Raw genomic sequence first — 72,089 nt, 5'->3', positions numbered from 1 at the left:
TGTATGAGGGAGATTTTAACATCCAATAAATTTTTACAAACTCGACCCATGGTTCATAATATTTATCTTTCATGAAAATGTAATTAAAGAGAAAGGACTTAAGCAATTATGAGAGAACAAAACCAAATATAGGAATTACCTGACCGGGCAGTAGTGAGGAAGTTTATCCAATATCTCCAGTTCTTCAAGGGTGATCTGATCAATCTTGTTCACAGCATAGATGCAAGGCATATATATCCTACTGCCCTCAATGACATCAATGAGGTCATCAGCAGTCGCATCATACCTCAGAGTAATATCAGCATTGTGAATTCTGTACTCACTGCAAATTGCCTTCACAGTGTCTAAGTCTAGATGTGTGTTGGTAACTGTTGAGGTAAAATTAATACCTCCCTTATCCTTCTTCCTGAACGTCAGATTGGGTGGTTCCTTGTTTAACCTGTTATCAGCATAGATACACACTTAAATCAATATGAAGAATATGCAGTTTATTAAGATGGGAGACTGCAAACAATTTGCTCAAATTTCAAATAGTAGCATGCATAAAAATTCTTAAGTTTAAATTACATGATTAGCATCAAACTGAGTAGCAAATATGCCTTCATGAATGCATAATATCACAGGAAAGAGGAGGGCTCTTTAAGAAAAAAGATACTATTCATTTTTCCCTGGAGCAACACTGAAGAGCAAAAGCTTATTGAACAAAGATGTTTCAAAGCACACACGTATTACCTTATACCAAAACCCTCAAGCTCTTTCTCTATCAGTCGCTTGTGAGTTATCGGCTTTATTGCATCAAGAACAATTAGGATACAATTACAAGTCCTAGCAGTGCTGATAACCTGGATTCCATTCAATGAAATTGACAATAAAAAAATTTGGAACCAAAAAAATAATTCAACTCCACGGAGTGTGAGGCTCAAAGAAATTATGGCCTTTCACCACCCTTTCACAGCACAATAAAATGAAAAATCAAATATGGCTAATAAAAATCCAAAAATTAAAAGTTGAATAAAATTTTCATGACTTACCTGCCTTCCTCTACCCTTCCCATCCTTAGCACCCTCAATAATACCAGGAAGATCCAACAACTGCCAAACATAAAAGAAGATGCATTACATATATCATTATAGAATTATGTCAATCCTGAGCAATGCAGTGAAACAAAGTATGTAAACCAATAAATATTCATTTGTACTCACAGGAATGTATCACAAAAACATGTTTTCTCCAGGATCACTGCTCACATATTTTGACTGATAAATAACATACAGTTCCCTAACATAATTTTCAACTACCACTATCACATCTAAATATAACATTACAAAAGACCATGTCACGGCCCAAAATTTAAAAAAAAAAAAGTATGAATAACAGTACCTGAATTTTAGCCCCTCTATACGTGATCACACCTGGGATACAGGTTAAGGTGGTAAATTCATATGAAGCAACCTGCAGATCATAACAAATATATACAAAATCAGAATCCATGATTATAACTTTGCAGAAATGTTGACAATGGACAAGTTTCACACCATCCATTCCAATCTATTGGACCCCTGATCCACCACACACAACTGACATAGAATGACAATAAATATACAGGTTTCATACTGCCAAGCCAAGCATTTACTAGACATATGAATGCCAACTTGTTAGGGACAAAACACAAATATTATTAATAGTAAAAGAAAATAAAGCTAACAACAAGATGCCCTTCTTTCCAAAGGCCGTAGCCTCCTTGTCAACCAAAGGCTAACCAAAATACCGAAATAACAATATTTTGCCTTCCTCACTCGAGCCAATCATCTCTATTTATTCTACAAATATCTAACTTTCAAATTCAATTATTACCCAAATAATTGATTTTATCCTAATCTCAAATATTCTATCATAATTTTAAATATCTTATCCTAATTTCAAATATCTAATCTTAATCAAATATTTAATTCAAGTAAATATAATCTTAATTAATTAACTAATATTATTATAATAATTATTATTATCTAACCCTAACATGTCCCTTTGAAACTCACCTAGTCCTCAAGGTGGGAAAATTAGAATATCTCATTTTTGTTTTTTGTTTTTTACACCATTTGATTTTTTTTTTAAACATTTCTTCCTATCCAATTTGAAAAAAAACTCACCCATTTCACTCCACTTATCACCATTAGTTGGAAAAATCAACCCCATGTTATTCACCATTGTCGAAAACACTACTTTGACATTGTTTGTTCGTTTGAAGCATCATTACATATGCCTCAAATTCCAACCACAACCTTTGTCTCACCAAATTCAACATCATCTACTGTTAAGAATGCACCAAAAATTACAAAACCACCCTCGATCTCATCATCTTCCTCATCAATCACCATTCTTTTTATGGCTTTCTCCTCAAATAGATGATTTTATTGTCTTAAATTCATTGGTCATATTATCTCCATGGCTTCCAACTTCAATGCCTCAAAAATCTTCTTACTTCTCATCCTTTTCTAATTAATCCCCATATCTCAATGCTCTAATACTAATTTGTTAGAAGCATAATACAAATATTATTGAATGCCCAAACAACAATTTTTTTTCTTCTCTCCCTTAATCTAATCCCCTCTATTTATCATACTTATATCTAACTTTCAAATTCAAATATTAACCTAACCACTTATTTTATCCTAATCTTAAATCCCTTATACTATTATTAAATATCTTATCTTAATTTCAAATATTTTATTCCAATCAAATAATTTATCTAATTCTCATCTAATCCTTACATTATTTTCCCACCTTGAGGATAAGATGGGTTTCAAAGGAGCAAATAAGACAATGATTAGATAATAATTATTATAATATTAACATTAATTAATTAAAGAAATATTTGATTAGGATTAGATTAAAATAAGATATTTGAGATTTGGATAAAATAAATGATTTGGATAATAGGTGAATTTGAAAAAAAGGATCTTGGTAGAATAAATATAGGTCATTGGACTAAGGAAAGGGGAAGGAGAATATTGTTATTTAGGTATTTTGGACGATGTTTTGCTAAGCGAAAGGCTATGACCTTTGGGAGGAAAGACAATTTTATTTGCCTTGAGAGGAGTTGACACCTCTTTTTGTCAACACTTTTATCTTTTAATATTAATAATATTGTGCTAGTTCCCTAACAAATTGGTATCAGAGCAGTAAGACTTGGGCAAGGATTGGAAAATGGAAAGGATGGAGAATAAAATTAATGTGGGAAAGCACAAATGTCAAAAGTGAAAAACGCCAAGAGGCAATGAGAGGTCTTATTGCCTAAGCGAAAAAGGCGAAGCAAAGGCATTGCCTTTTTACCAAAGGCGATTAAAAAATTCTATTAATTTTTATTTTATTCCCATTAAATTCAAATTATTTGTTATTACATCAACAATAAAAAATTGACCGAAAAATGTACCAATAGTCTCAAATTTGACAATAATTAGTTACCATGTCTAGACTTCTCTAACAACCATTTATAAGGGATCAATGAACCTATCCAACAATCTTAAATATCTCTAACAACCTCTTTGACAACCCTATAACTCACTGTTGACCTCTCGACAACCTTAAAACTCACGGTTGACCTCTCGACAACCTTAAAACTCACGGTTGACCTCTCAACAACCTTAGAACTTGTTAGTGATCTCTTTGGCAATCTTTAATCTCCCTGGAGACCTTAAAAATTGTCAATAAACTTCATATTAGACTGAAAATTGCCCAAAACCTACCTAAAAACCTGAAATTGTGCCAAAAACTGTCTAGAATTTGTCGATTACCCTATAATCTAGTTGTGGATAACCTAAATGATAATAAAGCGAGCTTTTTTGGCGTAAAGCTTCTCCCAAGGCGTCGAAAAAGTGCTAAAAACGATCATCTTTGAACCACTGGTTGCTTTGAGCATACTCAAGGCGATGTGGCCATCGCCTTAAGTAAAGCATCGCTTAAGTATGCCTGAGATGTGCCTTTGACAACCATGGTGGCAAAGATTTTGAAGATAGTGAAAGACAAGCCAGAAACCCTGGAATCCAAATTAGAGATAATCTAGCCAATGGATTTATGAAAATGAAAGACTGGTTGAAAGAACTGAAGGAATTGCATCTGTCACTGCCATTGCAAAATAAGTCATGAAAAGGAAGGTGATTGAAGAAGAAGATGACGATATCAAGGCTTAGCCACCATCATCATTGTCTAAAGAAATCATAAAAAGAGAAACGATTAAAGAGAACAATAGCAAAATTGAGGTTGGATTTGAAGTTTCTTGTGCATTCTTGACAATGGATAATGTTGAATTTGGTGAAAAAAGATTTACGAGGTTGCGATTTAAGGCATATGCAGTGGTGCTTAGGATGAATGAAGATAGAGTGGTATTTCTAACAATGGCGATCAACTTGGGATTGACATTTCTGACCACTTGTGACAATTGGACCAATGACAACATAAGGGGCATTTTTTCAAATTGGATAGCAAGAAATATAAATATAAATATATATATATATATATATATATATATATATATATATATATATATATAAAATCGAAATGAATGTATACAAAATTAAAAAAAAAAAAGAACGAGATTTTCTAATTTTTCTACCTTGAAGACAAAATGGGTTTAAAAAATACGAGTAATGTTAGGATTAGATAAAAATTATATAATAATTGTTGAGTTGTACATATTAGGTTAGGATTTCTCTAAAATAGGATTAGGTAATTGTATCATGTTAAAATAGAAATGTATTGATAGTCTTTCCTAAATTAGGTTTATTAATCCCCTATATAATGATTGTAATTCCTTCTTATAAAATATTGAGAATTACACAATTATTCTTGTATTTTAGATGGTATCAAAGCCTATATTAGGCTTCTAAAAATTTTCCAATGATCTTGATCCACTCTCCAGTGAGTCCACATCATTTTTCAATTGCCTTCTCTAACCATTGCGTTCTTGTCCTTTTTCGGTGGTTGTGCCTACACCATTATGACCAGAACGACTTCGCTAACAAACCCCTGGAAAGAGCACCGCCGTTCACCACCGCACGTTCCTCCATGCGTTGTTAATACTCTTGGTAGCCTTTGTCGTCGATTTGCTTCTCCAACAAGCATGCAACAACACCGCCTCTCCCAATCAACTCAGAAGACGTCGGCAACTCAATCTATGGTGACCCTATTGTCATTGATCACCGAAATGCTTTGCATGCACTAGTCGTTTCCTCCTTGGATCGTGTTCTCCAATCTGCTGTTCTGACGCGCGTGGGCCTACACTGCCGACACCATCATCTTTAGCCAATGCTGGCGCATCTTCTCCAGTCAATCAAGCTCCTGTTCGTCACCGGCATTCCCCATCATCGTCGGAAAACACTCCCCGCCAGATTTTTCCTTCTCTCCAGACTGCGTTCGCTCTTCTAGCCTCGTCTCCAGGTGCTCTTCACCAGCATTTCCCAATTTTCGATTGATTTCTCTATCTTGATTGGTTAATATGGCTATCAAGAGTTCCAAATCTAAATCCTTCTTGTTTCTTTCTCTTCCCGTTATTACAACCGAAAAATTAATGAGAAGTGACAACTACATCTCCTGGGCTACTCAGTTGAATTGTAGTGAATAAAGCAAGGCCTCGAGGATCATTTAATTACCCAACATGACAATATCGAAGCAGATAAGTTGCAATGGAAGAAAACAGATGCTTTGTTGTGTAATTTGCTCTGGAATACAATCAATCCTCAACTTCATCCTATCTATAAGACCTACAAAACTTGCTTTGAGATATGGACTCAGGCCAAACGCCTTTACACTAATGACATCCAAAGACTTTATTCCGTTGTGTCCTTGTCAATCTAAAACAACGAGAAATGGGCATGTCTAAGTTTCTCGGTTGAATAGCCTCCTTGAAGGCAGAACTCAATTCATTGAAACTCGTTGGCAAAACTGTCACCGAAGAGCTGGTTCAGAGGGATAAATTCTTTATGGTGTTCACCTTTACTGCTATTAATCTGGATCTTGCCTCATTTTGGGATCAGATTTTGTCCAGTGCTACTGTTCCCACTCTGGATTATGTGTTTACTTGACTACTCCGAATCTCTTCCAATAGCATAGGATCTAGATCCATAGCCCCCGATTCCCTTGTCTTGGCTTCCAATTCTCAACATAATCTAGGTGCTCGAGGAAACAGAGGGGTCGACCTAGATGAAGTTACTGTAGCTAGTGGGGACATACTAAGGAAAAGTGTCATAAATTCAATGGGCGACCTACTCAGAATGCAAATGCTGCACAGGCTCAATTATGTCATCTTGTAAGACAACTCGAAATGTTTACAGGCCAATCCTATCAGCCCTTCTTGACTCTTACAGGTGTCGATTATGAAGAATATCTACAATTCCAGGCCGCCTAACAGTCATCTCAATCTTCGGTTGTCTCTCTCGCTCATTCTAGTAATTTAGTTGCCTGTCTCACTCAGTCTTCTAATTTGGGACCCTAGGTCTTGGATTCTGGTGCTTCTAATCACATATCTGGTAACTCTAAATTATTTTCTCATTTATCTCATTCCACATTTTTATCCTCTATCACTTTAATTGATGGTACACAAGTCTTGGCTAAAGTTGTGGGCCCTACCTAACCACTGCCTTCTTTACCTTTAAGATTTGTTCTTTATCTTCCTCACTATCCTTTTAATCTTGTATCTATTAGCAAACTTACGCACACCTTGAATTATTCAGTTACTTTTACTAAAAACTCTGTTGTTATACAATACCGCAGTTTGGGATAGACAATTAGCACATGACTTGAGTCACGGGGACTTTATCACCTCTGTTTGCCTTCTTCTATTGCTTGTACTACTATTAAGTCTCCAACCATGCTTTCCAATTGTTTGGGACACCTAAGTTTATCCAAGCTTCAAAAAATGGTTCCTACTCTGTCGAGTCTATCGTCTTTTCAATGTGAGTCTCGTTAACTTGGGAAGCTGTCTCATTCTTCATTCCCAAAGCGTGCCAATAATAGAGTTAAGTTCCCATTTGAGTTAGTTCATTTTGATGTGTCGGGACCTAGCTGAGTCAAGTTTGTTTTAAGTTTTCATTATTTTGTGACTTTCATTGATATTTTTCAACGTGCACTTGACTATTTTTAATGAAAGACCGGTTTGAGTTATTTTCTATATTTTTAATGATACTTTCTCTCTAGTAGCCAAAATTTCCTCAGTTTGGTTGTTCTTATCTACAACTGCCATTTGTCATTGGCCTCTGTTTCAATTAGATATTAAAAATGTCTTTCTTCATGGTGAGCTACAGAAGGAGATATTTATGGAGCAACCACTTGGCTTTGTTGCTCAAGGGGAGTTTAGATTGGTTTGTAAACTTCAACGCTCCCTGTATAGCCTAAAACAATCTCCACGAGCCTGGTTCGGATGTTTTAGCACGGTTATTCAAGAGTTTGGAATGATTCACAGTGAATCGGATCATTTTGTATTTTATAGGCATACATCAAGAGAAGAGTGTATTTACCTTGTTTATGTTGATGATATTGTTATCACTAGCAATGATCGGGAGGGTATCAATCAGTTAAAAAAACATCTATTTAATCATTTCCAGACCAAAGACTTGGGACTACTTAGATGCTTCCTTAGGATAGAAGTTGCTCAGTCTAGATCAAGTATAGTCATATCTCAAAGAAAGTATGTCTTGGATATCTTGGAAGAGACAGAGATATTAGATTGTAAACACATTGATTCTCTTATGGACCCTAACACTAGACTCATGCTAGGACAGTGGGGGGGGGGGGGGGGGGGGGGGGGGGGGGGCACTTGCAAATCCTTGAAGATATCAGAGGTTAGTAGGCAAACTCAACTATCTTACTATCACAAGACCAGATATCTCCTTCTCAGTTAGTGTTGTCAATCAGTTCTTGCAATCTCTGGGTGACTCTCGTTGGGATGCAACTATTCGAATCCTAAGGTATATTAAGAGAGCACCAAGTAAAGAGTTGTTGTGTGAAGATAGAGGTCATACACATATTGTCAAATATTCTAATGCAGATTGGGTAAGTTTTCCATCTTATAGACATTCAACTTCAAGATACTATATTTTTATTGGTGGCAATTTAGTCTTATGGAAAAGTAAGAAGCAAGATGTTGTTGCTAGATTGAGTGTAGAAGCAAAATACTATGCTATGACATTGACTATTTGTCAGCTTGTTTAGTTAAAACAATTGATTCAGGAGTTAAAATTTACAGAAATATCTCAGATGAAGCTTTTTTGTGACAATTAGGTAACGCTTCATATTTTTTCTAATCTAGTTTTCTACGAAAGGACTAAACATATAGAGATTGATTGCCACTTCATTCGAGAAAAGGTCTTGTCTTAATGTATCACTACCAATCATGTTAGCTCTAACGATCAACTTATAGATCTTCTCACAAAGTCTTTTCGGAGTCCTCGAATCGAGTTCATTTGTAATAAGCTTAGTGCATATGATTTATATGTTGCAGTTTGAGGGGGAGTGTTGAGTTGTACATATTAGGTTAGGATTTCTCTAAAATAGGATTAGGTAATTGTATCATGTTAAAATAGAAATGTATTGATAGTCTTTCCTAAATTAGGTTTTTTAATCCCCTATATAATGATTGTAATTCCTTCTCATAAAATATTGAGAATTACACAATTATTCATGTGTTTTACAATAATAATTACTATAAGAATATTGTTAATATTAATTAATTAATTAATTAAGAAAATACATGATTAGGATAGGATTAAGATAAGATGTTTGAGATCTGGATAAAATAAATTATTAGATAATATTTGAATTTGAAAGTTAGAAATTGGTAGAATAAATAAAGGTTATTCGATTGAGTGGAAAGGAAGGAGAATATTGTTATCTGGTATTTTGAACAATTTTTGGCTAATTAGGAGGCTATGACTTTCGAGAGGAAGGACACCTCTATTTGCTTTTGTAGGAGTTGACATCTATTGTTGTCAACACCTTTATCTTTTAATATTAATAATATTGTGTTAGGTCCCTAACACAACCCCTATCACAACCGCAGAAAGAACAAGTCACTGGGACAATTGTGACACAGTTGCAGACGTAACAAAAGAAAATATATTTCAAATTTATTGGTAGTCAAAGTTCATCAATACGAAAGAACATCCACCTTCTCCCTACTTTTCACTCACCCCAATTTCTGATAGGGCTAAAAAAGGGTTGCAAATACAGATTTCCAACCCCATAGGCTTTCAAGCCTTTAAAAATACAATATCTCAACATCATAAAAGCCATAACTAAAAAAGAATGAAGTTCTTACTGTAAAACACAGGTAGAGAAATGCATCACCAAATAGTGATTTTCAGAATTTCAAATTCAAGCAGGCATATCACACTTAGATAATTTAGCTTGAGATTAGATCAAGAACAATAATAGTTTTATTTTTTTAATAAGTGATTGTAATTGAACTTTAACACAATTATAGAAAAACTAGCAGGCTGGTCGCATTTATAATAATTATTCATGAAACAAGTAAAAGATAAAACATTAACAAAATCACGATTGACAATTTCATACCTCTGAAAATGTTCCAGTTAATTTATTTAAAAGTGTAGATTTCCCAACGGAAGGGAAACCAACAAGACCAACCCTAGCATCTCCACTTTTAGTGACATCAAAACCTTCACCAGCACCACCACCACCTTTAGAGGTAGGCTCAAGGAGTTCCCTCCGTAACTTCGCAAGTTTAGCCTAGAGAAACACATAAACAATCACAATATCAGTACCATCAAAGAAATTCATAACACCAAGAGCCAAATGTTATAAAATCTAAAGAGAATAAGGTACTCTGAACCCATTTCTAATAATTATCAAAACTTATCAGAAAAACTGAAACACTTTAAAACTTAGGTTCCTGTTCCAAGCATCAGAAATCCAACATAATCCTAGTTAAGAAATAGTTGTAGCTCATAAAACAAAGGATGTAAACTACATAATTACTCACAAGAATGCTAATATGAAACAGAACCAAATTACATGTCATTACAAAAAAAAAAAAAAACTGAAAATTATGTGTGCCACCCTCAACTTCAGCAAAAACACTGAAGATTACCATATCAGGTAGGGTTTTAAAGTGCTTCTAAAGCAACTACTAAAAAAAATCCTTCCATGTGAAGAAATACAAATAAATCCACATGCACGCAAAATATTAAAGCAGCAAGCACAGTCATTCAAAATAGTAGCATAAAAAAACAACAAGAAGCACAAAAGTATGTACCTTAAGCAAGCCCAGGTGATGAGCTGTAGCTTTGTTCTTTTGAGTCCTTGCCATCTGCAATGAACACAGACACGATCATCAATATTCTATCAAGATAACAACACCAGAACATATTTTCTAGTAACATGAAACATCACACTTGTAACAATAACATTTTGAGTTTAAGTTTGGCATTCTTATCAATACATATTCAGGCAACATCATTTATTGTGCAACGAATATATACTAAAAATGCTATGACACTTGGATATTCCCGTGTCTTTACATAAATCAACTCTTTTAGTGACTGCTTAAACATTCTATCACTAATCATTCAAAGGGAATCCAATAATACAGCACCGATACTCAGCAGTCCGGTTCTCCCGCACTGACTATTTTTTAAATTTGAAATTTATAATTTTTAGGAAAAAAAATCCGAACAAACAGAGAATTAATTGAATGAGACAAATATTTATTTTTCTTCCTTTGAAGCAAAATAGAAAAAAAGCTTTTATTTCACCAAATCTTAAGCGAATGTAAAATGACTACAAATCAACGAAAAATGTCAAATTTGCAACCCATTTTTCTGTTTTACAATAATTTAAAGTTCAGGATTTACCTCATCTTCGATGTCTTTGATTTTCTGCATCACAGTCGCCATTTTTTCGGGAGCTAAAGGTTTCTTCTGGGGATCGTATCAGGGTGGCCGGTCGACTGATATTAGGATGTGACGATTAGTACTAGTAGTGCTAACTTGAACGAGTTTCAGGTACAACGAGAAGGCGAAGGTACGAGAAGGGTTTTAATTAAGATTCAGTTTTTGGGTTTGCTTTGAATTGCTCATGAGCCTTGGGCCTTGGATATATAGTTTGTGGGTCTGGCTATTATTTTAATAGGCAAAAATCATCATGTATTTATTTCAAAAAGGAATAACGCAAACAAATACCAAGCTATGACATTTAGTCTACTGAAATAAATAAAAATTTTGATTTTTCGAATTTTGAATTTATTTTATTAAAATTATCAAACCAATCATTTATTTAAAAAATAAAATTTTATATATTTACTTTGAATATATAAATAGACGTATATTTATATGTGTTATAACGTAATTAAATATTTCTTTATTTTTAATTTAAAATTATTAAATCACATTATAACATATATCAAATGTATATCTATTTATATACTCAAAATAAATACATATAATTTTATTTGAAAAAATCTTAATTATGTTTATTCAATACCTTCAAAAGACAAATACTAAAATTTTGGTAAATTTGATAGGACAATTTAAAATTTCAATTCTTTTAAAAGAAAATTTTAAAAATAAATACAAAAATTTTAATCTATTTAATAGAAAATTAATTTCGATGTACAATTAAATTATTTAAAAATTCAACTTCTTTGACAATAAAATTTGAAATTCAGTCAATTTATTTAATCTATTCAACAAGAAAAAAATTATAATTCAGTATCAATAAGTGTTATATGCCCTTTTAAAATTAGTTTATTGTCCAAAGTCTCGGAAATGATAAAAAGAATATAAATGATATTAGATTGAGAATGGAGATGGCAGTATTTTCCTTTTTAATCTTCTTTTATAGTAAAAGATGTCATACTTATATTTAGGGTTGGATTCGAACCGAGCCAGGCTCGGCTCGCAGCCAGCTTGAGCTCGGCTCGGTTCATATATGGACAGCTTGAGTTCGGCTCGGCTCAGCTTGGTTTGTTTTTCGTTATCAAAACGACATCGTTTTTAATATATATTGGTCAAAACGATGTCGTTTTGTATAAAAAATTTAAAAAAAAAATCTAATGAGCCAACTCGAGCCAGCTCGAGCTCGGCTTGAGCTCGGCCAAGCCCGGCTCGTTTCGGGCTCGATCGAGCTAAGATCGATCTCGAGCTAGCTCGGCTCGAGTCCAACCTACTTATATTGGGGTATAAGATCTTGTAACTCAGTTTTTTGTCTATTGCTAATCTTAACCAGAATGAACATTCACAAAATTATAAAAAGTGGATTAGGGCAATCTCAACAAAATTACATGGTGAAACAAATGTTGAAATAATGAACGAAATAAGCATTTTATTAATCTTTAGCATACACCTTATCAGCCTTGCACTTGCCCTGATGGGGAATAAGGTTGCATGCTTCGGCGCCATCTATTTTCATTTTCAAGGAATCTGATCAGTTCCTGAAGTTCAACTGGCTCAATCTGAGGCTTGCTTAACCAAATTCTCAATCAAGCATCAGAAGAGAAAGGGGGTAGTTAACAAATTGAAGGTATTAGATCAGAGTTCAACTTATGCTCAAAAAGAGGTAATAGTTCCCACCGAAATTGAAAAGTATTCAGAGATGCAGGACAAAAGTACATACTGCCCTCTCTCTTTTTATTTTATTAAGTTTAAGAAATGGAACAAAGTAATCTACACTGTAAGTGATTACATTATTTTCCAAAGCTCTTCTTTTCCCTGATATTTTCACCAACTTGAAATTTGATTTTCTTCCTGTCCTCTTCAAAAACAAGGAATTGCATAAATTTTTTCAAAATTTCCGTGATGTTTCCAGTTCAATGATTCTTGTTCAAAGATTATACATCTCATGACAAAGTCTTTATTGCTAGACATTCAACTGTTTCAAAATCACCTTTGCATATCAGCTTCTATAGTAACTTACTTTGCAGTAAAACTGAGTCATTGCACAGGAAAACAATTCACATCCTACAATGAGTAGTCAGTAGAATGTGCAAGACGTGGATGAATTCTGGAAACTTACTCATCTAACCTCAAGATTACATAGATAAGCTGTTCAAAGCATGTATCTTAATCTTAAAGCCAATAGATCAGGAACTAATTTTGACTTTTTTATGCTATGCTTCCTAATTCGTTCAACAAAAGGGTAGTAGTAGTATCAAACATATAACCAATTCCCTGAATTCACAGAATCAACTTGTACAAAATTGAATTCATACGATCAGCCTTGCAATGAGTCTTGTCTCTCGCAATAAATGCATAAACAAATGTGACAACATGGCTGCACGCTGAGAGCACACCAACAAATCCATCTATTGATTCAAAGTGATGGAGTCCTTCAATTACAAGTCCAACATGGCTGCATGCTGAGAGCACACCAACTATTGGAAAACATTAAACATGCCAATTCTATGAATTGAATTCTGTAAAAATAAATTTTATCTACCTGGATTCTGATTCGTTTGTTGATGGCTTGCATCAACACGAGGAATTGGCATGAGTCATTTCCACAACATAGTTTGCTTTAGGCATTGCCATTTAGATATAGTGTTTTTGGGATACTATATTCTGATACAATAAAATTATGTGTATCCATTTTTGGTACACAATTTATGTACACAGATGAGATGTTATCATATGATTGAATGTTTCTTTATCATATGATGACACATGTTTTAAAATCACCTAATTATATGATGACACATCACTATGTACATAAATTATGTACCAAAAATCGGTACATATAGCATTGCTCATTCTGATATGTGTTTTTGCATTTGTACAAGTAGGAGAGACACAAGACAAAAAAGGTCAAAAGATTTGTTCCCACCCAATGTATAGTGAAAGCCTAAAGTCCCACCCTTTAACTTTTAAAAACCTAAACACTTACCCATAAGTTATTTTCTGTTAAAAATTTCAGTTAGGGTTAGAGATAAAATTGTTATTTACTAAAAAATTTAAAAAAATTAAAGTTTTATTAATTTGCCTCCCCAAGTTTAAAAATATCACATTTCCTCCCCTCTAAAGATTCCAAATTTTGAAAAATGGTTATTTTTCCCCTAAACCTAAGGTTTTTTTCCTTTTCCTTTCTCCAGCCACTAATAACTTCCTTTTCTTTCTCTATTATCATCAAAGGAAAACCTACAAATGAAGACACAAATGACGACGAATGACGGCGAAGAACGAAGATGACTAATCTTTGTCTTCATTGAATCGTGTATGACGACGTCAATCAGCTTTATTTTTCATCGATTTGGTTTCAGAAGGAGACAAATTGAAAAGTGGAAGGCTTCATCTGAAGTCAATTCTCCTCGTCTAGCAAGATTCGAAAAAGATGAAATTTGTCACCTTCATTATTCACCATTGTTCGTTGGTCATCGGCATCTTGGTTTGTAGCTCTTCCTTCATTGGTGGTAGAGAGAGAAGAGAAAGTTGTCGGGGGTCAGAGGAAGGAAGAGGAAAAAACTCTAGGTTTAGGGGGAGGGGTGGGAATGGCCACTTTTCAAAAGTTGAAAACTTTAGGTACTAAGGGAATGTGATATTTTTAAACATAGGGAGAAAATATAATAAAATTTTAATTTTTTAGCAAATAACCATTTTACCCTTAACCTAATTGATATTTTTAATAGAAAATAATTCGTGGTTTGGTGTTTGGGTTTTTGAAAATTGAAAGGTGGGACATTGAGATTTCACTATACCTTGGGTGAGAACAAGTCTTTTGGCCAACAAAAAATGACATAATCATCTCTCTGTGGTAAGAGTTGGGACATTTATATATGTCCCCAACTACTACTTTAACATTGGTAGTTAACTACAAATAGGTTAGATCGAACCATCATAGGTGAATTTGAACACAATATCTCATACTCACTTATGACGAAAGACTCGAATCAAATAATTAAACATATAAATCTCATATAACAATACGTTTCATACTTGCAAATGTGTTGTGTAATCTTACAGGTAACCTGTACTTGAGAGCTAATTATTATGCATTTGTTTGGAATAACATAATTGCTTCTGTTGAACAACAATGGTGGTTATTGAACAATAGTTTTATTAATTACCAACAATTACAAAATTGTACAAACCTCACACTTACAAAAAAACTTACACCACTTACTCATAACTCAATTACCCACTCTTTAACTCACTAACACTCATTCACCAATGACTCACCCTCATTATTATTTTGCACACATATTCACAACACCTTACTTTTGCACTCTCACTGCTTCTTCTTTTCACACCCAAATGATGATACAACATGTCTATTATAAGAGTTAAAGTTGGTTAGTTTAGTCGATTCAAATTTTCTACATTCCTTCTTGGAAGGTGGCAATTAGTTGTAAAGTAGTTTGTTCTTCTTGAAGGCAGCAATAAATTGTAAGCTAGGTTAAAGCATTTTGGAATGGTTGTAGCTTGGTGGAATAGTCCAAAGAGGCAACTTGCATGCTTGTTAAAGTGGATTCTATAGTGGTATTATGGTAGTCGATGCATTTATTTAACACTCCCCTTCATCGACTACTCTCATGTATTGTCAATCTCGTATGCAACCATGTCGAGTTGTTAATTATTTTGAGATCTTCTGTTAATGTTGCATTCACATATTTGGGATTGGCTTGTGTAACCTTGTAGTCCTCTTAAGTTGAGGTACTTGCTCCTTTTGCTCTTCTAATTGACTCAATTCAAGTTTTTCCATTACTCTATAAGGTGCTTAAGTCTGCCATGGACTTTTTGATTTTATAGAAAACTCAAGCCTAACTTCTTGGCATTATATGATTAATTACTCTTCTTCACTTGGTTGTGTATTGTCAAGCTTATCATTTTCTTTTATTATTTTTTAGAGTTTTTTCTAATCTCTTCAAAGTCTGGTAGTAAGTTTGCTTATGGTAACCACCATAAGGATGCCTCGTCGAACACTATATTCTTTGATATATAACATTGCCTTGTTGTTGGATCGTAACACTTTTAACCTTTTCTTTGAGCATCATAATGCACAAAAATGCAACGGATTGCCTTTTTGTCAAACTTGTTTCATTGACAATCAGACACAAACACATAACAGACACATCTAAATATTCTGAAATGGCTCACTTTGGGTTTAAGATTTCTCAACTTCTCAAATGGTGACTTAGAGCTAAGTTTTGCTTGTGGTAACTTGTTTACCACATGCGATGTTGTTTTTATACATTTGACCAAAAAATGAGGTGGGACATTCTTTGCATGCAACATGCTCTTACAAATCTCTACCAAATGGCAATTCTTTCTTTCAGCAATTCCATTTTGTTATGGCATGTTTGGACAAGAGAGTTGTCTATGTGTCTTATACTCATGCAAGTATTTTGTAAACTCTTGTAATGTGTACTCTATCTTATTATTCGTACGTAGACATTGTACCTTTCTCTTTACTTCTTTTTTAACCTTTTCCTTGAATTCTTTGAACTTGGAAATTGTTTATACTTATTCTCTCATAAAATAAACCCAAACGTACCTAGAGAATTCATCGTAAAGGTTATCATATACCTGAATCCATTGATTGATGATTGTTTTACTAGTCTAAACATATTTGAGTAAATCAGCTCAAAAGGTGTTTTTCTTTTATATGTTGACTCCTCATATGGAAGCTGATGTGTTTTCCCATATTGGTATCTAGCATACACTACGACTTCTTTCACGTTTAATTGTGGGACACCTTGAGCATACCTTTCTTCGTCATTACTCTTAACTTATGATAACTTATATGTCCAAGCCTTACATGCCATAAATTTTGTGTCTCATTTTTCCTTGTCTCATTTACATATGTTGTTTGTGTTGACATTACATAGACAAACTCTAGTCAATATCCTTTAATGATTGGTGTAGTTGTGGGCTTCAAAGTACGATACACCTTGACATCACTCGAGCCAAACATGACATAGTTACTCGAAGTTGTGAGTTGTGACACTGACAATAAGTTCTTTTTCATTCCTTTTACATGGAAAACATTTTGTAACTTAACCTGTTGTAAGTTGAACCAAGGTGTTATAACTGTCTGACCTACATGTGTAATAGGTAATATTGGGTTGTCTGCAGTGACAATCATTCGTCTTCCCTTATATTTAGACATGCCTGAAATTTGTTTTTATCTCTGTCATATGATTTAAGTAGCATAAGTTTACTATCCAATTATTTTTATAATTGATTTCATCTTTTACTAAAATAAAGGCCATTGCGTCATCATCGAGCTCACTGACATAAGAGGTTGTAAGCTCTTCTGAATCTTTAACTACATAAGACACTTGAAAGTCCCATTCCTTTTCACTATCATTCTCCTTCAAGGTTGACATTGTTGTTTCCTTTTATTTGTCTGTATCGATAATCTCTAACAAAGTAGCATTGCTTCTCACAATTGTAGCATATGTTGTTGTGCCTTCGACATCTTTTCTCTTCATCAGGACTTCCACCATAGTCTTAACAAGCTTCCTTTAGTTGAGAGCTTTTTCTATCTAGTTGTTTTTGTTAATGTCCTTTATATTTTATTCTTTTATCTTTGTACCTTTTTTTATTACTCAAAAGAGTATTCTCTTCATCTTCACTAAAACTTTAGACATTTGTTTATTTAAAGTTTCTCGATTTGTTAATAAATTCTCCAACTCTAATGGCATTGGCTCATTTGCCTATCCACAGGTAGTCGTCACTATTTCATTATATTCTTGCTTCAACCTATGAATGATAATTTTTCTCTTATTTGTCTCAATGATCATATTCTAAGGGTCTAATTTGGAAATTTCATCACAAAAAGATTTAACTTTCAAAAGTATTGACTTACCATCATATCTTGTTAAAAGATCAATAAAAGCTCATTTTCCAAACACTACAACTTTGTGTCATTTGTTCTTGTGAATACAACTGCTAATGTGTCTTAAGCTTCATTTGGTGTTTTTGCACTTCTGATATGTTACAGCCACTCATCTTTTATAGTTACGGTAAGAACATATAGACCCTTGCCAATTTTAATCTTCCATTCTCTTAATTCTTCATCATCTGTAGATGGTGTAATGTCTCCACCTCCAATAATATCTTATAAATCTTATCCCAATAAATAAAATCAAATACGAGTACTCTAACTATTATAATTGGAGCTATTGAGCTTTACGATCTCCCGGATTGGACTTGAAAATTCTACCATATCGACTTGGTAATAATGCCCAACAATATACCAAGCTTGGTCCTCGATCAATCAGCTTCACAATCTCAGAGTGTACAATAGTAGAGTTTCTACGTGACGTAACTACTAAATACCTGATCCACATGCTATATATAGTCTCTGACTACCTTTAGAGCTTCCATAATCATTATCTTGATGACTTTCAAAATCTTTATGATCACGGTCCCTGACCATTTGTAGAGCCTCTTTGATTACAATCTTGACGACTTTTGAAATCTTCATGATCTTGATCTCTGACAGTTGCTCTGATACCACTTGTTGAACAAAAGTAGTGGTTATTAAACGATAATTTTATTAATTATCAATAATTACAAAATTGTATAAACCTCAAACTTATACAAAAACTTACACCACTCACTCAAAGCTCAATTACCTACTCTTTAACTCATTAACACTTATACACCACTAACTCATCGTTACTATTATTTTGTACACACACTCACAACACCTTACTTTTGCACTCTTATGGCTTTTTTTCATGCCCAAATAACTAAAGTCAGTTAGTTTACTTGACTCAATTTTTTCTACATTTTTCTTGGAAGGCAACAATTAGTTATAAGGCAATCTATTCTTCTTATAGGAGGTAACAAATTGTAAGCTACATTTGAGCATTTTGGAATGGTGGCAGCTTGGTGAAATATTCTAGAGAGGCAACTTGCATGTTTGTTACAGTGGATTCTAGAGTGGCGGTTTGCAATTTCTAGATTATGGTAGTCGATGCATTTATTTAACAACTTTAACACGAATAAAATATAATAAAGTGTTAGTCTTGTTGCACCCTAAATTTACTAGATAACACTAACTCTCTTTAATCTCTAAATTATTATTGTGTTATTTTTCTATATATCCATGTTTAAATCCATTTTCTCTTATGAGTGACAAGATCGGCCGACCAATGGATACACGTAATATATAAGTCTTCATTTTGTATTTGAAATTCTCAATTTAAACTTAGCGATTTTTCTAGTCAAGCTCTATAGATTGAATTACGTGTGGCTATAGATGCCAAGTTAAGATAACAACATGAAGAGTAAATATCGAATAACAACAAAACATCTAAAGGTACCAATATTGGGGAGCAAGGATTTCTCTTCTCACTACTTCAATTGGTCGAGTTATTTATGCACATATGACATGAATCATATGTTATAGTATGTATTCTTCATAAATGTCATTACTTCAACGTTGTACAGATCTTAGTTCATTTGCTGCCCTAATGCCTAACTTGAGTTTTTAATCGTTTTCACACTTACAGGTATTTATACTTATTAAGAACTCACACATGACATACCCAAGTTATTTGGATATGAAAAATCTAAATCGATCATTATCAAATGCATCTATTTATGACCTTATATTGATTGATCATCGAGGTGACATTTCGACTTTGACAATTCCTTTCTTAAGAAATTTGTCTCCTATTTACACACATTTTTAGTGCTACTTTTCTAAAAAATTATGTCTCATCTTTGTTCGCTCTCTTAGTGCCAAAAGTGATTGTTTATATGAGTGAATTAATCTCTAACTTGTATGATATTATAATCTTGTTGAACTTTCAAACAAAAATAATATGTATACAATGAAACCCCAAGAATTTCAAGATGTAAGTTCAAAACAAAATGAACTTGAATTCATAGTTTTCGACATTATGTCATAAGTATAATATATAAACTTTACAACTTATCAATCACAGTGTACATAATCTAAGATATTTAAGATTTGCAAGATATACCTTTCTTGGAAGAAGACTAATCAAAAGATTAGTGACCATTTGATGCATAGAAATACGTTATATGCTCACTTCTTTCTTAAAAATTATGTGTCTTACAAAATTGTCTCTAGAGTCAATATATTCGGTTATGGTATAAAATTTGAGATCTTTTGTGAAAGCTATCCTATTTTGATTATGATAATGAACAACTATTGTTTCAACAATATCATCTTGTTTACCCAAATTCATGAAGAATCTTCTTAATCAAATAGTTTCTTGCATAATCATTGAATATGCTATATACTTGACCTCTATTATGGATAATGCTATGCATGTTTATTTCTTACTACTCCAAGATATGACGCCTTTTTGGAATAACAAAATATAGATAGAATTTGATTTATGTTAGATTAAATTACCTATCTAATTGGCATCTAAATAACCAATTAAATGCAAATTTAATCTTGAATAATATAAATAATAATCCATAGTACCTTTTAGATATATCAATATCTTTTTGACAACCTTTCAGTGCTTTTTTTCTAGGATTTGACTAATATCGACTATCTAGCCTAATAACAAAAACAAATTTCCAAGCATGTATCAACCAAGCATACATAAGACACGTTTCTTGGCTCAATAAGTCATCATTTGACTCATGATTATCAACAAGTTTTTAGTTTACTATATTGAATTTTTCTAAAAATCTCTTGGATATAATGCTTTTGTGACAAAATTAAAAGTTTTTTTAAACAATCCCTTTGGATTTTAATTCCAAGTATGTAATCTACCTCACCCATATCCTTTAGGTTAAAAAGTATGGACAACCATTCTTTAATGGTCATTGCTTACTCCAAATCATTTCTAGTTATCAACACATCATCACATACAGAAATAAAACTGTAAATTTATCATCAGACTTCATCGTATAGATATAATGGTCTTGTTTAAATATTTTAAAGTTATAAGATATTATAATTTTATAAAACTTCAAGTACTACTGTCTGGATGATTGTTTCAGGTTACATGTTGATCTTTGAAGCTTGCACACTTTGTTTTTCTAGCCTGTAATAAAAAAAATCTACAATGACAAGTTATTTCATGTAGATTCCTTCATCAAGTTCTTCACTAAGAAAAGTTGTCCAACGCACAACCATTAGATGGGCTATTGAGTAAGCAAGCCATAAGGGTTGCACATATTAGCATTCAAGCAACCTCTTTAGTGCTCGTGCGCCCTATTCAAACAAAGCCTCAATAATCATGGGCACGAGTGACAAACATTGCAATATGTCTCTATACACAGTAACGTGTGCCCTAAACAATATATGTCTGTTGTTTTGACATTCATCTAATGTAATTCTAAATCCAAGTGTGTTACAATAGTTAGAATCAGACAAATTGAAGTAAATTTTATAATTGGCAAAAATTGTTTCTCTATAATCTATACTTTCTTATTGAGTATAGTTTTTCACTACAAGACGAAGTTGTATTCATCCATTAAGCCATCCATCTTATGTTTGATTTAGACAACACATTTGCTTTCAGTAGGTTTCTGATTTGACAGTAAATTAATAAAAACTCTAGACTTGGTTTGTTTCTATGTATTTCATCTATTTTTCCAATGCATCTCACCATTTTTTCTTATCAAAGAGATGAGACAACTTCTTTTATTCTTTTAGGTTCTTTACCATCTTGAGGAGTGTTGATGAAAACCTCATTTTCAACTTCTAAACATCACTGAGATACTTTGAGACACATACTTTTACATAATTAAGGATCATCAGTTCTACTATCTGAAATAGATTTAAGCTTAATTTCACTACTCCTACTAGATTAAGATGGATGAGACAAACAATGTAGGATCATTGCTCTTATTATCCAAATAGGTTAAAATTCAATCTCATTTACTCTTACTATCTAAAACAAGTATAGGTATTATCTGTAGGACATAACTAATGGTCGTTGAGATGTATCTATCCTTACTCTTCTTCCATCTCACATAGATGAAACTTTTATCAATATCATCCCTATAAGGAAATATATCCTCTATGAATGTAGCATTTGTTGATACAATTTCAATTAATCTTTTAGTGAAATCTTCCCTAATAAACATATACCTTTTAAGGTGTTTAGAGTATCTTATAAAGACACATTTCTTTCCTTTTAATCCTAATATTCCAAACTTATGGGAAGACTCATGAATAAACATTATTGACCTCTAATGTCGCAATTTATTCAACTCAAGTTTTTTACTTGTCTATAACTAATAGAGAGTGGAAACAACTGATTTAGTAGGCACTTGGTTAAGTACATAGACAATAGTTAACATCATATCATCAAAGGGTGATGTCAAAGATTTTCCTACGCCATTATTAACCTAACCATTTCTAATAGAGTTCAATTTTTCTTCTTTGCTATACTATTTTGTTGTAGAGTACTTGGAATTAGTAGTTGTCTTACTATTCCTTTTTCATTACACAATTTCTTGAACTGTTCAGACAAATACTTAAGATTTCAATCAGTTCTTAAAACTTTTATCCATTTTGTCTAATTGATTCTCAATCTCATTTGTATATTGTTTAAAGTAGTCTACTGCTTCTATTTCATAAGAGATCAAACAAATAAGACCGAATCGAGTATGTCTTTTATACAAGTAATAAAATATGAGATACCTTTTCTAACTTTACATTCATAGGAGCACATACACCTAAATATATAAATTACAAAAGAAGTTAAGTTGTCTTGTCAAATGGTTTTCTAGTAGGTTTTCCAACTAGACAATGCTCTCATTTAGGTAGTTTGAGTTATGTGAAAGTTCTTAATAAACTTTCATAAGCCATTCTATTCATTTCATTTTGGCTAATGTGTCATAATCTAACATGTCATATATTTACATTCATATTCATACTTTTAGGAGTAGTAAGTAATGCAAAACTAACATTATCATAATGAAAGGTGACTAACACCATATAACCATTTAGCAATAAACTAAATCCATAAAAATCAATTCTATTATATATTTTGATAGAATTCCCAAAGAAATTTAAATTATATCCTAGTTTAAGAAAAACAAACATTATGACTAAGATTTGTCGAATATTTAAAGTATATTGGAGTTCATGTAGGTATAGGATCCAACTACCTCTCAAAACTAATTTGCATCGTGTCTATCCCTCTTACTTCAACCCTTGTGTTGTTGTATATATAAATCCAACTCATCTCCTTCAAAATACGACAAAAATTCATAAAAGCTTCCTTGTCACAAGTTGCACAGTCTATGGCTCATGAGTCAACAATCCATATAGAATGAGACTTAGTTAATTAAACAGTATTGGAAAAAGTCCATATAGAATGAGACTCATTTAATCAAACAGTACTAGAAACTAATGTTTCATTACTTTATATAGAATGAGACAATATTGTTTTCAGCTATGCGCATTCACGAGTGAAATAACTCTTGTTGTTGTAATTGCAATATATCATCTTGGTTTTATCTCTTCTTCTAGTACATTTGTCACTTTTTTATTTTAATTTCTTGTTCTTGTTCTTTAAGGCTTGTACAATCTCCTTTCTTTTCTTGGACTTATGCCACTTACGTTTGAAGCCATAAAACTTATAAGAACTCGACTTTGCAACTTATGCATGAGTACCTGGTCTAGCTACCTTAAGACATTTGATCTTTAGACAAAGTGGGGAGTTATATTAACAAATGTCCTTATTTTCTCTTGTGGGACATATGCACCTTCATATGTTCCTAACTCTCAAGAAGAGATTGTTTTACTATATGAACCTGTTGTTCCTTTGTCAAGTTATGTCCGGTTAACTTCAATTTCATAATGATATTAAACATACCCCTTATATATTATTTTGTTGACTTGTTAGAGACCTTTTTATATATGTCAAATTTGATGGTCAACTACTTTTGTTCGAAGACTATATAGTTCCTCCAAACTTTTCTATCAAAACCATTCTTATGACATACGTAGTTGAGTATTACTGGTACTCGTCTACTAGATTGTCATTCATAGAATTGGTCAAGATATCACACAAAATGAGTTTTACTTCTTACATGCATAATATGCATCCACATCATGTTTGTGTAAGACATTATTTAAGTTTCTATCCTTTAATCAGCTGCGACTTTAACATAACTTAACTTACAGTTTTCAAGGCTTTGTTTCCATCTAAGATATAATGTATATTTCAAATTTCATACATTATAATTATCTCTATTTAGTGTCATCCTAATTCAAATCAACTATAATATTCTAAAATGTTATGATTAATTAAATTACAAAGATATATTAGACACAATATTAACTACTGTAATTAAATATACATCAATTGTCAAAATTATACATTGAAATTTAAAATATCTCACATAAGATACAAAATTGAAAGTTCATTATGTTCTCAATCATCTTCCATAACTCAAATGTTTGACATTTTAAAAAAAAATCCAATTACATCAATACTAATTTTGGATAAAAATTTCATTAAATCCTATCAATCTCAGAATTATCATATTTGACAATTATAATATGTGAAACAATAAATACATTACTACTATGATTAGGACCATTTCATCATCTCATATTATTCTTAGAGTCATTTTATTCATGATAAAATCTCTATGTAATTTGTGATAGGTCAAATACCTCGCATTTTGTTAATTTGGGAATAATGATAAAATGGTAGATTTTCTTACATTTATTACTATGCATCGCTTTTTAGCAAGCTGTAAGTTATCTACATAATCCCAAAAGCTTTTATATTATTATCTTGAATAAGATCATTTATTACAAGAGTTTAGTGGTTATACATGAATATAATTATACTATATGTATAATTTCTTTTCCAATTAAAAGAATGTGACTTACTTTTAAGTCTAAATTTTTATTTTATTTATATATAGTCCCAATATACACTATTAGATTATCAGGTGGTCATATTTTATACTTAATGTAATGGTTCATAGTCAACAAATGCATGAATTAGAAACATGTATTTGGAAATACTGATACTTGTTTTCATGAGTTTGAATGAGGTATTATATGTCTTTACGCATCATAAGACCCACATAATTTATTTTACATGACCCAAACCTATCGAAAATAGTAGTCATGCACTCTCATGAACCAAAACATGGATCCATGCATTGAAATGATGTCACACATGCCTTCATGCGTTGTAACAGTATTACGCATGCCAACACTGAGTTACAGACACTGCCACGTGCCAGGAGAAGTCTTTCATGCTCTTCCATGTGCCCTTACGCATCAGTGGATCTATTATTGACTGTTGTTGTTGACTAGTCAATCGATGATGGGTCAAATATTGAACATTGACAATTCAACTAACGTAGGTGGGTGTTAATCGATTCAAGTTACTTGATTGACTATACGGGTTTAGATAATCCTTTAACCAAACGGGTTAGATAATCGAGTTTTCCTAATCTAATTGCAACCTAATTTAGTCAATGAATCCTAATTATGGTAGCCTTTAAATTTTTTTATTCCGACTGTTAATCAACCACGAAAGTTTAGGGCTTTGGTAGAGCCCATGTTGGCGATTCTTTTCATATCAAATTTTGGTGTTAACATCATCAGAATCCAATGAAACAAAAAAAAAAAAAAGGAGTCACGACTTTGGGCAATGTACAATTGTGATTTTTTGACAATTCCAACTAGATTTTGATGCGATTTCAAAAACAAATCATGCAACATGTATCCAAACTATATCCTAGCATGTTTCTAAACATTAATTTCGTGTAATTTGAACAAATTTGATTCATGCCCAAAATTTGAAATTCAACAAATTCAACACAATATTAACAAAATCCATAATTAAAGTTCACAAAATGGCATCAATTCGTCAAACCTATGCTTTGATACCAATATTGGAAAATATTAAATATGCTAATTCTGAGAATTGAATTCAATAAAAATAAATTTTGTGTACCTGAATTCTAATTCGTTTGTTGATAGTCTACATTAACATGAGGAATCGACGTGAGTCATTTTCACGACATAGTTTGCTCCATGCATTGCCATTCTAATATAGTGTTTTTGGGAGACTATATTTTGTTGTGTGTTTTTGCATCTATATAAGTAGGAGAAATAGAGAACAAAAAATAGCGTAATCATCTCTCTGTGGCGAGAGTTGGGACACTTATATATGTTCCTAATTGCCACTTCAACTCCTCGTTAGCTGCCTATTAGTAGTTAATTGTAAATAGGTTGGGTCGATTTGTCATGAGTAAATCCAAACTCAATACTAACAAAGGTGACACACAATGGAACAAGAATGTGTTGTTATTACTAATGATTATAAGAGTTAATTTGTTGAAAGCACAACATTGAAGACAATAAACATAAGACTAAATATTCATGAAACACTTCACAGTACTAATAAACTAAATAAATTACTTGTGAGGATTAAATGAATAAGGATAAAATATGTGAACAGAGACAAACTATCTCTTGACCAATAGATTTGAATATAATAGAATTAGCCACATACCTTGATTTGCACTCATTCAACTTTTTGATTGCAGAATCTAAATGATTGTCACATTCTTCCAAAACCCATTCTAAAAGTTGCAAGGTAATATCACTAAAAATATGAGCACATGGATGGACATAAAGTTGTATAAACTCTAGTTAAGCATTTGATATGTTTTACAACACAATTACCCTTCATTTAAGGATAAAGACCATCTTTGGCATCCAAACAGTCAATGATACTAATACAAACAATAGTATTAATCAATCCATTAATCCAAACTACATCAAATCATATACGCGATGCAACGAATTACAATTTCTTTTGCTCAATTTCTTCACTATCCAATCCAACCATTATTTTACTGTCTTCTCAACAAATTAGTAGATTTACATAAAATACAAAATACCTATGTGTACACATCATAATTAAACACAAAACTTGAGCATCAAACCATCAAATCAATCCTTGCAAAAAAATACATACACACATATATATGAATATTATTATTTCACAAAAGAACATGATAATAACTCAAACTCTCAATAGTTTTCCTCATTCCCTCACCATTCAATCCAATCATCAACTTAATGACATAGACAAATATATACACTTTAAAGAAACACGATACATATCAAACCATTTATAAAATAAATAAAAAATATGTTAATTAGTCTTATGCAACAATTTCGAATGATACTGTAAGACTTATGGCTCATATGACAAATTAAAAGTTTATTTTATAAAATATAATAGTAATTATTTGATAAAATAATTAATTATTAATAAGATATTTAATACCTAAATTTGATTGGTTAATGTAAAGATGTAACTCCTTATGATGAAAAGATGTGGCTTTTGTTAATATTAAGGTGTAACTTTTTATAATAAAAAGATAGGTCACTTTGTAAGAATATGATTTTTTATGGGAAGTTACTATTTACTCTATAAATAGAAGTTAGTCATCTCTTTATCTCTTACAACATTACATTACTCTGATAACTTATAGGGTGCGTTTGGTTGGGAGATTTTATGATTACCTTGGTAATCTATCTTTTATTCCTTTGTTTGGTTTGTCAGTAATAAAATATTACAGTAATCTTCTATTACCAATACTAACGTGACAGGTAATATAGGTGGTAATTTGATTACCACCTTCATCTTAAGTATTTAAAGATTACTGAGATAATCTTGAGTTTATTATAATTATATTATTATTTATTAATTTTTTGAGATAAAAATAAATTTATTTTTAATTAATATGACAAATAATATAAAAAATATTTAAAAATAATTATATTCAAGGGCATTTAAGTAAAATAATTTACTAGTAATTTTTTATTACCTTTAACCAAACACAATTATTATTTATACCTATCAAATTTTATCAAACATAGTAATCATTTATACCTAGTAATCTTCTAAGTAATCTATCTTCAAGGTAATCTTTCTATTTTAGTAATCAAACATTACCCAAACCAAACGCTCTCATAGAGTTATAATATATTACTACATTATCAACACAAAACTAATAGCAACAACCTATAGATACAAAATCTTAGATTGTTTTTATCGATCATTAAATCGAGTGATCAAGTAAGAGAAATCAATATCTTCTAAATTCTTCATGAATTCTTTTATTTTTGGTACGTTTGAAAAATACGATAGATTAAAGTATGTTTTTTTTCTATCTTTAGTTTATTTGAAAAATATGAAGTTTTAAGATTTATGGACATAATAGTTTAACATTTAGTTGTTCTTTGTGAATATAATGACTTTCATTATGTGCATATTGACTTATATTATAAGTATAATTAATTGTTTCTTCATGAATGTAATTATGATTTACATGAATAATAGTTTTAAATTTAATTGTTTTTGCTTAAATTTAATTAATTATTGTAACTTATATATGCTATCAGAGGATGACCTAGAAACTTATGTTTTTCTATTAAAGATTGTTGATTTAATTTATAGTTTAAATTTAATTTGTTTGATTTTATATAAAAGTAATGGTATTGATTTGTATATAAATGCAATGAATGAGTCTCGGTATGGTATAGACAAATGACATAAATTAATATGACAAATTCTTCATCTTTTCTTCTCTTAAGAATATATTTAATGTATGTCACACTTCACAATTAAATGCATTAGAATTTTTTTGTGAGAATTGTACATAAATATATGTTTGTTAAACATGACAAATAAACGAGTAAACCTAAAATTGAAAAAGGTGTAAACTGCATATGCAAGACCAAAGACAATTTTTTTATTCACATGTCTACAGAGGCCATAAGACTGTTTTCTCATTCATATGCACAATATTAAGGGAAAATTCACATGGTCAAATTGGTACATTGAAGAAAAGGGATAAAAAATGTTGCATGTGGTTTAATTTCATAATGGTTATTGTTATTGATTTTTAAAGTTTATTTTCATAATATATTTTATATGTATAAATTGTTTTTAATCTAATAATAACATATAGAATATTAACATTGACAAATATTACAAAATTAAAAAAATATTAAAAATTTATTATAATTTGAAATTTATATAATGGTTAATTTGTTAGTCATCAAGTAACTTAATCTTAATGTAAATAAATTTCAAATTATAAGTAATTTTAATTATTTGAATTCTCTTATAATTTGATATTTATATTATGGATAATTTGTTAATTACCAAAGTGACCAAATTTTAAATATTTCTATTGATATTAAATTATTATAATTTAAAATTTGTGTTATAAATGATTTATTAGTCGTCAAAGTGGTTAAAACTTAATATAAATAAATTTTAAATTATAATTTATTTTTATTATTATTTTCAATTACCCACAAACTTTTATGATTAAAGATGACATTAAGATTATACAAGGATGTTTGTTTATAGGTAAGTTTGTATTATGAGACACTTTGAGATTAATCTAACAGTTAATTATCTATTCTCATAATGGACAAACATGATTGTGGTAGTTGGTATTTTACCTAAATTTGATTAACTAATATAAAGATGTAATTTATTGTAATAAAAAATGTGACTCTTTGTTAATGGTAAGGTGTAACTTTTTATAATTAAAAGATATATCATTTTATATGAATGTGACTTTTGATGGGAAGTCACTATCAACTTTATAAATAGGAGATGATCTTTTCTCTACCCTTAATAACATTACATTACTCTGATAACTTACAAAGTTACAATATATTACTATATTATCAACACACAACTGATAGCAACAACTTATAAATAGAAAAATCTTAAGTTGTGTTTATTCATCATTAAGTCAAAGGATTAAGTCAGAGAAATCAACATCCTCTAAATTTTTCATGAATTCTCTTATGTTTGGTACGTTTGAAAAATATGATGAATCAAGATATGTTTTTTCAATCTTCAATTTATATGAAAAATATAAAGTTTTAAAATTTATAGACATAATAGTTTAATGTTTAATTGTTTTTTTATGAATGTAATAATGACTTACATTATAAGCATAATTAATGTAATTATGATTTGCATGAATGATAGTTTGATATTTAATTATTTTCTCTTAAATTTAATTAATTATTATGACTTACAGATATGACTCACAAAAAAGATTCAATTAACTCTAAGTCTATCCATACATGTCAATAAATCCAAATGATTAAGTACTACTAGAGGATTCATTTAATGAAAAACCATTGAGATAGACTAAAGAGCATTTCTAGTGGTGGAGACGTTCAGAGATGGGAGGCAAAACAGATATATCTTCGAAGAAAGATCTTTTACTTCCATAAATAGTGGTTGCCATTGGTTGATTTTGACTATCGAGAAGCTTAGACGGATTGACTTATGGATAAATTAATGAGGAATATGAACTTGAATCTATTACAAAGTGAAATGAAATATTAACTGCATTAGCAGGAAATTTGGTTGGTGTAAAAAGAAGAAGAAGTAAAGTTAGTTGTTGGTTCAAAACAATGTCGTTAGTTTTAAGTAATGCGGTGTTGTTTGATTGTTATTTTGTATCTTTTTTATAGATTGATACAGTGTCGTTCTATTTTTATGAAAAAACGCTGACTGGTACATAGTTAAAGAGAGAAGGGTATAATACAATTTGAAGAATTTAGTTGCAAACCCGTGTGAATGTGCTCTTCATTTCTCTCTTGACTCTAATTTTTCCTTTTTCCTTTTTCTATGTATTTGATTCAATTTCTTCTTCTTGCAATTTCATATTGACTTGCATCATTAGTATTAGAGCAAGACCTAGTCATGGTAGATGGAATGCGTGTGTAAGAGCTATGTCAATATCTCACGCAATTGGTTAATCAAATTTTGTCAGACTCTAAAAAACTATAATAAGAGTTCATCCAAGGATTTGAAAAGCAGTAACAAGAGCTCATTCGAGGTTCAATTGCATAAATTCAGATGTTGATTGGAGGTTTGAGCCTTTATCAAATATAAGTCATTTCCTAATCGTAATCAACAAGCCACAAGGAGGAAAAAGTGGTTCTAAAGGCATACATGAAATCAAATCACCATAGGAAAAGGTAACTCAGTTAGACTTTTCTTAATTTAATGGTGAGCATTTCAATCACTGGATTACAAAAGTGAAGTATTATTTCCATGTGGATGGAAAGTTAAATGAGGATAAGTTTAAAATTGTTGCTTTGCATTTAGAGGACCGTGCAATGTAATGGAATCATGGTTTTATGAAATCTCATACTGAAGTGGTGTTGACTTGGGAAGAGCATTCAATGACAATAAAGGTGAGGTTTGACCATTATGTTTATGATGATCCTTTGGGTAACCAATGAAACCTTAAGTAAAAAGACTCTTTACAAAAATACATATGCGAATTTGATGAACTATACCCTAGGGTTAGTATTAGGGAAAATCAATCATTGAACTATTGTCTTTCTAGGTTGGTAGATACTCTGTAAATGTTTATAAGGATGTTTCGCCTTAAAACCTTATCAGAAGCCTATGCCTTGGCAAAACTATAATAGTTCACTGTCACTGCCATTAAGAAGCAGTCAAAGCTTATTACTACCACCCCTTACATACCACATATGCCTAAATCCTTATATTATAGCCATAACATTAACTCTAGCTTCCATAAACCAACTAATCATACTAGTTTGTTACCTATAGTTAATATTCCTAAACTTCAACCATTGCCACCTATTTGTTCTAAGGCTACTTTCAACAAACTGTTTGATGAGAAAAGAGCTAAAGGCATTTGTTTTTGGTATGATGAGAGATACGTTTTTGGTTATAGGTATCAAAAGAAACAAGCATTCATGTTACAATTAAAGGATGAGACAAGCAAAGATAATGGTAGTGAGCCTGATCAAAAAGCAGGAAACTCTTGCAAAGGACCATGGATTGATGCAATTGTCTCTTTAAGCTCTCTAAGGCTTAGTTGGTTCAAGGACCATGCAATTGACTAGGATGCATGAAAGAAAGCATTTGTATATCTTGATTAATTTATGAAGCACTCATAATTTCTTAGGTGTGCAAACTACTAATAGGTTTGGTTGTTTATTAAGGCTAGTAGATGAAGTAAGGTTATAATTGCTAATGGCCAAGATCTCTACTGCACAACTTTATGCAAGAAATTTAAAGTGAAAATTTAGGGCCAAAATTTTTATATGGATGTTTATACTTTGCCTGTTGACAACTATGATCTTATCTTGGAAGTGCAATGACTAGTCGATTTAAGTGATATTGTATGAAACTTCAAAGATTTGACTATGAAGTTTTTGGTGGGAAAACAACAATATTATTTGCAAAGGGAAAAAGATATGAGGTTAAGCTTGATAGAAGAAAATCAATTGACTAAATTGTTGATGAAGCAACATTAGCTTGCTTCCATTCAAATCCTATGGACCATTAATGCAGATGTAGAAAGGAAACTATATGATTTATAGGAAGTTATAAGATACAATGACTAGCAACTATTAGAAAAGTATTATAGGGTGTTTACAGAACCAAAAGGGTTACCATTGAAGAAATTTCAATATCACAAAGTAGTCTTGAAGAAAGATCTCACCTTATTAACCTAAGGTCCTATAGATATAGAGGAGTACAGAAAGATGTTTTAAACAAGATAGTGAAGGAGATGTTAGATTCGAGAGTGATTAAGGATAGTAACAACCTTTAAGCTAGTCTTATGGTCTTGGTGAAGAGGAAGGATGACATCTGAAGAGTGTGTATCGATTATAAGGCCTTAAACCAAACCACTATGAGGAATCTTTATCCAATTCCATTGATTAAGAAGTCATTGGATGATCTTGATGGAGTTATGATTTTTTCCCTAATTGATCTACAATCAAGCTATTAACAGATTCGAATGCACCCTCTTCCATTTTCAAAATAGCCTTTAAGACTTATGAAGGTCATTATAAGTCTTTGGTAATATCTTTTGATCTTGACAATGCTTCCTCAATATTTTAGAGCATCATGAATTGTATTTTTAAGCCCTAACTTCATAAATTTGTCTTTATGTTCTTTTTATGACATCTTGTTGTATAGTCCAAGCAAGGATGAGCACTTATTGCATTTAAAGACTATTTTACAGCTATTGGAGATGAATAAGTTATATACAAAATGTAACTAATACACTTTTGGAGATTTTTAGGTGGATATTTAGAGTATGTTATTAGCACATTGGGGGTTTAAATTGATCCTACAAAAATAAAAGCCATTCATGAGTGATTTATGTCAAAGAACTTGAAACAATTGAAGGGTTTCCTTAGCTTAATTGGTTATTATAGGCACTTCATCAAAAGTTATAGGGTGATTGCCAAGCCTTTTACTAACCTCTCAAAGAAAGATGGGTTTTCATGGAATGTAATAACTCAACACTCTTTTAATAAGCCCAAAACTTGTTTCAGCACACCACTTATTTTGACTCTTCCTGATTTGTCAAAAAAATTTCTTATTGAAACTGATGCCTCCAGTGATAGAATTAAAGCAATACTCATTCAAGAAGGGTATTCTATTGCCTACATTAGTAAGCCCTTATCACTAAGGAACCAATTGTTGTCGACTTATGAGAAGGAAATGTTGGTTATTTTTTTTGCCATCCAAGAGTGGGAACATTATCTGCACAATCAACATTTCATCATCTGCATAATCAACATTATTTGCAGAAGTAACTCCTATTGTTATTCCATGATTCAACAGTTAGAGGTCATTCTGAAGTTGTCACAATAATAAAGAAATTGGCTTTTATGGTTTGCTAGAAGGGTATGTGGAAGAGCATTCAAAATTATATTAAAAGGTGTCTAACTTGCCAATAATATAAGCTTGAGAATGTTGTTTCCCTATGAGTGTTGCAATCTCTTCTTATTCTTAAAGGTGCTTTTGTTGATTTTACCATGGATTTTGTTAAGGGTTTACCTAAGTCTCAAGGTCCAAATGCAATTTCGATTGTTATTGACAGAATTACCAAGCATACTTATTTTATGCGCCTCATTCATTTTTTTTCTGTTCATATAGTTGCTCAACTCTTCTTGGACAATGTCTACAAGCTCCATGGCAATCCTAACACTATCATCAATGATAGAGGAGTTATATTCCTCAATAAGTTTTAGAAAAATTTAGGGGAAATGTGTTTTAACTATTGTTTATCTTATCAACTTGATGTATACACCTATTCTTGACAATAAATACCTTATGTAATCCTTTTTGGTAAGAAACCTAGTTGTGAAAATTTGAGAGTATTTATATCTTTGTGTTATGTTTATAATAAAACATATGATAAATTCTCACCTCATTTTACAAAATGTATTTTCCTTGGATATCTGTATGGTAAGAAAGTTTTTAAGGTGCATGATTTAGAGAATAGAAAAATATTTGTGTCTATGAAAACCAATTTCCTTTTTAAGCAAAACCTTTTGTGACAACCCAGGAACCTGTCACAACAAATAGCCTAACATTATCTAGAAACTTTGAACAGTTCTTGTACTTACCACAATAGAAACACAAGCACAAAAAGAACATTATAATACCCTCAGGTATGTTTCAGGGGTAATTATGTCTTTTGACCCTATTTTGAGACATTTTCAGTTTTAAATTTATATGTTGAAATGTATGTGTGTGTGTGTGTTATATACAAACCAATTACAAAGAAAAAAACAAAGATATATATATATATATATATATATATATATATATATATATATATATATATATATATATATATATTAATATATTCAAAAGTATGTAAATATATATATATGGAGAGAAAAGTCAAAAAAGGCAACATTTACACTTTTTCCATCATTTTCCCATCTCTTCCAGAAGGAGGTAGTTTCTTCCTTTCTTTGCTATGTTTTTGAAGAAAAGTGAGTGATTTGGAAAGGTTTTGGAAGATAAATAAGGAAGGAAAAGAAGAGGAAACACTTTGGGAGCCTTGGTAACCAAAAGATCTCTTCCTTTTCCCTTTACCTATGTTTATATATGTATTGGATGCATGTTATATGAATATGTTAGTATGTTTTGGTGTTGATTTAAGGTGATTTTTGTGATAAAGAAAGCAAAACAAGGAGGAGAGAGCCAACTTGTAAAAATTGGCTTGAAATAAGGTAAGGGGTATTATCCTTGATATGTTGCATGTTTTAGGCTTTTGGTTCCTTGGATCTATGTTATAAATGATGATTTTGAAGTTGAGGAATGTTGTTTTGCCATTTGGGATATCTATGTGTGTGATTTTGTTGTTGGCAGAGAGTTGGTTAATATTTACAGTTTTACCACCGATTTCATCCCACGTTTTGACTATCTTATCTGATGAATCATGGGTGTTATTATAGCTTTTTGGAAAGCTCTTTGAATCCTATTTTCAATGATATATATCTTGTATGAATTAGAGACTGTTTGAACTATTAAATTGCTTGAACAAACAAACTGTCTTACTAAATAAACAGTGAAGGTAGTTTTTGCCACTGACTTCATCCCACATTTTGGCTGTCTTATCTGATGAATCATGAGTGATATTATAGCTTTTTGGAAATAACTTTGAATCCTATTTCCAATGATATATAGTTTGTATGAATTAGAGATCATTTGAACTGTTAAATATTGTATGAACCAAAAGGACTGTTTTACCAAATAAATAGCGAAGACAGTTTTTGCTACTAATTTTATCTCACATTTTGACTGCCTTATCTAATGAATTGTGAGTACTATTATAGCTTGTTGGAAAGCTCTTTGAATCTTATTTTCAATGATATATAGCTTGTATGAATTAGAAATCGTTTAGACTATTAAATTGTATGCAAAAGAAGACTACCCTGCTAAATGACTGTTCTATAAACAGTATTTCGCAGTTTTAACAGTGAGAAAGAAAAGGAGGAGAAAAAAGGAAAGGAAGAGAGAAAGAAAAGAAAGGAAAGGAAAGGAAATAAAAGAGAGAAAAAGAAAAGAAAGAAAAGCAAGAAAAGGAATTTGGGGCTCAAGATTCAGGGGTCGTGTTCAAAAGTATGGTCTGGTGAGTTATGAATAGATTTAGATGAAAGCAAGATTAGAAAGATATAAGACACGCATGCATGCTATGAACTATGAGGGGGCACTTTACACTACATTGCCCACAGTAGGGCACGTCCGTAGTAAGACACATCTGTAGTAAGACATAGACCCCAAGTAGGGTTCGCTCATAGTAGAGCATGCTCATAGTAGAGCTCAATTCAGATTCAAAAATGGTGTAGTGAGAGAAAGAAAGAGAGCTCGAGATTAGAAAAGTGTCAAATCCCTATAGTCAGCTTTCAAAAAGTATCAAATAGACACCAGATAGGACAAAGTATGACCCAAATTAGGAAAAAATGAACTAAATTATCCCCTTGATATCTTATGGAGGTTATGAATGAGGTTGAGTCCCGAGAGTTAGTTAGAACAGGAAAAAAAATAGTTTACTTAATTCTTTCCCCTTACTGAGTGTTCTTATCTCTCACTTCCTTTTCTTTCATGATTGCAGGTATAGGTGATCGTGGTAGCTGCGAGGCAGGGTCAGGTCAACAAAGATAGATTCGACTGGAGCAGGTTATCTTTAGTTTATATTACATGCATATAATCGCATGTTCTAGTTGACTTTTGACCTTTTTGAGATGATTGTATAGTTGTATAGGATTACTCCATATTTTCATATGCTTCCAGATGAGTTTTTATATAAGTATATACATCTTTTGTTCGCTTCCAGATTTTTAATTTTTTAAGAATAATTTTTAAACATTGTTAGTGATGTGCTCATTTTAAAGTATTTCAAAAAAAAAAAGACTTTCCGGATATTAATTCGAAACATTTCTCCTTCAGTGGGTAATACTTTTTGGGGAGGGATGTTACAAACATTGTATCCAAACAATTGTCTAGTCAAGCCATGCAAAAACAATCTTGCATCCAGTCGAATCATCCTCATCATAAAACATAGCCAATACCAAGCCACATCACAATCAACAGGTTTCCACAAAATTAGCAAGCTTTGACAACAAACTTTGCCTTCTCTAATTCCACCTCCTAAAGCTTTTTTACCAATAACCAATTTGGGTAAGGTATATCCTCTTTCACAAACTTTATCTTACTTTTTGTCAACTAACATAAAGTTTTTCTAACCTGTATTTCTCCTATAGATGAACTAAAGAATTTTAACCAAGTTATTCAAGACTAAGATGGAAACATGTTATGGAATAAGAAATTAATGCATTTAAGCAAAACCAAACATAGAGCCTTGAAGAATTGCCACCAAAGAAGAAAGCCATTGATTCAAAATAGGTTTATAAGGTCAAATGCAAGTTAGATGGTATAGTGGAGTGCTTCAAAGCATGCCTAGTGGCAAAGTTTCATACTCAAGTTAAGGGGATTGATTATCATGACACATTTGCACGTGCAGCCAAGATTACAACCTTGTGAGTCCTTTTGTCCCTAGCGATAACCTATCATTCAAAACTACATCAATTAAACATGAAAAATGCATTCTTACATTGTGACTTAGAAGAAGAAGTATACATGAAAGTTCCCGAAGGTTTAACAAAGCCTGGAGACAATCAAATGTGTAGATTATGGAAATCTCTCTATGGATTAAAGCAAACATCCCAAAATTGGTTTCAAAAGTTTGCCATTGCTCTTCAAGGAATCAATTTTCACTAATCCAAGATTAGCACATCTCTTTTTTACTTTTATGAGAGATATCTTCTTCACAATAATTTTGGTTTATGTAAATGATGTGGTTATTGCAGGAAATGATCTAATCACCATACAAAAGGTTAAAGATTATCTAAATAATGCCTTTAATATCAAAGATTTAGGAATCTTGAAATATTTTCTTGGCAGAGAAATAGCTAGGAATAAGGAAGGGATTGTGATGAGTCAACGTAAATATACTTTGAATTTGTTTGATGAAGTTGAACTCTTAGATGTCAAGCCCGCAAATTTTCCAATAGAATCCAAGTATCATTTGATTGAAGATGTAGGAGATCCAATTGAAGATATGGGCTAATATCAACGACTTGTTAGACGGTTACTATACCTTACCATCACAAGACCATAGATAACCTATCCTGTACAAGTACTTAGCCAGTTCATGCATAATCCTCGAACACCCCACTTACAAGCCACACATTATGTCCTAAGAAACTTGAAATGGGCTCTAGGTCAAGGAATCTTTTTGTCCTTATCTAGTTCTTTCTAACTAACTACTTACAATGACTCTAATTAGGCTAGTTGCCTAAAGACATGTAGACCCATTATAGGTTATATCATTTTTCATGAACATAATTCCATTTCTTAAAAGTCCAAGAAACAACCAACAACTCTCGTTCTTCTACGAAAGTTGAATATCATGTTATGGCTAACATTACTAATGAATTGTTTTGGCTTCAGTGTCTTTAATTTGTGATAATCAAGTTGTTTTGAACATTGCTATGAACCCAATTGTTCATGAATGCACCAAACATATCAATATTGACTGTTATTTCATTCGAGATTGTCTACTTACCAAGGAAATATGCACTGCCCATGTTCCTTCTTCTCACCAAGTAGATGATCTTCTCACCAAGTAAATGATCTTCTCACCAAAACCTTAGGAAAAGTTACTTTTCTTAGTCTTTTTGACAAGTTGGCCATTCAAGACCTTCACGCTCTAACTTGAGAGGATAGTATTGAGAACCTACAATTGACATATTGAGTAGATATGATTGACATTGATTTATTTGGTCAATATCCTAATAAATATGGATTAATATCCTAACTAATATGTATTATATAATCAAATATTTTAGTTACCTTACGTTCATTATATATTTTCTTCCTTTATTGACATGAATTTTGATTAGAGATGTGCATAGTTCGATTCAAACTATAAAACCAAATCGAACCACTTAAAAATTATGGTTTGGTTTGGTTTGATTTGTAAAATGGTTTGATTTAGGTTGAAATTTTTTGAACCGTTTTTTCTATTCGGGTTGTAGTTTAAGTGATTTTCAAACCAAACCAAACCAAATCGTAAACCGTATTTTTAAAATATATATATATATATTTATTTATTTATTTATGTTTGATAAAATTTTTCAATAAACAATTAGGTATACAACTTGTTGTTTCATATTTATTTTGTTATTTTTTCTGCATATATATTGTATATATGTTTTATATTTATTTTACACGTGTATATTATGTTTCAAGAAACTATAATTCAATTAATTTTATTAAATGGTATATATATGAATTATTTTAAAAGAATTGTATTATATATAAAAAAACTCAATTTACTATATTGTGTATCATATTATATGATACACATTTTAAAAATTAAAATATTATAATTGAGACTTTATCATTTTGAAAAATATCATAAATACACATAACATTTTAAATTTTTTAATATACACACCAAATGTATTATCATTTTTTATAAAAAAAGTATATCAATTCGTATAGGTAATATGTATCGTATCATATGATACGTATTGTATTGTATGATATGTTTACCGTATCATATTAATTTGATACACCTTATAATACGTATCATTTTCTATCTGTATAGTATTATATCGTAAGATACGATATATATGTGTATCATAAGATTCTGATAACTATGGTTCAAATCGTAATCCAAATCGAATCAAACTGTTATTTTTCAGTTTGATTTGGTTTGATTTGAAACATAAAATGGTTTAATTTGGCCTAAAAATTTTTCAAACCGTTTTTTTAGTTTGGCTTAAAAAATCTCTCAAATCGCATTAAACCAAACCATGCACACCTCTAATCTTAATTGTATATGTTCTCAGGCAATATTGAAATGCAGATCTGTTTGAAATTTTAGCCAATATTAATTTTCCCCAATGCGGATGATTTGTCGAATACTGTTGTGGTTGGGCTCGGTATTGGGGCCTTATCAGGTTGTCGGTGCGATCCAATTAGTCGCGATCAAGGTAGCATTGGTGGGTCACGGCCGCAGCTACGGTGGCCAAGAAGTAGGCCTTTAAGAGATTTGCGCCCATGTAAGAATTAGTGAATTGGGGACATTGGAGGGTTTAGGTTGATGGGTAGTTAGTTTTGTAATGAAAATTTGTCGTCTTGGCCTTGGTTTTTAATTTAAAAATCTTGTATTTGTAATTTTGATTTGAATCAATTTTTAAGTCAATAATCTGATGGTGTTTACGCTAATTATTTATATGTTGTTTGTAAAGCTTGCTTAAATATATTTTGATGGTCTTATTTTAGTTATCGCTGACATGGATTGGAATTTTTATTGCAGATTGTGCAGAAGTTTACAGTTTTATTTTTAAGATTTGATTTTCTTTCTCCCACTTAAATTTGTGCTCTGCTGTGAATTTGATTGAGAAGTTGGAGGACAATGGTTTTATAAATTAGCTTGATCGGCAGTCTGTCATGAAATTGGGAGCTAAACTGTTTCAGTATTCTCGTATGTTTTGTTTCAGGGAAGGCGTCAAAACTTACAGAAGTAGCTTCTAAATTTTATTGTGATATTGTTCATTGTCTGTCTATAATCATTCTTTGTGTTTTGTGGGAATATTTCTGTGACTTGTGGAATCAACTGGATCGTAAGTGAAAATATTGAAGAAATTAGATTATATTTTTCAGACGGGTTGATGTAAAACGTAGATAGTATCGATCAAGAAGACTTAACTTTTCTTAAAAATAAAACGGAGGATTAATGAGCAAGTTAAAGTTTTGTAGCTATTATTGACATTTACATCACATTAATCCTTTGTAACTATCTACATGGTGAACATATAAATTTCCCCAGAAAACTACCAAGTGCAACCCGCAGGTGATGATGAAATATGATCGCGGTTCTGTATTTTATCGTGTTGGATATAATAGCAAGTTACTCAAAATGATTAATTTGGAATACCAAGTAAATAATCAATCGAAGATTTGGAGGTGTTTCTGTATGGTATTGGTATTTTCCTTTTGTCTTGTTGATGAAGTAGAAGAGAATACACTACTGGTTAGGCTAAACAAGATGAAGATGCGACGAGGATGATGGTTTTGTCTTGTTCAGGGTGTATATTTGGATTTTTTAAAGCTAACGGGTGAGATTTGTCAATGAAGTGAACCTTGGGTGGGATTAAGTCTTTTGGCCTAAAAGAAATGATAAGATTAAAAATAAAAAGTGAAGCAACAATAAGCAGCTTACCATGAATTCCAAATGGCATTTCATATAAAATAAATTTATATGCAAGAGAAGGCACAAATTGATTAGCCAACAGAAAATAACAAATCCTAAAATTGTAGGACTCAACATGAAAATATATGCAGACAATTAAAAGGGCAACACATTTTCAACTTTGGAATTTTTTAGAAAACTGGAAATTGATTAACAGATTTTCTGTGCCACAGCTACAAAGTTGATTCCACAGCATGTATATTAAACTGGGAGACAGTATCTCTGAACAGCTCAATTAACCTTATGACCAAGACAATATAAAATCATAAGACATTGTAGTTCACTTGTCATGGTGCTATTGCAATAGACTTCCATTTTCTCTAGTCTTACTCTTTATTAGAAGATGTCCAGGTGGAATCATCCAGGGATGGAGCTGCTCTGCTGAGCCTGTCTCAAGTGCATTGTCAATGCATAGTTGTTTACAAACAAGTCATCGTTTCTGTCACAAACAAGTCCACCCATTCTGCACCATCAACTGGAATCTTGTTTGCCACTGATGGACAGTCAGAAGCAGCAGCATTTTCACCCATGGCAGTATTACCTGCCAATTTTGAAAGAAGATGTAAGTCCCTTTTTTCTCCTTGAGACATCAAGAACTATAAAAATCAGATTCAAGAGGACACACAAAAGAATCGTCTGATTAAAAAGTTCGAAATGTAATTATGTTCTCCACTGTAAGGGCATAACCGTAGCTGGTTTAAAGAAAAATCTTTCAAAGGAACACTTCCTCATAGCATGATATAACTGAAATTGAGTACGACTAATATCACATTGAAACCCATGATTCATGAAGAAAAAACATACTTGGAGACAGATTTAAAAAAAAAAAGGATAAACCATTACACAAACTAACATAACATGCACAAGAACACAAATGAGATAGCTAAAGTATCATAGATAAGATTCTTTGTTAAATATGCCACCCAAAAACCTGAAACTATCAAAACTAACGTGAAACCAGTGAATACAATGCATGGTCATCAGAAACACAGAGTAGATATCTTTGTCATTCACCTCAAATATCATTCTTGCATCTTTAATACAATAACACTTGGAATAAACATCTATTAGAGCACTTCCAGCAAACAAGTCTAAAGAGACTCTATACTTGATGATGAGACCATGAATTTTCCAGCTCAATTCCAATGTACACAGTGCAGCTGTTAAATGAAGGATACTAACAAATATCTAAAGGCTAGGGGGCACGACACTAACCTCAACTCATGGAAAAACTCCAATGCTTCAGACAGCTTCTCTTGTTTTGAGTACCCTTCAATCATTGCATTGCAAGAGATCGCATTGCAATCAAAAATTCCTCTTGCATCAGCTAAGGAATCACATTTTCCACGCATATCATCAAACCATTTTTCTCAAAATTGTCATACTCAAGATTGGCCTTGATGGAATGAGCAGGCGCTTTTCTTCCCTGCTCTAAAGCAACAAATGAACCACACTACGTGAGAACACTTGTGCAAGCAGAGTTATCTGGCTTCCAACCTGAACTTATCGTTTCTGAAAACAGTTTCATGGCTTCCCTGTCAAATGAATCCTAACCAGCAATCATTGTGGTACCTGAAATAACATTCTTAACTACCATCTTATTAAAAAACCTCCTAGCAATTTTCACCCTCCCACACTTTGTATAAAAATCTATCAGCACATTAACCACCGAAACATCCATTTCTGTTCCTCTTCTCAACGCATGATCATGAATCTACTTCCCACCCCCAACAAACTCAAGCATTGAGCAAGCACTCAATGCACTCAACAGCAGATATCTATCAAGGACAATATCAGTCTCTCTCATTTCACTAAAAAACTTCAATGATACATCACTTCTCCCACTTTTAACGTACCCACTTATTATTGTAGTCCAAGTAATAGCACTTTTCACCACTGAACCATCAAATACCATTTTCGTGTCATCTATACTCCCACTCTTCACATAAAAACCGACCACCAAAGTACCCACATAAACATCTTGATCAAAACCACTCTTAACAACAAAACCATGAACATGCTCACCTAAATGATTGCCCCCACCGCCCCAATCAATTGGGCGCAAGCCCGTACAACACTAGCCAAAATATACTCATTTGGCTGCCCATCGCAGCTCTTTAAGAACCCAGTAAACACCACCACAGCATTTTCGTGATAACCTGATTGAGTATACATAGAATCCATGGAAGACCAAGAAACCAAATTCCTTTCACACATTTTATCAAACAAATTACAAGCATAACCCAAAATTTTCCATTTTGAAACACTTCAGCAGGATCAGGTTTCCAAGAAACGTATCAGACTGTAACCCATTAACAACAACTCGTGCGTGAACTTGTTCACAGCTCAAACTAGGGTCAAAATTCTCTGTTGCGGGGAGTTGCAAGAGGTTGGCGAAAACGTGCTATTTTGAACGGTATTGAAGAGATGGATTATTTTGCTCCTCAAAGTTTGAAGATCTGAAGGATTGTTTGAATTTAATTGCGTTACAGCGTTTGTTGTAAATGATGAGCTAAGACTCCAAGTGACGCATCCCTGCTTCACTTTCAAATCCTGGCGCGAATTTTTAACGGACTACTGGTTAGCCGCCATGGACACAACAACGAATCTCTGAGAAACTCGGCCCGGCCCAAGTTTGGAAATTGGGTTTGGCCGAGATTTATAACCAAACTCTAATTTGTGATGGTATTATATCATCTACGATAATTAACATTATTTATAAAGTTGAATAAGGCTAATGAAGGTATCAATAGTTTGTTTTTTTTAATCACAAATAAAAAGGAATTTTGTAAATATATTGTTAGTGATCATTGTTTTGATGTTTTTAGCTTAGAAATGGGTTCTTACCAAACATATGTTTGAAGGAGTATCTTTTGTTCTCTATACTTATACTCCCTGCTCCCTGTGCTAAAATTGTTTGTGCATTCTCCATATTAGTGAAAAGGTTGAATTAGAGGTCAATAAGGCTGGTTTTCAATTCTTAATTCAATTTAATTATTCAGCACCAAACTCTCACCTTTTTTTTTTTTTTATAGGTATCTATTTGAGGTATAATGTCTATCATTAATGACAAAAAAAAAAAAAAATTGATGTTATCAAAGTTTAGACAAAGTCAATCTCTTAGGATAACATCATAGCAACTTCCAACTATAGGTGCCACCCTAAGGTTTAGTTAAAAGATCATTTCACCAATAGGTTTTGGGAACTAATTCAATCACCCCCAAATATTAATTTCAAGCCATTAACTTTTAACATAAGAAGGGCACACTAGTTAATTAAGATTATGCATCATTTGGAAACACAATACTACCAGCTAATTAACCAAGAAAAAAAAAAACAAAAAATCACAACTATCTATTAGCAACAATGGGTAAAGAACCACATTCCAGTTAATAGTATTTTCTCACTACAATCAATAAAAATAAATTTTACATATACAAATAATAAAGCTTCTGTTCACTGAACTAGTTATATTTTGTTCTATAACTAAGAAGGCTATAACTTCATGGGATTATGGGTCATAAATTATTTTAGGTAGTAGTGCATGACAGAGGGTGTGTGTGTTAATTTCCAAAACTCAATAAAGGAATAGAATTTGACCAAACCTCGAGAGGAGTTCATTATTGAAGTTATAAGAGGTTTGGGCCATAGCACATCATAGAGAAGGGAACAAGATTTATTGTTACCTAAGGTACAGTGAAATCTCAAACTCATATTTTTTAATTTTTAAAAATTTAAACACTTACTTATCATCCAAAATTTGTTAACTTTTCCATTAGAGTCAAAGAGAAAATAATCATTTTATTAATAATATTAAAAAAAATTATAATTTTTTCTCATTTTTCTTCTTAAATTTTAAAAACTAACAAGTTCATCTTTACCTAAACATTTCAAGCTTTAAAAAGTGACTATTTCCCCCCCATATTTTTCCTTTCTCCCCTCTCAGGCCACCACTTTGTCACCAGAGTCTTCCTTTTCCCACCCTCACTATCAGAATGTTTGAACGACCATCGTAAGAGGCCGTCCGACAAAGAGACGCATCTCTTTGTCAATCTCTTCCTCTCGGAATAGACGGAGAGGGACAAGGATGAATCGTCTCCTCTGTCCTCTCTTCATCGGAAACATCATCTCTTTCTATTTTTCGAGTTTATGACCTCTCTCCAGCACATTTCAACATCTTTTTTGTGAACGCACTCCCTATCCTATTGTAATTTTCGTGGTTTCGATATGCAATTTTCTTCATTGAAAATGTGCGGTTTTAGTCTAACATCGGCTCAAGCGTTGGAGAGAAAGCAAGGCTAATGTCGGGCAAAGAAGGTGACCAGATCTAGAAGAGCTTCTTCGTCGAAATAGGATTATAAACCATTAGGGTGAAATGAAATTTTTAGAAAATTAGGGTGGGGTAATAGAAAAGCTTAAAGAGAGGAAACCCTAGAGTTATGGGGTAAATAGTCATTTTTCAAAACTGAAAAATATGAGATTATAAAGAAATGGCCAGTTTTCAAAATTAAAGGAGAAAATAAGATGAAATTATAATTTTTTTAATATTATCAATAAAATAATAGTTTTATCCTTTATTTTAATTAAAAAAAATCTAACAAAAGTTTAGTAATATTTGAGTGTTTGAGTTTTTGAAAATTAATGAATATAAATTTGAGATTTCACTATACATGGAGTGGGAATTAGTCTTTTGGCCTATAAAGAACAAAAATTGGTAAATTGATGGAGCATGAGTTTGGTTGGATTGGATTGGATTGGATTGGATTGGGTGAGAACAAAGAACAACCATCATTTAATGAAATTAGCAGTTTCAATGTTATCTTCTTTTGTTCTTAACGAATAAAACAAAATCCAAAGAACCATGTCACGTATCACTCTCAAATAAATCATCAATGTATATACCAAGTATGCACGACAGATATCTACCCCAAGCCCAGGTTAGGTGGGCTCGTAAGGCCAGCTTTCAAGCCTCTGGTTCGGTCAGTTGGTGCACCCACTTCGAAATGACGTTACCCTCTAGCCTTGTTTCTTGTTATCGGTTTCTTGCATTTCTATTGATTTATAAATTTCTAATAATTGTAATTTATAAATACTTAGAAATGATTAACATTTTTTTTTATTTTTTCAACTTTTATGAAAATGGATAAAACCGGTAATATTATTTAAAATCTTTTAGGGCCGTGACACTAAGAATAAAAAAAAAAAGATAAATATTTAATTGTATTCTTGGATGGTAGACAATATAAAACTGTTTGAAGCTTATCACAATATATATTATAAATTTACAGTACTGATAAGGACATTTATGGTATTTATGGAATCCTAGAAAAAAAATAATTATCTGACAAAACTCAGGGGTTCCAAAAAACCTTTTTATTACGTCGTCAAACCTTGAGGGTCAAATGGTATTTCAACTCTTTTTTAAATCTCAAAAAAACTATATGATAATCCCACCAACCATGCACAAAATCAATGGCCTACTTGCTTCCTGGCTATTTCTTGTCACATGTTAACAAATAAATAGTTGAAAGAAGACTCAATCAATCATGTTCTTTTGGGTGGTCAAAAAAAGAAGGAAGCATGAATGTTAATTAGTCATCGATGCTGAAAAATAATAAAAGAAGACTTTTCAATAGATTCTATTTTCTTTTTCTATATTTTCCTCAAGAGGACAAAGTCACAATGAGTGAATGTTTGGGTTTGGTCAAAGAAGTCTCTTACTTAGACTCTAATTTAGAATTGACTTTTAATTTAGATTGAATTTAATTAATTGGAAAACAATACGAAAAGAGTTAGGTGTAACGTGAATGAATTAGGTGAACATTAGTGTTAATTATGAATTATTTTTTTAATTTTAATCACTTTAATATGTTCATAAATAAAACCGAGTTTGACAAAAATATTAATTATAGGTAATATCAATTTTTTTAAGAAATTATCATATTTATCTCTATATATTTTGAAAATATATACCCTACTAATTTATAATATAACATTTATACCTCTAATTTGTTATGTGTTATTCAATTCTTTAGAGATATAATTATTATTTTTTAAAATTATTAAGAAGAATAATAATTTTTTTAAAAATTTCTATTTATTCAAATTTCAAAACCCTTGAAAATTTTTATTTACACCTTTAATAGTTTCAAAAATTAAATTCATTCTGAACATTCGATTATACGTTATTGACATTTATATTTATATTTATATTATTAATTTTTTAATTTTTTTATTAAAATTAATATGAATTATGATATAAAAATATTTAATAAAAATTTGTGAACAAAAGTATTATTTAACTATAAAGTATTTTTAAAAAAATAATTTTTTTTAAATTTAAAATTAAGAATTTCTCGTCCCATCAAACTTGAGAAATAATCATCTGATATAGTAAATTTTATAGTAAAATTTTGACTTAATTGTAGTAGTTAAAATACAAGTGGCTAAAGTAATTAAAAAAATCACCATTGGAAAACTGTTGTGTGATATTACAACAAACAGAAAATACAAAATAATATTTAAATTAAAATAAAACTGTATATTAATTTATATAGTTTTCAAGTTCACCAACCCAAGAAGACTAGAGAAATAGTGAGACTCACCAACCACAATCAGCAAATAAACTGTACATGTACCGAGGTGGTCAACTAATAATCTATTCTTGACCCTGAATACTTTCAATTATTTACCAACTTTTTTACTTGGTCAAAAAATTCATATAAAATTGTCATTATGAAGTGTAAAATAAAAAACATTTTTAAATTATCAAATTCTCATTGGATTTTCTTTTAATTAAATTCCCATTCATTGTAATAAAAAAATATTATATATATCCCCATATTTAAATTAATAAAGTACCAAAATGTGTGGCTAAATATATAGATAAAATAAAATTATGTATATATATTTTTAGTATATAATTTAGGTACATAAATAATATATTATTATATAATTATATAATTATAATTTTAAAATAAAATAATACATAATTATATAATAATATGTTATCTCTATATTTAAATTATATATATATATAATATTATTTATATAGATAATAAAAAATATATATATAAATAAGGCCAAACGACTATTTCCCATCCAAGGTTTAGCGTTTTCTCAAAAGTTTCCCTTTTAACTATAGAAACACCAAACACCCACCCATGGCCGGTTAGATTTAACCAAACCCTAACGGCTGAAAATTTTATCTCCTTTTGCCCCCCTAAACTTTAAAAACTGAAATTTTCCCCCCGCCTAAGTTTTAAAAAATAACAGTTTCACCCTAGGGTTTGGTTTTGAAATCTCCGGCGACCTCTCCGGCTCCGTTGCCGACGGCCGCTCCCTCCGGAAGCAACCTCTCCTTCCGGCGATCTCTTTCCTCTCATTTGGAGGTCCGATCGGCGCCCGGAGACGCCGTGGGAGACGAAGACTTCGTCGGGAAGACGAAGTTCTTCGTCTTCCCAGACGAAGCCGACGCCGTCGTCCTCGTCTGGGAAGACGAAGAACTTCGTCTTCCCGACGAAGTCTTCGTCTCCCACGGCGTCTCCGGGCGCCGATCGGACCTCCAAATTAGAGGAAAGAGATCGCCGGAAGGAGAGGTTGCTTCCGGAGGGAGCGGCCGTCGGCAACGGAGCCGGAGAGGTCGCCGGAGATTTCAAAACCAAACCCTAGGGTGAAACTGCCATTTTTTAAAACTTAGGTGGGGGGAAAATTTCAGTTTTTAAAGTTTAGGGGGGCAAAATTAGATTCTATTTTAGTTTATTTTTAATATTATAGCTAAAATGATGATTTTACCCCTACCACCGTTAGGGTTTGGTTAAATCTAACTGGTCATGGGTGGATGTTTGGTGTTTCCATAGTTAAAGGGGGGACTTTTGAGAAAACGCTAAACCTTGGGTGGGAAACAGTCGTTTGGCCTATAAATAAAGGCAAGTTAGACACAATGACTTAATTGGTTGCACTTCTTCTTAGTTGTTCACGGTTACCAACAAAAATCCCCATTTATGAATTTAAAAAAAGATAAAAAAATAGAATCCCGAATCCCGATTTGCTAACTTATAAAAAAGATAAATTTTAGAGCAATACTATGTGTACCTATTTTGGGTACACAAATATATACACACTCATATGTGTCATTATATGATTGGTTATTGTTTTATTCTTAATTCAAAATCATCCAATCACATGATGACATATATAAATGTGTATATATTTGTGTATCTAAAGTGGATATACATAGTTTTATTGTAAATTTTAACCATGATATAAAAAAGATAAAAAAGATATTTTTTAATTTTATATTATCTGTATTTTATCTCAAACATGAAAAATCCAAATACTTCTTAATTTCCTGTTGAAGGATGGGTCCCTAGGATTTTGCCATCCCTAGTTCTACACTACAATAGATATCTGACGTGAAAAAGGTGGATTTGTTTGGTTTCAAAAGGAGGACGTTCATAACGGAGAGTGACAGCCATACTCCCAACCACCCCACACCACTCACAACACCAACCCGCCCGCCCCACCACCCCCCTCTTCAAAATTTCTTTTTACACCTTTTAAATTTGAAAAGTTTAATTACTCACCCATGTGTAAAAACTGTTATGTCAAACTTGCGAGGAAGGTCATTTTCTCTTTTATTATTAATTTTTTTTCTTTTCTCTTCTTTTTTTTTTTTAATTCTTTAGACATTTTTATTTCCTTACCACATAAAAATTATCATTTCATTCTTTAAACATTTTTATTTGTATTGTGAATTTTTGTGATAATTAAAACCTTATAATTCTAATAAATTGTCCCTATCCTTTTCTTCTTAAGAATTGCAATTTATCTCACTTTATCAAAACTCGTTGCAGCCATAGATGCAGAAGTATCACTTGATTATTAGTGGTTATTGATTTACGTAAAATCATAAAATAAATTAGGAAGCCAATGACAAGAAGAAGATTGATGAAATGGAGGATGTTTGATAAAGAGAGAGTTAGAAAACAAGTCAAATATGATAGAGGGTGAGAAAAAATTTTTGGTTGAAGAAGAGAAGGAAGGGTAAAGAGGATATTTTTGTAATTTTAATAAAAATAAAGATATATTATTAATAAATATTTGTATTGAGTGTTTAGTATAAATAAATTAATAACTATGTTTAAGGTTTATTTGTTCAGCGAAATTATATAAACTTTCTTATCATAAATTAAAAAAAGACTTTTTTTTATTAATAGAAGAAGATGATGTGGGTAATATAGATTTTTCAAAATCAGAAGGTAATATATCAGCATTTCATCAAACATTGGATGGGAAATAGTCGTTGAGCCATCTAACAAATTCAATTCTGGATTCTATTTTCTTATTTTTAAAACTTACCAACTTTTTATTTTAAGGTTAAAAAAAAAAAGTAATATTCAATGCCAAAAGAAATTGTTAGAATCTGAAACGTGTAAACACAGCAAGCATAAAACTTGAAGCAACCAGCCGACAAAACGTTAACGTCGAGAGTGGCGTTTGAGTAGGCCCACATCAAGGGAATGAGAAGAGGTAGAGCAAGGAAGCAACGCGAGTTGGGCCAGCTACGCGGGGACCAACGAACGAGTCCTTGGGTTGTTGAAGAGTTAGAATTGTTCTGAGTTGGCTCTGCGTCAGCGCCACGTTATAAATTTCCAAGCAACTTTGCTCTTATCCCACTTCCAAATCTAAAATATGGATAAGAGGGGCCTACCCAATCATCACGCGGACGCTTCGTTTCTTAAATATTATTGTTGTTGTATAAATATTAATAAATAAATATTTTTAAAATTGATTATAATACTAAATCTAACAAACATATTAAGATATTTACAGCCTATGAAATCGGGCAAGTAAGGTGAGGAATGCAAATATAAAAAGAATAACATTATATGTAAATATATAAATAATTATATATTTATATATTATGATATGGTTAGATGTTAAATTTATTTTTAATTTAAAATTATTTAATTATATAATAATATATTTAATTATATATCTTTTTATATATTTAAAATAAATATATATAATTTTATTGATATAAAATAATATTTTTTTATAAAAAAATATATTAAAATAATAAAATAATTTATGTACATACGACTTGTAAGATAATGATCCATTTGACATGACTCCATCATATGAAGTTTTCTATTTTTATGATGATGTAAAGTTTTTAAAATCAGATCGATAATTAAATCAATTATCTCATTAGTTTGAGATTTGATCAGTTTAATCAAATAATTATTATGTTTAATATATTATCAAATTATTGTGTATTCTTAAAATAGTATCAATAATTTATCATATGTTTAAAATATAAAATATATAAAATATCTAAAACATAATTTTAAATATGTTAATTAAACAATTAATATTTCATTATATAGATAAAAAAAAACCAATTATAAATTTTATTATTAATTTTATTAAGATCTTATAAATTATAATTTTTTTAAGTTTTAATAAAACAAAAATTATGAAATATTATATAAACTTTTTTTTTTGTTGATTTAAGATAATTTTTCTGGTTTAATTGGTTTATCAAATTTTAAGTATATTTTAAATTACTCAATATTGATATATAAATTAGATAAGATTATAAAACTAAATTAAATTACAAATTGGTTCACAAATTAATTAGTTAAATTAATCTGATTTTAAAGACAATGTGATGATGTCTAATAATGAGTTTAATATCTAATCATTATTTATTATTGTTAAATTTATTTTATAAATTTGATGGTTTATATTTTCATAGGAATTTTTTCCACATTTTAATTCATGTTTCGTTTGCGTTTGCGGTTGGCTTCCATCACACAAACATCATTATCCATAGTTTTCTTTCCTCTTAGATTTATTTATTTTTGGCCAAAAGATTTATCCCCACTTAAAGTTTACTGTAAATCAAAATTTATATCTATTAATTTTTAAAAATTTAAATATTCACATATCTGTTAAAATTTGTTATTACTGTTAAAGATAAAATTATCATTTAATAAAATAATTTTTTAAAAAACTATAAATTCATCATATTTTTTCCTTTAGATTTAAAAACAAATAATTTCCTCCCTTGCCCGCTTCTTCTGTAATCAGAGTCAACCAACTTTCTCTTTCTCATCTATCAAACAAAGACAAATCATTAGTGTGAATTTGTGTGAAACATAGATAAGTTAGGCGAAGAAATAAAGTTTTGTTCTAACCGATTTGTGTATTGGCCAATACACAAATCGATCAAATAGATATGTGCAGCACACAAATCTATGTGTTGCATAGAATTGTGTTGGGACACCTCTTGTTGGTAGATAATTTGTCATCGTTTGGAAGAGTGAGGAGTGCTAGAGATTGAGGTTTGTTGGCTCTGATTATTGGAGAAGTGGCAAAGGAGAAAATGTAAACTCTAAGAAAAAAATAATTATTTTTCAAATTTTAGGTAAAAAAAAATTATTAATTTTTAAACTTAGAAAAAATATATGCTGAGATTATTAGTTTTTTTTAAAAATATTTTTATTAAATAACAATATTACTTATGATAATAACAATAAAATTTAATATATAAATAAATATTTAAATTATTAAAAGTTAACAAATATGAATTTGAATTTGCATTAAACTTTGGATTGGAATAAGTCTAATGGCCTTTATTTTTTAATAATCCTACTTGCGCGCATACGTAGTGAGATATGAATTAATTATGAAATTACAAATTTTAGAAATTTATGAATATATAAACCTGAAAGCTCGATAAAACAATTTATAACTCATTCGAAAATCTTTCCCACAAACTCAGAATCTTATAAGTATATACCACTACTAAATTAGACATCTTTTAGGCTAGCGGGAGATAAATATTCCAATTCACACCAAATAGTTTAAGGAACCGTTAAAGTTTCCCCAAAATCCCAAGCTTTTAAGGTAGAAATTAGGCAAAGGGCTTCTACCCACCCAAGTTTTAGTCCATTTTTAAACTCATACCAGTAAGGTTTCAAAAACTTAAATACCTATATCTAAACTTTATTAAAAATTTTTGGAATATATAAGAGTAAAATTGTTATTTCAATAATATTATTAAAAAACATTTAATTTTATTTCATTTCTTCTTAGATTTAAAAAATTAACACATTCACCTCTATGTAAACTTTTGTAGTTTTGAAAAATAATTATTTCCTCTCCACACCTAAGTTTCTTTTCTCATTTTTTAGTCACCACTGCATCTTCAACGACCCCCTCTTCTCACCCAAATTTTTAGTCATCTATCCCTTGCTATCGAGAGACTAAGAGCCATTGACGAACGGATGAAAATCAAACTTTCATCCTTTGTCTATTGATGGAGAGATAGAAATGATTTTTCTCTCTCTATTGGCAGACAAAGGACAAAGATTTGATCTTCATCCGTGTGTCAATTTTGTTAACGCCTCTTGGTCTCTTGATAGTAAGAGAGAGCCGATTAATGATTAGAGTGGGAAAAAGAGGTTGTTGGAGATGCAACAACAGTTGAAGAAAATAGGAAAAAAAACTTAGGTTTAAGAGAAAAATAATTATTTTTCAAAATTAGATAAATTTAAGTGGTGGTGAAGGGTTACTTTTCAAAATCTAGGAGGATGAAATAAAATTAAATTTTTTTAATAATATTATTTAATAATTAAATTTTATTTTTATATATAACAAAAATATTTAATAAAGTTTAGATAATAGATAGATATTTAAGCTTTTAAAATTCTATAAAAATGAATTTGTAAATGAATTAAAAATTGGGTGGTGGGAATAAGTCCTTTGGCAGTAGAAATTATAAGACCAGCCGTGTCAAAGTCCTCACTACCATCTTGGAGAAGACCAAGGGCTGCTGCATTACTGCGAGTGCCTTGCATGTCGCCATGAGAGTTTTGTTTCGGTCAGAAAATCAACACGGAATTTATTTATATAAGATAATGAATTTTTTAAATTATTGGGTTATTTTAAAATAAAAAATACATAATTGAAAGAGATTATCTGCCAACTGAGATTATTGAGAATAGTTGTATATGTAACATTACCCAATGAATATTAAAGCGCTTTTTAATTTAGAAATATTACTAATTTTTCAAATTATTTTCTACAAATAATAATTAAATATGATTGTGCAAGAAGTGTGACATAAGATAAGTGAAAAAAGCGAATGCAAAAATACTAGCTGAGTAAATTATTAATAATAAATAAAAAATAATGAATCATGAATTTATATACAATAATTTTATTATACTTATAGAGTTTGCATAATAGTCAGTAAAATCCCTAAGGGCTGTTTGGTTTCGAGACTTTAAAAATTATCTTGATAATTTATATTATATTATTTAGTTTATCAATAAAAAAATATTACAGTAATTTTTTATTATCAGTGATGATATAACAAGTAATATATATGATAATTTAATTATTATTTTTATCATAAATATTAAAAAATTATTAAAGTAATATTGATTTTATTATAATTTTATTATAATTTATTAATTTTTAAGATAAAAATAAATTTATTTTTAATTAATATAATAAATAATATAAAAATATTTAAAAACATTTAAATAAAATAACTTATTAATATTTTTTTATTATTTTTTATTAAATATAATAATTATTTATATTTATCTATTTTTATTAAATTTTATTAAATATATTTAATTATAAAATATTATCCAAATCAAATTTTTGATAGAAAGAGATATAAAATACCCCCTAATAATTTGCTGTGTTTATATATGGGGGCAGTTTGTCATTTCATAAAATCTGGGTATTTTTGCTTAAACCTGAATATTTTAAACAATTTTCTTAGACCCCCTAAATTTTGGCTATTTTTTATAATTTCCCTTAGGAAATTTTCAAAAATATTTTGGACTAATGAATGAGAGTATGATAGCAGCATTTGAAAAAAAAAAGACTATTGATTTAACGATATTTCAGAGAATCTCTGTTTATGTTTAATTTATGAGGAAATACGAAACTACCGTATTTGTCAACTCAAACACCTACCGCTATGTTATAAGGGCACCTTTCTCAAACCAAACCAAAAATCAGAGCCTCAAGCGGATAAAGCCTTGAATCCTTAACGCATTGTTTGTTTCCTTCTTCCTTTTTTCGTCGTCTCAAATCTGCTCCTGCTATTGGCTTCGAATCTGCCTTTTGATTTTTTTTTTGTCGAGGGAAAATCAGAGGGCGGAGGAACGAGTTTTGAAACTCTCTACATTTTATCGGCTTTCAAACGGTGCGTTTTTTTTTTTCTTTTGTATTCGTAGCTCATAAGGTAGTTTTGATTAGAATCTTCCTTTGTTTTTTTTTGTTGCCAATGTTTGAATCTGATTAGTTTTCTTTTTAGCTGTCAAGAAAGATCGAAATGTTACAATATCTATTTTTTCTACATTTTATTGATATTCAGAGTTTTTTTTTTTTAAATTTTTAATAAGAAGCGTGGCGAGTACTCATAAATCGAGGCCAATTTGTTTTTTTAAAATTTTGTTTGATCTAGAGGCTTCAATCATTTTCTCTTTGGATGATTAGACAATCGAGGCTGATGAAGTACAGGATTTTTCTATATTTTCTCGGCATCCTTAAAGAATTTCTTTTGTTGCATTTGTAGCTGAGAACCTACTGGTAAATGAATTTTAAGTATATTTTCTTTTAGTTGAATCTGGTCGACTCATTCTACTTTTCCTATTTGTTAGACGCTTTTAAATTAGCATGGAACTGAAGTTTTAATTTTTTTTTTACACTTTTTCAGCAGCCAAAAAAAGGGTTTTTTTCCTAATTTCATAGCTTATAAGGTACTCATTCATGAATTTCAGTTAATCAGTTTCTGTTGATTCTGGTTCGTTGTCTCTGTCAACTCTCTTCTGAAAACTCGTTCTACATCTTTTTTTTTTTTTCTTTCCATATAGGAGCATTAATTTATAATCTGTTTTGCTGTCTAGAAAATCGAGGAACAAAGAGTTCTAAATCTTTGTAACATTTTCTCAGAAAATTTAAATTTGTTTATCGGATCTGAAATTAAATTGTGTGAGAGTAACTCTTTGTTTTTTATGTTTTTGCAGTGAAATTGGATCGCAAATAATTTGAGCTTTGGCTTAATTTAAGCAGTTATTAAATTATCTGTGATATAGGGCTGCTTTGACGGTGATAATGGAGGTCAAAGTGTTGCAAAATTTACAATATCCTACATGGGTTGATTTGGACAAGTTTCAGAGAAAACCAACCGGTTTGGTGCGGTTTTCTCGTAGAATTAGGGAAGATAAGGGGGTTCAAGTGTTCATATCGGCTCATATGCAGCCTAATATAACTTCAAACCGGTATAAATCTGTTGCTCCGGAGGTTTCCTGTACTTTCAAAAGCTTTCCAGGTAGTTATTTTAGGATTTATCATGTTTATGCATGTGTACTAGATTATTTGGTTGTTCTAATTTGGAGGTGAGTTGTGAAGCAAATAATTTATGGATGGCACCACAATCATCTTTGTATCTGTTTTTCTTTGTTTAGTTCATGGGGTTAGCTAATATATTGGACTATTCTGGTTGCCATACCTTCATAAAACAGGTTTTAGTAATACAAGAGTGATGTATTTGTAATGTGTGAAATGTTTTGTGCTTATTGATTTAATTGGCCCGGTAATATGTATTCTGTTATTTTCTTATCAAAGTTGTAGCTGGCTTGGGGGTTGTGGAAGTCCCTAGATCTGGTGAATTTGTTAGTAGTTGGACTGAAGAAGGTTTCATCATTTAGTAAGTTATTGGGTATTTATGCACTGTGACTAAGATGTTAGACCTGGTTTAATTATGATTCCAGTGATTTATGGATACTATTGTCTGGACATTATTTAGCATCTGCATGGCAATATGTTCTTATAACAAGCTTGGTGAAGTATTTGTAGGGTGCTGTACCAACCTTGATTCTTGTTGCAATTAGTATTTAGACTCAAGGTTTCTGGTTTCAGTGATAGAAACTTATGATCCTGGTGACCATTGCAGAATATTGTGTGGTCAGTTGAACCTTAAGCCCAGCTACTCTTTTTTTCAGACTTTTGCTAAGATTTGGAATCTTGGTGGATTATAATCAAGAGGTTTCCTATTAAGTTAATGGTTGTGTGGCCTATTAAATTGCATCAATCCTATCTTAGACATGGTGGCTCCATGAATTAAAATTGGATTGGGCTGAATTGGTTGAATTCGCTTGTTCTTCCTTTGAACTTTTAGCATATTCTAATCATTGATGACTTGGAATTAGTTGTAATTTGTTCCATTCTTGACCCAAGAGTATATCAGTTCTTTTTCAGATTCATTATTTGTGTGATGATTTCTTTTAAGTATTTTCAGTTGAGTACTAAATTTCATTTAAAATATTCTTTTTGCAGCTTCAGTAGTGGAAACTGGAGGTTTTCATGCTCCTCTTGATGAAGCTTTAATTTTGAAGGTGTGGATAATATCCTTTTGTCTTTATGCTTGTATCAGGAAGTCTGGTGATCTGATTACCTTTTTCTGTCATATTGAGTGTCTATTTTTGTTGAATACTTTTGTGAGTTAGCCCCAAAGACTAGAACTGAGTTCAGACTGATGCTCATATAAGACAGTTGTGTGCTTTTACTTACCAGATGTTAATAAAATTTGCAGAATAAGTCGCAAGAGATTGAGCCATATTTAGAGGGTCGCTCTATATATCTTGTTGGTTAGTTTCTATGTCCAAGTGCTTTTTTATTAAATAGCAAAGAACTTATTACCCAAGTACTTGAACTGTTTACATATGAAATGCAGGAATGATGGGCTGTGGAAAAACTACTGTGGGCAAGGTTCTGTCCGGAGTGCTTGGTTATTCGTTTTTTGACTGGTTTGTACAGTGACTGCTTTCTTATTTTTTACCTTGCAAATGGTTGAGTTGTTAAGGCTCATTTGTTTTGCAGATCTATATTAATTTGCATCGCTTAAATCTTGTGGTTGTTTCAGTGATACCTTGATAGAGCAAGATGTGAATGGAACTACTGTGGCTGACATATTTAAACTCTATGGAGAGGGTTTCTTCAGAGATAAAGAGGTTAGGAATTGACAATTCTCTTTCTCTCTCATATTCATATATAGTAAAGTGTTTCTTCACAACATCGTGAATGATCCAATTTATCACTGACCTGGGGAGTTAATGATCTGAGTGCATGATAAAAATATTGTTTTCCAAATGGAAATGGTAAAACATGTTAATTGGGCTTTTGCTGCACCTTCTTTCCAGTTACCATGAAGTTTAAAATTTCAACCATCAAGCGGAAATTTTGACATTGGAATATCTTGCTTCATTCTATTTTTATGCTATTGCTAGTTATTGCATGTATACACAATTTTTGCCCTTAATTTTATAGATTTATGAATCTTCTTTCCATTAGACTGATGTACTCAGGAAGCTGTCTATAATGCATCGACTTGTTGTTTCTACCGGTGGAGGTGCAGTTATACGTCCCATCAACTGGTATGAGTGAATATAGTGACAACAAAATTTCTTTCCTTCACAATCTTCGATCCATATCTGATTATGCCAGCATAATATTGAAGCAAAAATGTAATTCTGTATTCAGGAAATATATGCATAAGGGTATTAGTGTCTTTTTGGATGTACCTGTAGAAGCCTTGGCAAAGAGAATTGCAGCTGTAGGTACTAATTCTCGCCCCCTTTTGCATTATGAATCAGGCGATGCATACACAAAGGTAAACCTTTCACTTGTGTTCTTCAGATATGATATTATGTATGATAATAAGCTGCAGCTTTTTGACACCCCTTGTCTTCTCTACAGGCTTTCAAGCGATTATCAACTCTTTGGGAAGAGAGGTCTGGAGCATACGAGAATGCCAATGCTAGGGTTAGCTTGGAAAGTAAGTATTTTCATATGTACAGATCTATTTTTCTTGTTATATTTCCTTCCCTTTTGTGTTGCCAGTGTCATGGATAACAGAACTTTTCTTTTTGGTGCTTCTGCTTGTGAAAATTCTGAATCTATATTTTTGCTATTGTGAAGATATTGCAGCCAAACTCGGTCACAGAGATGTATCTGCTCTCACACCAGCTACCATTGCAATTGAGGTATCTTTTTCTTTCTTGGTCGCTCTCTTTTTCTCACACACACAAACAAATTTATCAAACAGTTGGATGAAAATTGGTCAGCTGATGAGGATTCACATCTTGGCAGGCACTTGAACAAATTGAGCAATCCCTAAAGGAAGAGGGTGAGATGCCATTTTAGTTGTGACAGAGCTGCAAAGTCTGGTGCTTGGATTTCTATCCTCATAGAATGGGTGACGTTCCTAATTTTAGTAGTGGAACGTTGTTCATCTTATGTTTAATAATGGGGTTGCAGCGCATAGCAAAGCTATATCAATTTAGATGCATATCTGTATATATTAATTGATATAATTTTACTATGGCTAATCCCATGTAACATTGATGATGAATGATCACAGTGTCTTGTATGTCACCTGCGAGCCATAAAATTAAAATTTTCCAGCTGCAAAAAATATTCTCAGAGCACCAAGATTCCAGTTTCACGGATGGAGCACAAGATTTTTGTTCTGGGAAGTAAGCTATATTTTTAGTTTAACCATAAAGTGTATAATTGATGTTGTGAGATATGGAATTTGCATTACTTCACTGTCCTAATCAAGCTTTATAGTGATTATAATAGAAATCTCAATTGAAATGTATCACCATCACTACCTACCACTTCAACATAAATTTATATTCACTTTATTATTGTTGTTAATGATGGTCACCAACTCCAATCCACCAAAGCCACCATTATCACAGTTCATTTTCATTGGCAGATTTTTACGACAGTCCTGTACCTTCTTGATGTTTGAGATGACAACAAAAGAATTGTCACATTAAATGGGTGTTAATATAATTGCTTTTTCATCTTTATTTAATATAAAAAATATTTTTTCATTCAATTAACCAAATAAAATTATTAAAATATGAAATTATTATTTTATTTTTTAAAATTATTATATTATTTTAAATTAAAAAATAATAATTTTTTTTTTAAATATTCAAATGTGAGTGTTTAAAATATGAAATTGCTTTTTTTTACACAGTTTTTCTTCATTTATTCTTATAAATGTGAGTGTTTTTGTCATAAAATAGTATATATACTCAAATTCTATTAACACATATACTCAAATATGAGAGGGTAATAGAATCTTCTCAGTGAATATTTGAAAAAAAAGATTATATGAATGATCTTATTTGCGCATGTGTTTTTATCAAAAAGTCAAAATTAAGATTTGTCATTTTAGCAATTTCTGTTAATGAGTTGAATTTAATTCAGACTCTTGAAAAACTCTAAAAAATTGTTGAATATTTGAAAAAAAATTTGAGATGAAAGATTTGAGAAAAACAAAATATTGTTTCAGTTTACAAATCGAACACAATTCAAATATAATACTTATCTATCAATTAATGTATATTAAAAAATTGCTAAAATGTTTTAATATGGATAAGACTTATCCTTTGAACACCCCAATAGTTGTTCGATTTTTTGATCTAAAAAAGAATCCATTTTATTCTAAAGAAGAAAATGAAAAGATACTCGACTTTGAAGTACTATATCTTAATGACATAGGAGCCCTATTATATTTGTCCCAATATATTAGACTAAATATATCTTTTGCAATCAATTTGTTGACTCAATTTACCTCTACACTAACTTGTCGCCATTGGAACAAAATCAAATATATACTCCGTTAATTATGTGAAACTAGAGATTTGAGATTATTCTATTTTGTCAAATCCATAAAAAATTTTAGTTTGGTTGGATATATAGATGCTAATTAGTTTTTTGATCCTCATAAAACCCTCTCACAAAAGGAATATGTTTTTACTTATAATGACACAACAATATCATGACGCTTCACCAAACAGATTTTGATTGCAATATTTTCAAATTATTTAAATATTTTAACTCTTTATAAAGCTAGCATATAATACATATGGTTATGATTTGTCATCCATCATATTCAGAATATATGCAGTCTTTTTCCTACAACATATACTCTTTTTATATTATATGAAGACAATGCAACATGTATTGCTCAAATTAAAGGTGGATACATTAAAAGAGATAAAACTAAACATATCTCATTAAATTTTTTTACACTTATAAGCTCAAACGAAACTAAAAGATTGATGTCAAACAAATACAATCTCGTGACAACCTGATAAATTTGTTCATTAAGACATTACTGACATCAATATTTGAAAAGTTAGTATATAACATTGGTATGTGATGGTTTAGTAAACAACTAAATTAATTCTACTACAAAAAGAAGAGTAAATTTTTTAAATTTGTCATATATTAGATAAAATATGCGTTGTAATTTTTTTTTTTACTAGATTTTGTTCTATTAGGTTTTTCAAATAAGATTTTTAATAAAATAGATTAAATACATCTAATTTTATTTTATAGGATAATTATATTTTTTATTTTAGTTTTTATTATAATAAAATTAATATAATTATTTATAAACGACAAAAATGCAAGAGAAAGTGTTAGATAGGGTGGCTTTCTACAATGGGAAAGCAATCATTGTCCTGGTTGCACATTAATTGAAAGACTGTAAGGTAATGTGTATTTAATGTTATTTAATGCTTTGGATGGTTTCTCTCTCTTACGTGGTGAAAAAAAAAACCACCACAAAATGCCCATCTGTTTTCACTTACATTTGATCTTTATAATTCTCTTTCCTTCTATTTTTATTTATGCCTCTTTAATTCTCATCCTTTATTTACAATTATTAGTGTTATTAATTATAAGAAAAATTAAAATAAATACCCTTTTTATTGGGGCAATAAAAAATTTTTCCCTAAATTTTGGGGTTAAAAAAAATACCCTTAAATTAAAATATTTAAACAAAAATATCTCAAATATCCCCTTAAATATCAAAACTATCATTCTAAATTAAATTATTATTTTATTTAAGGGTAATAAATAAATTTACCCCTAATATTGAGGTTTAAATTAAAATACCTCTAATCTAAAGCATTTAAACAAAAAAGTCTCAAAATAATACAAAAACTACCCTTCCTCTATTTCTATATAAACCACATATCTTCCTTCATTTTTAACATATCTGAGAGAGATTTATGAAGAAAGAAAATAAGTTCGTTTTCAAAATTTCGGGCGTGAAGAGAAAAGTTCGTCATTTCGAGGTATTTATCCTTGTCATTACTTCAATCGTTATTATTTTATTAATAATACAATTATATGTGATATTTTATATAATAAATTATAGTTGTGTGTAATATGTAAAATAATAAAAGTTAGATAGGTTATATTGTAAATATTACAGTAGTATAGGATAACATGATATTACTTCAATCGTTATTATTTTATTAATAATATAATTATATGTGATATTTTATATAATAAATTATAGTTGTGTGTAATAAGTAAAATAATAAAAATTAGTAGGCTATGTTTAATAATATTATTCTGTCAAATTGAATTATGAAATAGGTATAATTGTGTAATAGACATCTGTAAATAATATTTTCAGTCGTATTATTTATGTTGATTATATATTTTATTTGGGTAATATACAAATTTACCTCAAATTTTGGGGTTTAAGCAAAAATACCCTTATATTAAAGTATTTAAACGAAAATGCCCCAAATATCACCTTAAATACCAAAACTACCCTTTTAAATTAAATTATTATTTTTTAAAGGGTAATACCAAAACATGATATATTTAAGTAGTCACAATATATAATTGAATTATGGAATAGGTATAATTGTGCAATAGACATATGTAAATAGTATTTTCAGTCATATTATTTATGTTGATTATATATTTTATTGTATGATTAATTTAAATAGCTGGATATGCTTCAATTAGATATGGGGGAAATTGAATAGAAAAGGGTGACAATGTTATAAAATATATTGGAGGTACTAGAAAATTGATTAAAATTCCAGAACACACATCATTCGAAGAATTAATCCAAATAGTGAGCGACAAGTGTAATATAGATCGAAAGATATTTAACATTCAGTTAAGCATGAAACCGAAGCATCTCGACGACGGTATTTCGGTAGAAATTTCGAATGATGAAGATGTTGAGGTTCTTAACGGTCTATCTAATCTCTTCAAAGAATGTGTTTCAATTTTTGTTATAACTACAGTTAATGATGATAATTATGAGGCTCAACAAACAGATGAAGATTTACAAGGTGGTGAGCCGAACAGTTATCCAGAAAATCAAACAATTGGTGTAGAGGAGATTCAAAATATCGAGATCAATTCGAAACAATAATTTATAGAGGAAGATTTTGCATATATAAATGAAGTTAATGTTGATGCATTGTATCGCGCAAAAGAATTTCTTAATGGGTACGGTTCCAGATTAGAGTGAATTTGAAGGAAAGGTTGTACATAATATTCTAATCGAAGAATTAGAGGTTGAAGAGAAGACCTATGTTAATAAAGATATTGGAGGTACAAGTAGTTTTCCAGAAACTACTCCTGCTGGTGGGAATGTTCGTACTGATGTATTTTATTGGTTACCACCTTTTCCTGATCAACCATCTGCATCCAGAAGCTCAAAAGTATCGATCGATAGTGATTCTTCAAAAGTTGGTACATTATTTCCAAGTAAACAACATGTCATTGATGCGATATATTAAGACGCGTTTCGGAGGGGATATCAATTTTTTGTGGACAAATCAGACACGATTAGATGGGTGGTTAAATGTCGTAATGAAGAATGTAAATGGCGTGCATGGGTAGTTAGGGTGGGAGAAAGTGATAGTTTTGAATTACGTCGTATGGATAGCCATCACACATGTGGCAGAAATCAGATATTACCTCACCATAGGCAAACAGGTGCTTGAGCTTTAGGTCAAATTTTGAGGACCAAATTCATATTAGTTGATCATGTTTATCGATCGAAAGAGATCATTGCTAATATCAAAGACCGATATAAAATTGATATATCATACGCACAAGCATGGTGGGCAAGAAATTGGGCGCTTCAATCATTAAGGGGGACACTAGAAGAGTCTTTTATGTTGCTGCTAGAGTATTGCCTCAATTTAGAATGTTGTAATCTGGGAATGGTGACATATACACTAACAGATGAGCATGATCGATTTAAGTACTTTTACATGACATTCGGTTGTAGTATTTGTGCATTCTAGCATCATATTCAACCGGTTATTTGCATTGATGCTACTTTCTTAAAGAGTATATATTTGGGTCAACTATTTATTGCTGTTGCATTAGATGGGAATAATCAGATATATCCCATTACTTTTGGGATTGGTCTCAAGGAAGATCATGACATATGGTGTTGGTTTTTAACAAAGCTGAGGGATTGTATTGGTGAGGTACCTCATTTAGCCATCATTTCAGATCGACATGTCAACATATTTTCTGTAATGGCTGAAGTATTCCCTAGTGTGCATCACGGTTATTGTTGTCACCACCTCCATTGTAACATGCGGTCCAAGTACAAAAAGAATACCAAAGTCGTATGGATGTATTGGAAAGTAGCTAAGACGTACACTGTGTATGAATTCCAATAGGTCATGAAGTCACTGACCCATATGCACCCTAATGTAGCTGCATACCTGTGTGAGTTGGGTTTCGATCGATGGGCACCAGCATATTTTCCAGGGCATAGGTACAATGTAATGACTACCAATATTGTTGAGTTATTTAATGCCTTGGTTAGACACATTCGAGGCTTACCTATTACAATGCTGATCGAGTTCATCAGAGGTACATTGCAGCGATGGTTTTATGAAAGAAGAAATTATGCTAGTAAGTTCATATTCAATATTATAATATGTTATAATTGCGTGTTACTAAACTTATACTTGATTACTAACCAAATGTGTTTATATTTATATGATTTACAGATGTTTGTACTAACCCAGTCACACCTTGTGTTGAAGATAAGATCACAAAATGTGTACAAAAGTCTTCAAACTTAAAGGTACGTCTTATAACATCTAATCGATACCAGGTCCTTGGTAGTGGCCAATATGATGCCCTGGTCGATCTGATGGAGCATACATGTATCTGTAGAAAATTTCAATTAGCATAGATTCTCTGCATGCATGTTATTGCTGTAGCCAGATATATGAAGCTCACAATCTGCATTCAATGGGTGTATCCATACTACAACACAACTTTTTATCGTACAGTTTATACGGACACAGTCAATCCATTGGGAGATCAGTCAGAGTGGATTCCTCCGGAGGAGGCATGTGTTATCCACCCACCGTATGTGCATCGTCATCCTACAGACCATCCAGCAAATAAAAACAGACATCCTTCTCAAAGAGAGGTTGTTGAACAACTTATCTGTAGCCGATGTCACCAACCTGGACATACAAGACAGAATTGCAGAAGCCCTATTCCAGTACCTAGTTCTATACCATCAAGTTCAGGAAGAAAGAAGAAAGATGGAAAGTAGCTGCACCTGTTAATTGTACTTGTTAATTTTAATATAGATGTTGTTTTTATACTTGTTTCTGTAACTCTAATGTTTGTGGCTGTTAATTTTAATATAAATGTTGTCCTTGTACTTGTTTCTGTAAACCTAATGCTTGTGATTGTTACAGAGGACAGATTCTGACTATAGGATGTCATCTTTTTATGTCATTTTTTTTCCATTATATTTGTCGCTTACGGTAACTATATAAAGGGCAAATGCATATAAATGAATCAATATATGGATAAACATATATACAAATACAAATAACATATAAAATAATCGTCAATCAATATCTTGAAAATATAGCTGCATACCTAAACGAGTGCGCAGGCGTAATGAGTCCTCCCCCTTAAAGGATAACGATCGGTGAAGTGCTTAACACTCGATGTATCGTAACATGAACATCCTACAATCACCTGATAGGGGCGCCTGCTGCGGTATATCCACCACCCTATGCAATACAAATGGATCATCTCGTGGACTCCGACGCGTCTCAGGCCAAAATGATGTCGCAGCTAGCAAATGTGGTATCATCGACGTATATCCCAACATCTTTTGCCTAAACAACTTCAAGTCAACAGTGAAACTCTGTAAGGAGTCGTAAACCGTAATCTTCCACTCCTTCAAATCCAACACCCCTGTTACCCAATGCGCATTATCGAAATTTATTGGGATATAAACCTGTACACGTTGATATAATACATATTAAACCTGCACACGTTGAAGTTACATATGCTAACTTCATTGCATCAGTGTCATCCTCCCCTTACGGTCTCTGCTGGAAAACACGGCTCAGATTAGTATATGTAACTGATTTACACCTGTGAAAATATGTCTGGAGGATCCGATCTGTGGCCTTCGATGGAATATAGAGGTTGATATCTACCAGATGACTGAATCGAAGGCCTGTCATAATAGCAAACTTATACGCACTGAATCTGACATCCACATCATTAACTCGAAACCATAACTCTTCTCGCGAGGTCATCTTATTTACCACTTGAAAGAGAAGGAATGTGTTAGAACCCCACTAAATCGAGTATCCTTCAAGTCTAGGAAGTGTCCGAGACAGGTACGTCGAAACATTTGTACTTGCCTCTCTGTTAATAATTTTTTTATCACGGCTCCCATATCTCTTTATCCACGTGTAGTAACTTGAGCCTTGAAGTGTTTTTAGAGAGGAAATCGCATTTCATCCCTACCTTCATCCCTTGTTCTCTTTTGTCCAGCTCCCAGTATGAAAATTAAATCACAATTATATTAAATTTATATTATAAATTATTCAATTCTATATATAGAGGCCTTATTCAAAAAACGGATATCAAATTCGAATTCTACACGTCAAAAAACCTTAAGATGGATAAATTTCAATTTGAACCCGTATGAAAAATATCAAAAAAGCCCTAAAATTTTATGTAATCGTAATCTACCCCCTGATTCCAACCACACGAATCGCATGCTGGATAACTATGGAAAACCGCAATTTGCCCCCATCGCGTGAATTCGCGCTTCAACCGTGTGAATTCGTGTGTCAATCGCACGAATTTGGGGGGTTGACCAAAATTTTGCGAGTCCACAAAGTTTTCCAATTTATATTATGCCCCACCACATGATGAAAACGCGCATTTTCACCCCCAAGTACACGATATCGTGTAATCCATGAAGTTTGCAAAGTGCAAAAAACAACCCCGTCTTCAACAACTCTCACCACACAAATTCGTGTGGTCACTGTGCCATTCGTGTGGTGACTACCGAATTCGTGTGGCCACATTTCACCCTCGAAACTTCATTTCAACAACAATCAACTCTACACCTAATCTAACACAAAAGCCCCAAGAATATTTATCCAAATCACAAAGAAATCAAGCATTTTCGTCAATCATTTCAAATCGGAACCCTAACGCTAAACTGGGTAATTTCACATCAAATCGCTCAAATCATCAACCAAAATGCATAAAGAGATGGCAAGGGTTGTTTTACTAACCTTTTTGTCCATCTTTGTGGCCGAAAAAGTCGCAAAATCGCCAGAGAAAATCGATGTTGCTGAGTGCGCGAAAACGCGTATTTGAAAATTCTGTTTTCGTGTGTTTGGCCGAATGCGTGTGGTTATCGTCCATTTCGTCCTTGAGGGGCATTTTCGTCTCTTCATAATTTTGGGGCATTTTTGTTTAACAGTAAAATGCAGGGGTAATTTAGTTTTGTCCCCTCATCTTTGGGGTAATTATTTTAATTTCCCTAATTATAATTTATATTTTATAACAAAAAAAATATATAAATGAAATAATGCTAATAAGCGTTTAGAAAAAGGTAGCAAACAAACATCTTGAGAAGTCAACTAGAACGAATATATATTATCATCAATTTTAAAATTAAAAATAGCAAATATTAATGAGTAATATTATGTATATTTATTTTAAATAAAATATATATATATATATCATTATATAATTAAGTAACTTTAAATTAAGATAAAATAAAATTCAATAATGTAATAACATATATAAGTGTGTATATATTTATATATCTAAAATAGATATATATAATTTTATTATATATTAATATTTAACTTTAAATTAAAAAATGCGTAAATTGATTGGGCTTAGGCTAAGAATGATATATGAGCTTAGCTATAACAAGATTTCATTCATTATAAAATTGAAGACCCATTATCTTTGACCTCTTGTGGTCATTTTGCTTTTTGGGGGTAATTCTCTTGTAGTAATATTGTTGGGACCAACTAATTTCATTACTAAAAAAAGGTTAAAACTTAAAAGATGCCTTGTTACAAAATATTTCATTTTGACTTAATTATCCTTATTGTAAGTGGTATAGATTGTAGAGATAAAAAATGCGCTACATCAATATAATTAATTAATAAAATATGCCTAATCCAAGGTTTATACATTGAGAGATAATTTCAAAAAACAAGTACTTGAGTGACGTATCTATGTAGTGTTGGAAATATGTAAAGTCATCTAAAGGTCTAAAATTTTATACTCTTTTTAATGGTCTTTTTTCCCCCAATGTAATTATATAAATACATTGCATATAACACAACACAAGTAATCATCTTCTTAGGATCCCTAATGTTCATGAATTACAAGTTATAAATGAAGTAAATGAGGAAAATCAAAGAATCATGGCAGTCTTAAGTGATTATATTTGACAACTTCACACTATACTAATCAAATGGATACTAATGTCTTCTTTAATCATTCATATAATAAGTAAAATATAGTGCATGCTTTAACTGAAGAAGAAATTATTATTGTAATTAGACAAGAAAGAAAGGAGATAATCTTGAGAATAATGATACGAAAATATAAAAAAGTATCGTTGTTGGCAGAATTTTTACAACAACCCTGTATCTCTTGATGTTTGAGATAACAACAAAAGAATTAACACATTAAACGAGTGTTCATATAATTGCTTTTTTATCCTTATTTCAAATAAATAACATTTTCTTTTTCAAAATTACTATATAATCCTATATTTAAAAAATAATAAAAGTATTTTAAATATTCAAATTCTATTAACACATATTAACACGTATACTCAAATATGATATAGAGTGGTTGAATCTTTTTAGTGAATATTTGAAAAAAGAAAGTTATGTGAATGATTTTATCTACTTATATGTTTTTATTAAAAGGTTAAAATTAAGATTTGTCATTATAATAATTTTTGTTGATGAGTTGAATTTAACTGAGATTCCTAAAAAACTCTAAAAAATTGTTGAATATTTTAAAAAAAAATTTGAGATGAAAGAATTGAGAAAACCAAAATATTGTCTTGACTTACAGATCGAGCATAATTCAAATATAATACTTATCTATCAATTAGTGTATATTAAAAAATTGTTAAAATGTTTTAGTATAGATAAGACTTATCCTTTGAACATCCCAATAGTTGTTCGATATTTTGATCAAAAAAAGGACCAATTTCATTCTAAAAAAGAAGATGAAAAGATACTCGGCTTTGACGTACTATATCTTAATGATATTGAAACCCTATTATATTTGTCCCAATATATTAGACTAGATATATCTTTCGTAATCAATTTGTTGACTCAATTTAGCTCGACACCAACCTGTTGCCATTGGAACAGAACCAAATATATACTCCGTTAATTATGTGAAACTAGAGATTTGAGAGTATTCTATTTTGTTAAATCCATAAAAAATCCTAGTTTGGTTGGATATACAGACGCTAATTATTTTTTTGATCCTCATAAAACCCTCTCACAAAAGGAATATGTTTTTACTTATAATGATACAACGATATCATAACACTTTACCAAATAGATTTTGATTGCAATATTTTCAAATTATTTAGATATTTTAACTCTTTATGAAGCTAGCATATAATGTATACGGTTATGATTTATCGTCCATCATATACAAAATTTATGTTGTCTTTCTCCTACAACAGATACTTCTTTTATATTATATGAAGACAATGCAATATGTATTACTCAAATTAAAGATAGATACATTAAAAGAGACAAAACCAAATATATCTCACTGATTTTTTTAACACTTATAAGCTCCAACGAAGCTAAAAGATTGATGTCAAACAAATACAATCTCATGATAACCTGACAAATTTGTTCACTAAGATATTATTGACATCAATGTTTAAAAAATTAGTATATAACATCGGTATGTAATGGTTCAGTAAGCAATTAAATTAATTCTACTACAAAAAGGAAGAGCAAATTTTTTAAATTTATCATATGTTAGATAAAATATACATTGTACTTTTTTTTTCTTCGTTAAATTTTGTTCCATTAGATTTTTTAAATAAGGTTTTTAATGAGATAGGTTAAATGCATTCAATTTCACTTTATAGAATATTAAATAATTATATTTTTTTAATTTTAGTTTTTATTATATTGTATTTATTTTAATAAAATTAATATAATTATTTATAAACAACAAAAATGCAAGAGAAAGTGTTATATAGGGTGGCTTTCCACAACACGAAAGCAATCATTGTCCTGGTTGCACATTAATTGAAAGACTGTAAGGTAATGTGTATTTAATGTTATTTAATGCTTTGGATGGTTTCTCTCTCTTACGTGGTTAAAAAAAAACCACTATAAAATGCCCATCTGTTTTCACTTACATTTGATCTTTATAATTCTCTTTCCCTTCTATTTTTATTTATGCCTCTTTAATTCTCATCATTTATTTACAATTTTTAGTGTTATTAATTATAATTTATATTTTATAACAAAAAAAATATATAAATGAAATAATGCCAATAAACGATTAGAAAAAGGTACCAAACAAACATCTTGAGAAGTCGACTAGAACGAATATATATTATCATCAATTTTAAAATTAAAAATAACATATATTAATAAGTAATATTATGTATATTTATTTTAAATATACAAATATATATATTTATATGTATAATTATATAATTAAGTAACTTTAAATTAAAGATAAAATAAAATTCAATAATGTAATAACATATATAAGTATGTATATATTTATATATTTAAAGTAGATATATATAATTTTATTATATATTAATATTTAAATTTAAATTAAAAAATACGTAAATTGGCTAGGCTTAGGCTAAGAATGATATATGAGCTTAGCTATAACGAGATTTCATTCATTATAAAATTGAAGACCCATTATATTTGACTTCTTGTGGTCATATTGCTTTTTCGGGGTAATTCTCTTGTAGTCATATTGTTGGGACCAACTAAATTCATTACTAAAAAAGGTTAAAACTTAAAAGATGCCTTGTTACAAAATATCTCATTTTGACTTAATTATCCTTATTGTAGGTGGTATAGACTATAGAGATAAAAAATGCCCTATATCAGTATAATTAATTAATAAAATATGCCAAATCCAAGGTTTATACATTGAGAGATAATTTAAAAAAACAAGTACGTGTGTGACATATTTATGTAGTGTTGAAAAGATGTAAAGTCATCTAAAGGACTAAAATTTTATACTCTTTTTCCTCAATGTAATTCTATAAATACATTGCATATAACACAATTCAAGTAATCATCTTCTTAGGATCCTTAATGTTCATGAATTACAAGTTATAAATGAAGTAATGAGGAAAATCAAAGAATCATGGCAGTCTTAAGTGATTATATTTGACAACTTCACACTATACTAATCAAATGGATATTAATGTCTTCCTTAATCATTCATATAATAAGTAAAATATCGTGCATGCTTTAACTGAGGAAGAAATTATTATTGTAATTAGACAAGAAAGAAAGGAGATAATCTTGAGGATAGTGATACGAAAATATAAAAAAGTTTCGTTGTTGGCAGAATTTTTACAACGACCCTGTATCTCTTGATGTAAATATAGGATTAACACATTAAACGAGTGTCCATATAATTACTTTTTTATCCTTATTTCAAATAAATAACATTTTCTTTTTCAAAATTACTATATAATCCTATATTTAAAAAATAATAAAAGTATTTTAAATATTCAAATTATATAAAAAAAGA

The 72,089-nt window shown here is 30.9% G+C and overlaps 2 protein-coding genes and 1 long non-coding RNA gene across 4 annotated transcripts in view; 2 read left to right on the top strand and 1 right to left on the bottom strand.

The window, feature by feature from the left end:
* The window catches only part of LOC123194509 (developmentally-regulated G-protein 3), a 13,143-nt gene extending 2,083 nt beyond the window's left edge, over positions 1-11,060 (bottom strand). Inside the window, exons 1-7 of the mRNA XM_044607736.1 lie at positions 10,863-11,060; positions 10,265-10,318; positions 9,565-9,738; positions 1,381-1,452; positions 1,032-1,091; positions 733-842; positions 140-439 (exon numbers count right to left, since the gene is read on the bottom strand). Of these exons, the coding sequence (XP_044463671.1) occupies positions 140-439; positions 733-842; positions 1,032-1,091; positions 1,381-1,452; positions 9,565-9,738; positions 10,265-10,318; positions 10,863-10,904 (812 nt within the window). The 5' untranslated portion in view covers positions 10,905-11,060. The remainder of the gene's footprint in view (positions 1-139; positions 440-732; positions 843-1,031; positions 1,092-1,380; positions 1,453-9,564; positions 9,739-10,264; positions 10,319-10,862) is intronic.
* Positions 11,061-12,275: 1,215 nt separating this feature from the next.
* LOC123218077 lies at positions 12,276-13,601 on the top strand. The gene is made up of 2 exons (XR_006502623.1): positions 12,276-12,564; positions 13,188-13,601. It is a non-coding gene; the product is annotated as an uncharacterized LOC123218077 (long non-coding RNA).
* Positions 13,602-55,049: 41,448 nt separating this feature from the next.
* On the top strand, positions 55,050-59,793 carry LOC123208310 (shikimate kinase 1, chloroplastic-like). Of its 2 annotated transcripts, XM_044625747.1 has the most exons (12): positions 55,050-55,335; positions 55,629-55,721; positions 56,159-56,463; positions 57,471-57,529; positions 57,727-57,781; positions 57,868-57,940; positions 58,057-58,144; positions 58,485-58,567; positions 58,674-58,803; positions 58,890-58,968; positions 59,112-59,176; positions 59,283-59,793. In XM_044625747.1, the coding sequence occupies exons 3-12, from the start codon at positions 56,247-56,249 to the stop codon at positions 59,334-59,336; spliced, it is 903 nt and encodes a 300-aa protein (XP_044481682.1). In that variant the 5' UTR covers positions 55,050-55,335; positions 55,629-55,721; positions 56,159-56,246; the 3' UTR covers positions 59,337-59,793. The 2 variants fall into 2 exon arrangements, with proteins under 2 accessions (XP_044481682.1, XP_044481672.1); XM_044625737.1 differs by lacking the exon at positions 55,629-55,721 and having other exon boundaries at positions 55,053-55,335.
* The last annotated feature ends 12,296 nt before the right edge of the window (positions 59,794-72,089 follow it).

This window comes from Mangifera indica, chromosome 1, assembly GCF_011075055.1.
Source record: "Mangifera indica cultivar Alphonso chromosome 1, CATAS_Mindica_2.1, whole genome shotgun sequence".
Lineage (NCBI taxonomy): Eukaryota > Viridiplantae > Streptophyta > Magnoliopsida > Sapindales > Anacardiaceae > Mangifera > Mangifera indica.
Note: the sequence above shows the minus strand (reverse complement) of the source record. Positions and strands in the feature narration are given on the sequence as shown.

Bases quoted from the DNA above. Each gene is read 5' to 3' on its own strand.
- LOC123208310 (XM_044625747.1), top strand. From the start codon at position 56,247: ATGGAGGTCAAAGTGTTGCAAAATTTACAATATCCTACATGGGTTGAT. The intron at 56,464-57,470 runs GTAGTTATTTTA...TTCTTTTTGCAG, and splicing joins TACTTTCAAAAGCTTTCCAG to CTTCAGTAGTGGAAACTGGA. The intron at 58,568-58,673 runs GTATGAGTGAAT...TTCTGTATTCAG, and splicing joins GTTATACGTCCCATCAACTG to GAAATATATGCATAAGGGTA.